The sequence below is a fragment of the Maylandia zebra genome, linkage group LG3 (genome assembly GCF_041146795.1).
Source record: "Maylandia zebra isolate NMK-2024a linkage group LG3, Mzebra_GT3a, whole genome shotgun sequence".
NCBI lineage: Eukaryota > Metazoa > Chordata > Actinopteri > Cichliformes > Cichlidae > Maylandia > Maylandia zebra.
The window spans coordinates 63853554-63917118 of NC_135169.1; the positions used below are offsets into that span (position 1 = coordinate 63853554).

At 42.8% G+C, this 63565-nt stretch overlaps 2 protein-coding genes across 3 annotated transcripts in view; one reads left to right on the top strand and one right to left on the bottom strand.

The window, feature by feature from the left end:
* LOC143416637 (uncharacterized) overlaps window positions 1-9742 on the top strand; it is a 42947-nt gene extending 33205 nt beyond the window's left edge. For both annotated transcript variants that reach the window (XM_076882077.1, XM_076882078.1), the window contains exon 4: window positions 1-9742. This exon is cut by the window's left edge and continues 2374 nt beyond it. The gene's annotated coding sequence lies outside the window, so the exon portion shown is untranslated.
* A 26206-nt stretch (window positions 9743-35948) lies between these two features.
* On the bottom strand, window positions 35949-40920 carry LOC143417145 (uncharacterized). The gene is made up of 3 exons (XM_076882753.1): window positions 40795-40920; window positions 37409-38005; window positions 35949-37083 (listed from the first exon to the last, which is right to left on the bottom strand). Exons 1-3 carry the CDS (start codon window positions 40810-40812, stop codon window positions 36511-36513), a joined length of 1188 nt encoding a protein of 395 aa, XP_076738868.1. The 5' UTR covers window positions 40813-40920; the 3' UTR covers window positions 35949-36510.
* Window positions 40921-63565: the final 22645 nt, after the last annotated feature.

Sequence of the window (63565 nt, forward strand, 5' to 3'; positions counted from 1 at the left end):
TCAGAATGCTGCAGCACGCATTCTAACTAAAACCAAGAAGTTTGCCCACATTACTCCTGTCCTAGCTGATCTGCACTGGTTGCCTGTCAAATATCGTATTCAATTTAAAATTTTGTTGTTTACTTTTAAAATTACCAATAACACTGCACCAAGCTATCTTAAGGAACTTTTAAACCCATATGCTCCTGCTAGGGCTTTAAGGTCATCCTCACAGTTACTGTTGGTTCAGCCCAGATCTCGACTGAAATCTAGAGGTGATTGATCGTTTGCTCTAGTTGCACCGGAGCTGTGGAACAATCTCCCGATTGGCATCCGGGCGTCTGATTCTATTCATTCTTTTAAATCACGGCTCAAAACATATCTGTTTAAACTTGCCTTTTCTACCAGTTAAATGCTGGCTTGCTTGCAGTGACCTATTGTATTAAATTCTCTGCTATCTTTCCATTATTGGTGTCTTTTATCATGGTGGTACAGTCTTACCTTGCTATAACCTATGTGCTGCAGTTTACTCTTATTGGTGGCTTTTATCTGTGAACATAATCCGTTACTTTTATGAATTTGATGTTAATGTGTGAACTGTTTCCCTGCTGGATAGTGATCCACTGTAACTCTGCTCCTCCTTCCTGTTTAGGATTTCTGTGGCTGAAGTAAAATTCCCTCCATCCATCACTTATCCCAGCTAACCCAAAGTGAAATAAAGTTTTGCTGGTCTTAAAAAAGCATTACAATAATGGGCATTACCAATGCAAACTGAATGATACAGAAGATGAAAGAAGAGACTTTGATCAGTTAATAAAGCTCATGATCTTACGTTGGTCAAATATGATGCTCTAAATCAGAATCATCAGAATCAGAATACTTTATTGATCCCTGGGGGAAATTATTTTTTGTTACAGTGCTCCATTTTAAACCAACATTAAGACAAGACAGACAATACGCTAACTAAGAATAGTACAATATATACATATATATACATACATACATACATACATACATACATAAGTCACTTATAAATAAATATTTGGAAAAGAAACATGTGTAGCTGTAGCAGCAAACAGTGTGTTAAGTGGATGCGTTGTACAGGGAGATGGCCACAGGCAGGAATGATTTCCTGTGTCGTTCAGTGGTGCTTTTCGGTAATCTCAGTCTCTCACTGAACGAGCTCCTGTGACTGACCAACATGTCATGGAGTGGGTGGGAGGTGTTATCCAACATTGTCTTTATCTTGGACAGCATCCGCCTCTCCGACACCACCTTGAGGGAGTCCAGCTCCATCCCCACAACATTGCTGGCCTTACGGATCAGTTTATTAAGTCTGTTGGCATCTGCGACCCTCAGCCTGCTCCCCCAGCATGCAACAGCATAGAGGATCGCACTGGCCACAACAGACTCATAGAAAATCCTCAGCATTTTCTGGCAGATGTTGAAGGACCTCAGTTGCCTCAAAAAATAGAGACGAATCAAATCAAATAAAAGTTTGAAAATAAATGATGTATTTTTAAATGCTGCAACAAATGTTCACAAAAAGTAACTATAATTAAAACCAGTTAAACAAAATCAAATGTTTGAATCATGCTTAACCAAATGCCAGGCTGGAGAGCTGAACCTAAAGTATACGTAGAAAGATTTGAACATCTGGGCCCTATTTCAGGAAGCCGGTTTAGAAAACTCAGAGTGAAAAACGATACTCAGGGTTGAGTAACCCCGAACTGTCCAACTTGGAATATTCGGTTTCAGAAAGGCCGATAACAAGTAGTTCAATCAACGCGGAGTTGCTTTAACCCCAAGTCAAGCGCGCGGACGAGGATACATAAAGCCCTGATTAGTGGAGCACAGATTAAGCGAGTCACCATGGAGACGGAGGGAAAGAAGGCGCGGTCAATGTATTTTACAGCGCTTGACGCCGAAATTCTGATGGCAGCATATGCCGATAACATGCAAATTCCGCGGAAAAAAGTAACACAGCCTCAGCTGCAAAAGAAAGGGAGCATGCATGGCAAAACAAAGCCGACAGAGTCAATGCGTGAGTGTTAATTTAAACATTGATCTAGGGATTTCCACCCATTTAACACGTTATTTTATTATATGTTATTTTATTTTTTATTCTATACATTTGATTTTGTGATGTGATTTGAGCGCAGGTGCAACCCAACAGGCCCCAAACGTTCCTGGCAGCAAGTAAAAATGAAATATAAAAATATAGTCCAAACAGGTAAGGTGTAATTGTATTATGAGCCATAGTGCTTGGTCTGTTTGTCCTATGTAAATCAATTGCAGTTAGAGGCTACATTAATTTTCTTTCTGTAAGCACTTATTGAAATTATCTGAGCACATTACAAGTACATATTTGCTTACTCTGTATGCTCAAATGTGGCCCGTTATAGCCAACAGAAAAAAAGCGGAGGCCCGAAAAACAGGTGGGGGTCCTCCACCACCACCACTCACAGAGCCTGGCCACTTGGCTTCCACATTTGTGATAATGTTGGCAGCATCACATATGATCTTCACAGTGCAGAGAACACAAATTAGCATCCATTACTATAATGGTATAATTTGTTAGTTTGAAATGCTACAGGGAACTATGTACCTGTACATTAATGCTGTGGAAAGACTTCCTGTTCACATAGTCTCCTTCATTTACTGAAGGAGCAATGATTGGAATGCGAGTGCCATCTATACAGCCAATCACGCCTGGGAACCGTGGGAATAAATGTAGAATTTAAGTGGTAGTTCAAATATCACCACATCATGAATTAAGTTTTGTTCATCCTGATACCTGCAATTTTGTGGAATCCCTCTTTGATGAATCTTGTGGGTCTATGACCGGGGAACACCACAAACCAGTACAGGAGACGTTTCAGTGCAACTGTAACATTCCTGACTGCCCGACAGACGGTAGCCTTGGAAACGTGCTCAGCGTCACCAATATTATACAGAAAGCTCCCGTTTGCAACAAACCGAAGTGCAATACAAATAATATGTACAGAACTGAGAGAATGTCCGCGATGTGTCACATGAGCAATATTAGGCCTGAGGATGTTATTCACGTAAATTATAGATTGTGCTGGAAAACGGTAACGTTCACACAGGAAATCATCAGGGAATGGTAAAATGTCCAAACGCACTCTAATTACTCTCTCCCGGCGGAGAGCTCTGCGGAGAATTCGTGCTTCAACATCTACTGGCTCTTCAAGGAAGGGACACGCCATGTCTGACACTTCCTACAGTCAGGTTTCCGACAAAGAGGCGGGGACAGTCAGGGTTAGTTGAAGTAAACCTGCTAGGGGGCAGGTCGCTTCACGGAGTGTGTCGTCATAGTGACTCACTCAGGATTAATCTAAACTCGCTTTGTGAAACCGAAAACCCAGAGTTTTCATTAACTCAGGGTGTACTTAGTCAGAGTTTGCACTAAACCAGCTTCCTGAAATAGGGCCCTGAGCAGTTTTTAATGTTTTTATCACATATAAATGTCACAGCAGTGGGTCCTGGCCCAATGCTTTGTGTTTTTGGTTTTCTTTGACTCTTGTTTTTCTTGGTTTTTGTTCTTCTTATTTATCAGGCTCTCAGTAATCTTAGTTCTCCCTCCCTCAGTGTTCATTTCAGCCTGTGTTTAGTTTCTGTTCCCGTGTCCCACGTTTCATCGTTTCATGTCGAGTCAGCCCTGTCTCTCTGTTTCCTGTGTCTCCCCAGTCAGCCCCGCCTCCCTCGGGCACTCATGTGTGATACAGAGTAATAAACCTGACTACATTTGCTACACTCTCTTTATTACCTGTTACTTTAAAATTCATACACTAATTATGTCTGCCCATCTCTCTAATGTAAAGGTCAAAGGTCAACATCCCAGTGACGTAAGAATAATCCCAAAGGGGCAAAGGCAGCGGTTAATTTAGCACATTTAGCATTAAGGGTACAGCAAGGATATACTTTTACTTATTGTGGCAGGGGTGTGGTCTCTGGCCTGCTGCAGTGGAGGCTGGTGGCGGGACGTTGGACGGCACAGGTGAGGGTGATGGAGCTCATGACTCTCCCCTTTATAGTGACGGAGGAGACTGGCGTGGGGGAAGCGTGTAGTGGAGGAAGCCGAGGAGAGAGCTGGTCTTCATCGTTACCTGGCAACAGTAGCCCTCATCTGACTTTATTGGAGGATATTTACACCAGCAACACGGTTTAGTTTGATATGACGGATTAACAACATGTGCTGTGATATCCTGTTCATCTGTAATAGATACTGGATCTAATCAGTCAGCAGATATTTGATCAGCTTATTTATAATTATACTAGAAACAAATACAACTGTGTTGGTGATTCATGCAAACTTGCATATCAGCCTTTGAAGGTTTTGTAGTATTGAGAACAAAGAGGTTGTGTTAGGGCTGGAAAGCCCGACTTGTTCTCCTCTGCAGGTCATCAAATGCACCACAGAAGTTTGTGTTTGCACAGCCTGTATTTGTTTGATGGCTTTATTATTCTCTGTTCAAAGACAGTAAATGTGGAAAACGTCTCATGTAGAATCAGCTTCATTTAAAATGACTGCAAACATTTAGAGAACATGTGCTGCTGTTTGTCCTACATTTCAACACTGAATGAACCCTGAAAACATGATGGCAGCTGGCAGGTTGGAGTTCACATGAAATATCGGCTGTATGAAGACTGGAAATATAGATGATAAAAGCATGCAGCCAAACATTTGTGGACATGATTAAACTATCTGATCCAAAAAGCAGGAAGTGACACAGCTAGAAAGTGTGTAACAGCTGAAGTCAAATGTAATGCAGAGTTGAATCTGCACTTGGATCCATCTGTGAAAGGTCCACATGTAGGGATCACATGAGTCCTGATGTTTGTCAGTCAGCTTGATAACTCCATCTACTGTGGGCTACATATACTGGGCTGGTAGCTCCACAGTGTTGAAAAGAAACTATTAAATGTGCAAAGTTTAAAATCAGAGGCTCTTCTAACACAGGAGCCATGTTGAGTTTAGATCACAGCCGACCACCGGAAATGGCTGAAATGAAATGGAATGAAGCCCATTGACAGCCAGCAGGTCTAAACAGGAACGAACCCATTTGTATGTGTGGCAATGATGTGGCTGCAGCTGACACAGGATTGGTTCAAACTAAACATCAGACACATTTCACAGAGTTCACAAATAAACTCACGTTTTTATCTTTGAAGATCATCATAAAGTAGAATTTATGGTCCAGTAGAAACAGCAGGAGGTTTGAGCCCTTCTGATGGCAAGGCAAGGCAAGTTTATTTGTATAGCACAATTCAACAACAAGGTGATTCAAAGTGCTTTACAGAGACATTAGAAACAAAAACAAATAAAAAGCATGATTTAAAATTGATTAAAACAAGCAAACAAACTAACTAACTAATTAACAAACAAACAAAACAGTATATAAAATCAAAACAGATCAGAACAGTAGATAAAATCAGTAGTTAAATGTAAGTTTTGAAATTTAAGCTTAAAAGTGTGGATTTGGTGCTTTATTCAAATGCAGCTGAGAACAGGTGAGTCTTCAAACTGGATTTAAATAAACTGAGTGTTTCAGCTGATCTGAGGCTTTCTGGGAGTTTGTTCCAGATATAAGGAGCATAAAAGCTGAATGCAGCTTCTCCGTGTCTGGTTCTGACTCTGGGAACTGATAAAAGACCGGATCCAGATGACCTGAGGGATCTGGAAGGTTCATACTGGGTCAGGAGGTCACTGATGTATTTTGGTCCTAAACCATTCAGAGCTTTATAGACCAGCATCAGAACTTTAAAGTCTATCCTCTGACGGACAGGCAGCCAGTGTAAAGACCTCAGAGCTGGACTGATGTGGTCCACTTTTTTGGTCTTAGTGAGGACTCGAGCAGCAGAGTTCTGAATGAGCTGTAGTTGTCTGACTGATTTTTTAGGTAGACCTGTAAAGATGCTGTTACAGTAGTCAAGCCTACTAAAGATGAATGCATGGACTAGTTTTTCCAGGTCCTGTTGAGACATCAGATCTTTTATCCTTGAAATATTCTTGAGGTGATAGTAAGCTGATTTTGTTATTGTCTTAATGTGTTTTTCTAAGTTTAGGTCTGCATCCATCACTACACCCACATTTCTCGCCTGGTTTGTGGTTTTTAGATGTATAGATTGAAGTTCTCTGGTGACCTGTAATCGTTTTTCTTTGGCGCCAAAGACTATTACCTCAGTTTTGTTTTTGTTTAGCTGGAGAAAATTGTACGGGGCCTTGGTCTCCTGGTGACATTGTGATATATATTTGTGTGTCATCTGCATAGCTATGACAGTTTATTTTGTTGTTCTTTATAATCTGTGCCAGTGGGAGCATGTAAATGTTAAACAGAAAGGGTCCCAAGATGGAACCTTGGGGAACTCCACATGTGATACTTGTCTGCTCAGATGTGAAGTTACCTATTGATACAAAGTATTTCCTGTTTTCTAAGTATGTCTTGAACCAGTTTAGTACAGTTCCTGAAAGACCTGTCCAGTTCTCCAGTCATTTGAGTAATATGTTGTGGTCAACTGTATCAAATGCTGCACTGAGATCCAGTAAAACTAAAACTGACATTTTTCCACTGTCTGTATTCAGACATATGTTATTAAACAGCAGAAACGGGATTTGGAGGAAGATGTTAATAGATTACCGTATTTTCACAACCATAAGGCGCACTTAAAAGTCTTAGATTTTCTTCAAAAAGTGCGGCGCGCCCTATAGCGCAGTGCGCCCTATGTGTTGTAAGGAGGACGTAGTAGAGAACACCATGAGAACGTTAAAGGGTGAAGTGTGGGCGCTGATCGTATATACCGGGACAATCGCACATACCTGTATAAAAGAACAGGTATGTGCATTATGCAGGACATCGTTGTTTTAACAACCCTGAAAATGGCAAAGAGACACGCTTACGAAGCACAGTTTAAACTGAAGGCCATCAGCTACGCGGAGGAACATGGAAATCGAGCAGCGGCGAGAGAATTTAAGGTTAATGAATCGATGGTTCGCAAGTAGAGGAAGCTGGAAAACAAGCTCCGACAGGTCAAGAATACGCAGCTGAGTTTCCACGGACATAAGGCGATTATCGAGCAAAGAACGAGCGGGAGAAGCGTTTCGACGGTCACCATTCGGCTAAAAGCAGTTTCACTTTCACTTTTTATGAAACGGTGCCATTTTTCCATCCGGACCAGGAGTACGGTAGCGCAGCAACTTCCAGCGGATTATAAGGAAAAGCTGGCCATCTTCCGCTCCTACTGCAGCAAACACATTGGCGACAAACACATCCAGCGATGGATGACCGATGGAGACCACAGTTTCACCAAGAGTGGAAGGCAGCGCCGGGCGAGTTACGCTACAATTTGCCAATGGATTGTAGATGCTTGGGCTAACATGGCTGCTGGCACTGTTGTTCGAGCTTTCGCAAAAGCCGGCATCATTTCCGAGGAGCCGCACAGCACAGAAAGTGACTCTGACAGTGAAGACAGTGAACCTGGCATGTTTGATGGCGATTTAGCGCAGCTGTTCAATTCAGACACAGAGGATGAGGACTTCGATGGGTTTGATTGATGATAAAAATGTGAGTACCAAACTTTGTTTTGCTCCTGCTTTATTTTTAAATATGCACACTTGTATGCTTGTGTGTTGTTGATGATGACGATTACCGGCAATAGAAATGTGAGTAAGGTACCGAATTCAGGTTTGCTCCCGCTTTATTTTTAAATACGCATACGGTACTTGTATGCGCCCTATGGTCCAGTGCGCCTTATGTGTGTATTAAATACAGTAAGGGCACACATAACTGAGACTGCGCCTTTTAGCACAGTGCGTCTTATGGTCGTGAAAATACGGTAGAAAGAATTGTACACTGTGAATCAATGCAAGTCTTTCTATATAGACAGATCTGTAATAATCCCTCAGGTAGGTTCCTCTGGGACAGTCACAGATAGAGACACTAATTCTGACATCCTTTGAAAGCCTGACTTTGAATTTTCATCACTCGTCATGCACACAGATGTTAATTCTACATATTCCTGGTACTGAACTCTAAATCAATATGAAGAAAATGCTCCTGCTAATCTGCATCTATGTTGATATCAAATCCTTTTGCAGCACATGGATAAATCTCTATAAATCTTTCAGTCTGATCAGAATGGGCACAGTGTTGTTATTGCAGCTCCCTGATGTTTGAAAAGCTAAATGTCCATTTTAAAGTGCTCGTGTGTAGGATTGTGTTTCCTTCCTTTGTGCAGTTCTTACAGTAAACATGTTTGAATGTTTCCTGTTCCCCTGATGCTTCTTCCTGTTGGATAAAATTGGTTTGAATAACATGTTCTTATAGGTTTTAATGAACTTCAAACTGGGATCCACTTACAAAACTGTCTCATTTTATTGGAACGATCCACATTTGCATCCATTCACGGTACATTTGACATCTGAACACGTTTGTACACATGATGAAAGGACAGATGGTGTTTGTGTGTCCTTCTTAAACTTAGTGTGGATGTTTCATCATGTAGAACGACTTAGAACAAAGTCTTTGGAACATTTGGAGAACACGTTTAGGAAAGTAACATCCTGGTAGAACATGTTCTTAAAGCAGAGCAGAGCTGCAACATGACTGTGAGGATTCAGAAGAATAAAGTCAGAATACTTTATTATTATGAAGACTAAAGTGCACCTTAATGCTGCCAATGAACACACATGTTCTTTGTGAAAGCATGTGTGAGCACAGCTGACGTGCACCACACTGACCCCACTCGCCCCATTTCTTCATCCACTTCTTGCTCATGTGCTTGAAATGAGACGCAGCAAAAGTCAGAGGCTCTAAAATCCACAAAAAGGGGGCTCGTTAGATCAGGATACTGGATGTGATCCATAGAAAACATGGATAATACACCACTTTATTTGAAGCATCTGTAGCACTGCCTCAGTTCTGGATGTTTCCACAGACTCCTCTGTGCACCTAAAGGAAAGGTCAAAGGTCAGCAGCACATGTAGTTGGGACAATTCTTCAGTTGCACAAACTCTACAATTTTTTTCCTCCAATGACGACTTTTCACTTGCAGAAATGGTCCTGTGTGATTTCCAGGCTGTGATATAAAAACTAGTTCCTAATGGCAGCGACTCACTCAGTAAACATGTGTTTCCTTCACCAACCTCACACACAGATCCAATAAGATCAGGAAGTGGGCAGTATAGTACAATATGTGTTATTCTGTGCTGCACTGCCCAAACTAAAGATCTGCTGAAGTGTTGGAAATGATCCAGATGTTTATTTTGGACGATACAGCAGAAGATCAGACATGAAAGTGGAGATAACACAGAAGACCTGCAGCAAAGGGTCAGAGGTCAGACTGGGCCCCTGGATTCAACAATGAGCCAATGATCATCAAGCAGTGACTAAAGCAGAGCCCTGACGTTCTGACATTCATCACACAGTCAGAACAAATGTCTGCTGATGACTTCATCTCATGAAACGACTGATAGATGTCAGTTCATTGATCAGCTGAGCTGCTGATCTTCATCGTCACAGAAACATTCAGCTTGTTTCAATCAGTAAATAACTCCCACTACTCCCAGTTTGAACTGTTCCCACTCAAAATGCTGTGAGAACAATGATCATTGTAGGACTTCACAAACATCACGTGTTGTTTTCCACATGTAAGATCAGCAAACACACAGAAACGTCCTGTTGCCACACACGGCCTCTAAAATCTCTTCCACGCTTTCTGTCTGAAGTCCACTCTCTGTGTCGGATCCACAGGAAACAACAAGATCTTATTAACATGGTTTTCAATGTGTCTCCTTCCAAAAAGTCCAACCAATGAACAAATGTGTGTATTTGTGGAGGCCGAACAAAAGCATGACACATTTCTCTGTTTCTATAAACTGGAGTCAAACACAAACATGAAGAGTTTCACTGACAGACTCCAAAATGCCCCCACAGTGGATCAAAGGGAAATCCTACAGTGTGGCCAGAGACTCTTAATGGCTCCAACATCAACACATCCACAATGTTGGATCCAGTTGTGCCTCACAGAGTTACTAAGACACACCCTCTGCCAGCATCACAACAGCTCCACCTGCTTCACCTGCCTCCTCAGCATCTGTACACCTGAAGAGAAAAGAAAGGCTCCAACAGCTCAAATCTACAAAGGATTCATGAAGTTTCATCCAACAATAACATGTTTGCCTTCCACAGTGTGCTGTTAGACACCACTGTACCTCTGCCATTTCAAAAAGAGCAGCTTGGGAACATATTAGCTCCAAACACTTTGTGTTTAAGTTCTTTGTTTTCTTTGTGAAGCCGACAACATCTGGAGCTTTGTGACTCATAGAAACATCATTTTGTTCTTTAGATGACAGCAGATTGGGACTGAATAATCAATCACTATCAAACCAATAAAGACAAACATGCTGATTTTACAGGAACTTTGTTGGAGAAGCTGCAAAGACATGAAACTGGTGGAGATCCCAAACCAGTTGATAGTGCTGGTTATTCCAAATAAAGCTGTTTGAGATGAAATGACTTTCTGTCCTGATATATAATAAAGATGTTGTTGTTTTTGAGCCCCTGTATTAAAAGTAGCTTAAAGTCAGCTTGAGTTTGATGTCTTTATGTCAAAGCTGCTCATGATGTTGAGCTGCTGATGGAATAAAAACAGTGAAAAATCTCCTCAATATAAAAGCATGTAGTCCAGACTTAAATGTAGCCTGTTGTTAGCTGAGGTCCACACACAGTGTTTGACAGTGTAAAGTGTGTGAAAGGGCTGCTGGTGGAGCTCACTAGGATGAGCAGGTGACCATGTGCCACGAGGTGGAGAGCAGCTGGCCTGGCTTTGACCCGGGCCACGCCCCCTTTCTCTCTGTTTTGCTGTCACTTATCTTCACTGCTCTGTCCAATAAAGCTGAAAAAGGCCCCGAATCAAAGAAATCTGCTGCAGCCTCTGAAATGTCTTCTGTTTCCTTCCCGACGGCTTTTTCACCGTCAGCCCATCAGACAGTCCAGCAGCATTTATGATGATGTCATGATGTTGAAGAGGCTGCTACGGTGGCCTCCCATGACCCCCAGCCTCATCACAGCTGAGATGCAGACATTTGAAAACATTCAGCAGACAACTGAATAACAGTCCAACACAACAGTCTGTGTGCAGACACACACTGACCTTTCATATAGTCAAACACAGCTGGTTGAGTCATTTCTCTGTGAGTCTAAAGTGAATCTAGTATTTGAAAGTCCACTTCCTGTATTTGTTGTTGAAGACTTCTTCAGCTTCTTCTCAAGGACATCAGCTGCTTGTTTGGCAGCAGAGGCAGTTAAGAAGCTTCCTGAAAAACACTGAACAGTGAGTTCACTGTGGCATATGACAGATTCAGCTTTCTGTGTGCAAATGTGTCTGTGTCGACCTTTCAAATGCTGTTGAATCCAAAACATCAGCGGCTCCTCGGCTGCTCACTTCATGCACTTCTGTCTGTGTGACAGTCCAATGACATCACAGCTGTTTCCAGCCCCAGTGTCTCAGGACTGGACACCTTTAAACATGTCGAGGATCAAACAGCGTCCAGCTAAACACACATGAAACTATCAGAGCTGACAATCATTCCAATAACATCTAATGGTTCATGTATGTAGACACAGGACTACAAGGAAATGGCTCTCAGCATCTGGCTGTGGGAACACATGAGTCCCTGTTTGTGTTCAGATTGTGTGCATGTTTTAGACGTGTGTCACATGTAGAAACACAACAATCCCACAATGACACACAGATGTGTTTGACACAGCTGTGCAGCTGTAAGTTGTTTCTAATGATTCATTGAAGCTCTTCTAACATTCTGGAGACGATCAGTACATGAATCTGTTCAACACGACAACAGTTTGACTTCAGTGTGAATGTTTGCCATTAAATAACCTTCTTCATCCAGCTGACAGCATCTTCATCCTATGATGTTAACAGTTCCTGCTGTTGATGACAAACCTCTGACAGGATCTGCTTGAGGAGCTTTTTCATGTGCAGCTCTCTGAGCTCAGGGCTGAGCTGCTGTTTCATCTTTAAGAGCTGCTGCCTCCTCGCCGGACTTGTTCTCCTCTTCTTCTCCTAATGACACCATTTCTGCTTCATATAAAATTCAATAAAGATGCTGACATGTATCTGTAGCAACAACATCATTGAATCTAGAACAACTGGAGCCAAACCAGTGGCTCTGCTGGGATCACTGGTGAGCCAACACTTCCTTGTTGATGCAGATTTCAGGGCTTCCTTTTGCTCCTCCGTTATAACTGTTCTCTCTTCTCAACACATGATGACACAAAGGAATCAGCAGTGACAAAGATGATGCTGAAGAGAAGCACACACTTCACACATATAACAGACCAGTGCAGTTACACACACCTCTGCTCAACATCAGGCCTCAAACAAAGACACAAAACACTAACTTGACTCTAAACAGAAGAAACGAGCAGCTGTTTCTGTTCTGTGCTTATTTATATTTGACACACATGCTTCTCTTTGTGCAAACACACATCGCACTATAAGGGTAACCTCGCACACAATGATTGGACAGCACAGTGATGATGCTGGGAGATCCTATACGCAGCAACACAGAAACACTGAGAACTTCAAACATTGATTATATTGAGATCAGCAGCCGACCCAGTCTAGATAAAGGCGAGCAGCTGGGACCGCTGCTGCACCACAAACAGGTTTCAGTGTTTCCATGTGTGTGTGTGTGATGTCTTTACTTACACTGGTCAATAGACTTTAGTCAACACATCATTGAAAGGTGTTACACATGAAATAAAAACAGTGTTTGTTCCTCTGAAGCAGCTGCATTATAACCAATCTGCTCCTTTGTGGCCGTTTAAAACAGCCTTAAATAACTGTTGTTATATTTGTTGCAGCTTCTGCTCCTCTTGGACAGACGACTCTGGAAAAGACGTTTTTGAATTTCAGCTTTTAACTGGATAAATATCGGATATATAAACGTCTGCAACAAACTGATTCCAGCTTCTACCTCATGATAGGAATGTTTTTGTGGCTCAAGATGACCTGATATCTTTCATGATGGAGACATTTGACACATGTTTCACATATTATAGACCAACAAGTTCTTCATAGCAGTTTAAATACAGGAGTCACTTTTGGGCCCAGCAGATCAAATCAAAATCAAATCAAATCATATATAATATATATATATATATATATATATATATATATATATATATATATATATATATATATATATATATATGTCTCAACGCTGTTTCTCAATAATATTAAAAACCTAAAAACTATCGTTGTGGAAGATAGAAGTCACTGTGACAGCCCTCTGACTGTGGAGGACGTTTGTAATCCTATTTCTGCACATATGGCCAACAAATCTCCCGGCACAGATCAAATCAAATCAAATCACTTTTATTGTCACATCACATGTGCAGGCACACTGGCACAGCACATGCGAGTGAAATTCTTGTGTGCGAGCCCCACAAGCAACAGAGATGTGCAAACACAACAACACAAACGAGCAAAATACAAGAATGGCCAACCTGAAACTAATAAATATATGTACAATATATAATAGTGTATGCATTTCTGGATGTGTATACTAAATATTTTCCTACGTGTGTGTGTGTGTGTGTGTGTGTGTGTGTGTGTGTGTGTGTGTGTGTGTGTGTGTGTGTGAGTACACATTTTTACAAATTAAATAGTAAAAAATAATAAAATAAAATATATAAAAATATACAGAGTTGAGACATGTGCAAAACAGCGGCATTACTGTACAGTGTGTAGTGCATAATGTTGAAGTTCCAGTAGTGACTGTGAGGTGTCTATGACGTGTTCAGCAGTCTGATGGCCAGATGGAAAAAGCTGTCTCTCAGTCTGCTGGTACGGGACAGAATGCTGCAGAACCTCCTTCCTGATGGAAGCAGTCTGAACAGTTTATGGCTGGGGTGACTGGAGTCCTTGATGATCCTCCCCGCTTTCCTCAGGCAGCGCTTCCTGTAGATGTCCTGGAGGGAGGGAAGCTCACCTCCAATTATCCGTTCAGAGCACCGCACTACTCGCTGGAGAGCTTTGCAGTTGTAGGCGGTGCTGTTGCCATACCAGGTGGTGATGCATCCAGTGAGGATGCTCTCAATGGCACAGTGATAGAAGGTCCTGAGGATGCGGGGGCTCATGCCGAATCTTTTCAGTCTCCTGAGAAAGAAGAGGCGCTGCTGCGCCTTCTTCACTGTTTTGTTTATGTGTACTGACCACGTAAGATCCTCAGCCAGATGTACACCAAGGAACCGGAAGCTGCTCACTCTCTCCACAGCAGCGCCGTTGATGGTGATGGGGGTGTGTACTTCTCTGCACCTCCGGAAGTCCACTATCAACTCCTTTGTCTTTGCGACGTTGAGGGTGAGATGGTTGTCTTGACACCAGTGGGTCAGGGCACTGACCTCCTCCCTGTAAGCCGTCTCATCACCTTTGGTGATAAGACCCACCACTGTAGTGTCGTCCGCAAACTTCACAATGATGTTGGAGTTGTTAGTGGCCGTGCAGTCATAGGTGTAGAGTGAGTATAGGAGAGGGCTCAGTACACACCCCTGTGGAGCACCAGTGTTCAGTGTGATGGGGGATGAGGTGATGCTGCCCAGTCTGACCACTTGGCGTCTGTCAGACAGGAAGCTAAGATAAAACAGAGCCAATATTTCCTTCTTTATTTAAGTGACGTGTGTCACAGATGTGACCTAGTAAAGTGTAGCTGAACATTAGTAACGTTATTAACACTCTCAGCTGGTCCTTGTTCCAGACCTGAAGATCCTCTTCTTTCATTCAGCAGCAGCTTCAGGTCTCTGATGGTCCAGGGCTTGTTGTTGGGAAACAGCCCTGCTGGGATGATGGTGTCCTCACAGAAACAGTCAGTGATGCTGTTGATCTCCATCACAGAGCATGTCCCAGTCTGCAGTCTCAGTCCTGCAGGGCCTCGCTGGCTTCCTGACTCCACCCAGTCAACAACAGGAAGTGTTTGAAGTGCAGGAACAAACTGAGGCTGTGGTCAAACAGGAGTTTTTATCAATCAATCAATCAATCAATCAATCTTTATTTATAAAGCACTTTTCATACAGAGAAAATGTAGCACAAAGTGCTTTACATAGTTAAAAGTAGCCCACCCCACCCTCCAACTCACTCCCCACACTCCCAATACACATATACCCCCCCACACACACACATACACACACGCGCACACTTAAAGAGTAAAAATTGGGCTGGGCTCGCATGAGCCAAGTGAGGAAACACTATAACAGGGAGCCGTCTGCACCGGGAGCCGGTCACAGACCGCAGCCTTCAGGCTGGGCACACAGCAGGAGGGAGGCCAAGGAGCCCCCCAGCCAGGCTGAGAGGACCCCCAGAGACCCAGCAGCCACGGTCAATCACAGCCCCGGTGCAGAGAGCGCCCTCCGAGGAAACACTGGAGATATGACGCAATACGATATATACAGGGTAAAATGATAAAATAAATAAGAACAGGATACAATATAAATATAAATAGAATAAGAAGATTAAAAAATGAATAAGAATAAAATTAAACAAATATTAGGTAAATCCTAAATTAATAATAGAATAACAGGATAGAATAAATAAGTATAAAATAAATAAACGCTAAGTAAAAGCTAAATTAAAAAGGTGGGTCTTGAGCCTGTTCTTAAAAACATGTACATTCTCTGCGGCCCTGAGCTCCTCCGGCAGGCTGTTCCACAGACGAGGACCATACCACTGAAAAGCTGCCTCTCCGTGAGTATGTGTCCTGACTTTAGGGACAATCAAAAGGCCAGTACGTGAGGACCTCAGGGTCCGCGAGGGTTCGTATGGTAAAAGCAGATCTGAGAGATAAGAAGGCCCAAGACCATTAAGACATTTAAAAACCAATAAAAGAACTTTAAAATCGATCCTGAAACACACGGGGAGCCAGTGCAGCGATTCTAAAACCGGTGTAATGTGGGCCCGCCCTCTGGTCTTCGTCAGCACACGAGCTGCCGAGTTTTGCAAGAGTTGTAAAGTTGAAATATTCTTCTTAGGAAGACCAGAGAGCAGGGCATTACAGTAATCAATGCGACTGGTAATAAAAGCATGCATCAGCATCTCCGTGTTGGCCCGAGAGAGAATAGGGCGGACTCTGGCTATATTTTTTAGATGATAAAATCCAATTTTGGTTACATGTTTAACATGTGGGATAAAACCAAGCTCAGAGTCAAAAATAACACCCAGGTTTTTCACTTGTAGCAAAGGACATAGTGAAAATGCCTCTAATTTGGACAAGAGTTTCTCTCTCTGAGCCTCAGGACCGACAATTAAAACTTCAGTTTTGTCCTGGTTAAGCTGTAAAAAGTTTTCTGCCATCCAAGATCTTATATCCAAGATACAGTTAAAAAGGGCATCCATTGGTCTGGTGTCATCAGGAGACACGGAGATGTACAGCTGCGTGTCATCAGCGTAACTGTGGAAGTTCACTCCATGCCTCCTGATGACACCGCCGAGAGGGAGCATATACAAATTAAAAAGTACAGGGCCTAGAACCGACCCTTGAGGCACACCACATGTCATTTTATGGATCTTAGAGGAGCATGTATCCATACTCACCATAAAAGATCTGTCAGAGAGATAGGAAGTGAACCAGTTGTGTACAGCACCAGAGAGGCCCACCATGTGTTTCAGTCTGTTTAAAAGAATAGCGTGGTCTACTGTATCAAAGGCTGCGCTTAGATCCAGCAGCACCAGCACTGAGAGCTTTTGGGCGTCCCAGTTACATCTAAGATCATTTAAAACCTTTAGGAGAGCAGTCTGTGCTGTGGTTCACCCTAAATCCAGACTGGAATATCTCCAGGATCTGTCTATCATTGAGAAAATCAGTAATCTGAGTAAAAACAAGTTTTTCTAAGACTTTACTTAAAAATGGTAAGTTGGATACAGGTCTGTAGTTATTAAAATCATTACAATCCAAATTGCTCTTCTTCAGAAGGGGCCTCACCACCGCCGTTTTAAAGGCAGCAGGGAAGACACCCAACTGAAGAGAGCAATTCATCATGTATAAAAGCTCAGCCTCAAAAAATCCATAAAGTGTTTTAAAGAGTGAAGAAGGGATTGGATCTAAAAGACATGTGGTGGGTCTCACTGTGGAGAAAACTTTCTGAAGGTTCTCAGCATTAACCAGGACAAAGCTGTCCAGTGTCTCCTCAGGTACAATCGAGCCCTCAGATGTGTTTAAAATCATATCGCGATTAGATAAAATATCAGATCTGATGGCGCTGACGTTTCCCCTGAAGTGGTCTGCAAACTGCTCACAGAGCGAGTCTGTGGGGGTTCTTTTGGAGCTTTTAAAATCAGGGTTAAATAAATGATCTATGGTGGAAAAGAGGACCTTGGGATTATTTTTGTTATTACTGATTATTTTGGCGAAGTATGAATTTCTTGACTTCCTTAATGTATTATTGTACATTTTAAGTTGCTCGCAAAATATTTGATGGTTGATAGTATTATTATTTTTCCTCCATCTCCTTTCTGCTGTTCTGCAATTTCTTTTGAGTTTTTTGACTTCTTCGTTTCTCCAGGGTGATGCATGTTTTACGTTAATCTTTTTGGTGGTGAGTGGAGCAACGGAGTCAAGGCTTTTCTTCAGTTTGCTGTTGAAATGATTAAAAATCAAATCGCAGGGTGCAGGTAAAATCACAGGGGGGCATTCGTCTAAAACCCTGGTAAGATTTGCAGCCACTTCAGAGGTTAGATAGCGCCTCCTCACAGTTCGCACCGAGGTCTCCCGCTGAATAAAACCGGTGATGTTAAAAAACACACAGTAGTGGTCAGAGACAGCCAAGTCAACAACAGAGGACACGCTGGTGGACAGCCCATGGGTGATGACCAGGTCCAGAGTGTGTCCTCTGTTGTGAGTCGGCTGCGTGACGTGCTGGTAAAATCCAAACAGTGAAGAATGTTTAAGAATTCTTTTGTTGCAGGGTCAGAAGGATTATCTATGTGCAGGTTAAAATCACCGGTTAAAATTATCATGTTATATTTTGAATGTATGTTTGTTAAAAATTCTGAGAATTCCTTGATAAAAGCAGCGCTGTCTTTAGGTGGTCTATAAATTGTGACAGATAAAACTGGAGGGCTGCTGAAAACAATAGCATGGAATTCAAAAGTGGTAAAATGATCAAATAAAATTTGTTTGGTGGTGTGTGTGTTGTTGGTTAAAGATGCAGTCCCACCACCTCTCTCACCACTTCTAATACAAAAAGAGAAATTAAAATTTGGTGGGGAGGCCTCAGTGAGAACAACTGGTGCATCCAAACCCAGCCATGTTTCAGTTAAAAATAAACAGTCAAGTTTATTATCTAAAATTAAATCATTAATAATAAAAGACTTGTTCGACAGAGAGCGTACATTTAAAAGTGCCATACTGATTGAGACTGGTGGATTTTTGACAATAGAGTTGAATGGATGTTGATATTTTTGAAGAGGCCGGAGGTTATTAATGTTTTTGGAGTTACTGGATTTATGATAATTCTGTTGCTCTCTGTTTGTGATTATGACGGGTATTGTGTTGACTGTGGGAGAGAGAGGTCCTAGTCCAGAGTTTTGTGTATTACTGTTAAAAGTGGAACAAATATAGGAGCTGGGACCAAGGGGACATCAGTCAGTAGCAGACGGATCAGCAGGTAATGTCAGTTTGGGGTAGTGACAGGGCGATGTGCGGCAGTGCTGTACGCCAAATGCCAAATTAGCGGACAGCAAACGGCATCCCCAGGCGTTGAGGTGGAGCCCGTCTGCCCCAAAAAGATGCCTCCTCTCCCAGAAGGCATCAAAGTTGTTAATAAAACCCAAGCCGTGGGAGACACAGGCGGAGGAAAGCCAGGTGTTAAGGCTGAGCAGCCGGCTGAAACGGCCTATCCCTCTGCCACAGTTGGGGGTGGGCCCAGAGATAAAAGCACTCACCTGCAACTGACCAAGGAGGCTGAAGAGTTGGAGGAAGTCCAACTTCAGCAGCTCAGATTGCTGTTTGGGGATGTCATTGGTGCCGATGTGGATGATGAGCCGGTTAACCTGTGGGTGGGATGCCAGAATGTTGGGAATTCTGTCCACTATGTCAACAACAGTGGCTCCCGGGAACGACAGCGTGAGCGCCACCCTCATCCGCACGTTCCTGACGATGGAATCCCCGAGGACCAGCGTGGAGAGAGGAGGTGCCACCAAGGGCTGTTGGCCATCTGAGACGCCCGCGCCGCGACACCGGGGGTGTTCAGATGGAGATGCGCCAGCCGGACTGCGTGAGTGACTCCCAGGTTTAGCTCTGACTCTACGCTCTGCTGAATCCTTTGAACCTGCTGATCAGTAAAGCTCTACGTGCTGCAGCAGATTGACCTCATCTGTGTTCACAGGTGTGGACCTCAGCGCTGAGGTGCAGGAGAGTTTCATTCAGTTCTCCCTGCAAACAGCATCCAGCCTGGAAATACTGTCATCTTTCCCACAAATGGTGCTCTTATCTCAGAGAAGAAATCTGATGTAAATAACTGCAATCAACAGTGATGTTCTGCACAGATCACTTTTCCATTTTGCTCTCTAGATGAGTCCCAGCTGCCTGACCTTGTGTCCAGGTGATCGTCTCACTGAGGAGCTTTTGTTCTGAAAATCTCACGTCCATCACCTGTTTCCTTTTTACTATCTCTGCTCTTTCTTTATTCACAATGCTCATAATATCACACAATTATATTCATCACCTGCATGTTTTTATCCACCTGCTGTTAGAACCAAACAAATAAAAAGGATGAAAAGCCTGAAATCCTTTGATTTATTACATTTGAAACAAATATGAGAGCATCCCTAACAGCACAGCTGAGACCTTTGTTTTAATCAAGCCTTTGTATCGACACACTTGTAAAGATTCATATACAAAACATAATAGAATAAATCAATATAAAATACACATAATCACAAAAATGCAGCCATGTTGTGAGTTTGCATCTAAAACATGCATGTTTCCCTTTGTACAGGCAGATTTACAGCAGACAAAGCAACACGCTGATCGACTTTGACCGCTGCAAAAACAAAATACCCACCAAGTCTGAAGTCGATCAGAGGAACTGTTGACAGACTGACAGACATACAGATGCTTGATTCATTAGTGCGATTAAATGTTCTTCTTTAGCAGCATCACTTCATGTGTTTGTGTTCCAGGAATAAAGGTCTGTTTAAACTGGACGTCTCCTCAGCATCACTCGTGCTGTCATGGTTTCAAAGCTGTGCAGAAAGAATCTGAGGGATGATACAGAGGTGACCAAAGTTACAAACATCCAGCTGTGCTGCAAATGTTTGCAGAGCTCCAAACTCTTTGGCTTTCTGCAGAGCAAGTATGGAAGAAGCACCTGAGCTAACTTCAGTTTAGACGATATGAGGAAAAATGCTGCTTCCCAAAGTTTCCTACAAGTATCCAGTTTATATTTAGAGAAGCGAAGGCTCTTTATCCTGACAACTACTCCCTGGTGGATCCCTGTCCTGTGACAGCAGCAAAGACTGTGTATCAGTATCATCAAAGCCACTTCAATAACCAGTGTTTAAAGCTCTCTAGCAGATGGACTTCAGTGGCAGCAGCCTCTGTCTGCTGTGTACAGAAGGTTCTCTGATGAAGCACACAGCAGATGCTGCACTACAACAGCAGCAGCAGCTCAGCTTCAGTTTGCTTCGACGCCCTTTTTGACCTGTGAAACAGCAGAAAATGAAACATTTCAACACCCGTTTGTTAGCGTGAGCTATTCTGCTGTTTTTCATCATTTCACAGGTGAAATAAAATCACAGCACATTTACTTCCTGTAGGAGTGATCGTGTCCAGCCTGACTGAGACCATGTGCTCCATCCTGCACAGGTAATAAACCTCTGACATGAAGGGCTGTCAAGTAGTTTTAGACAAATGGGGGTAAAAGAGACGTTAAAAGCTTAAAGAGAAACTACATTTTCTAAGAACTGTCTGACGTTCACCTCTCACTCTCAGAAAGTATACAGACTTTCTTTGATTCACTAGTGAGATAAAATGCATTTCTTGGACAACATGACTTTGATATATTTGTTTTCCAGGAGCAAAGGTCTGTTTATGCTGGCGAGTGATGCAGGCAGGAGGACTCTTTACACTGTGACTGACTAATCAATCTCTTCATCATGACTTCTGCTGTCATGGTTTTAAACCTGCGCAGTGGAGAAAAGAAGCTGAAAGAAGCTTCCTGCAAGTATCTGATGTGTCTTTAAAGAACTAAATCCTCCTCATCCTCACAGATACTCCCTCCTTAACCAGTTTCTTAAACTAGCTAACAGGTGGAGCGACACCACTGCGTACCAAAGGTTATAAAGTTAACCACACAGCAGACACTCTCGGTACGTCAGCTGTGTGGAATCGAGTTGTTCCTGCATTAATACACATACTGAAGGAACTGCCCTGAGAAAGGTGAACTGAAGCTTTGATGCTAAAGTTAAGAACCTTTTGTTCACACTGGCAAGTGTTCAATGTTACCATTTATGCCAGTTTATTAATAAAGTACTTTTAAAAACAGCAGCAGGGCTGACAAAAGTGCAATAAAACCAAAAATCTATGAAACAGCAAATAATGAAATATTTTCATTTCAAGACCTTTTTATTAACTCTTCTCCGGCCTTTATAGCACATTTACTTGTCTTACACTCTTTCAGTTGATATGAGTGACCAATATCTAATTCATTAGCTCACTAGTGCTTCACTGTTATATTCAGTCTGCTGACTGAGATCAGGTGACATTAAAAAAATCGCTAGTGAATGAAATGTGAAAACAAAAATCATTGTGATCAAAGCTCTCTTGTTTGCTCTGAGGCACTAAAGCCTGCACAGGTAATAAGCTTCCTGGCTTTAAGTGAGGATTTCCATTCGTTTGCAAGCAAATGAAGAAACAAAAGTTTGTACGGACTTTAGCGCCCTGTTGTCCTCATGTGTGGACGTCACATTTTGGGACGTTTAGACCAAAATACAAAGTTTTGCTCCACAAGGACCTGATTTGCACTTACGAGGTCATTATCCTGCCTCTGTTCTATCGACATTTAAAGCGAATATCCTCATATGTGGATCTCATTTCTCTCAGAAACAAAGTTCTGGTAATTCTTTGTTTGTACATGAATCAGGTCCCAAACAGCCCAAATAGCAAAGAGACTTTAAAAATGCATGAAAGAGTTCAGGTCTTAGGAGGTTAAAGCTCTAAAAGAGAAACTCCAGTGAAACAAGTTGAGGTGACCACGTGTGTCGTGTGTGTTGTTGTCACATGTTACTCTGCACGCCAGCAGGTGCCGACAGGTTAATCTGGCCCTGCTTTGTTTGTCCTTTTGGATCAAAAAGCCTGTTTTTCTTGTGTTTTTAACTACATTTGATCATCACGTTGCTGATATCGTCTGATCTGCATCCCAACTGCTAAGTTTGTGTTATTTAGGTTGTTTCTTTGAATGTTTCTCTTGCTAACTGTCTGAGGTTCACCTCTCACAGAGTGAACATAATTCTGCCCTTGTAGGATTAAACTTTGTGGTTGTAAAACCGTCCATTTGTTTACCACAACTGACATGTTTCTGAATCCATCCCAGAGCCGAGGGTTTGTGTAAGTGGGTTTTTAGTGTGGGTTTTTGTGCTGGCAGGGAGGCAAAAGGTGATTTCAGTGTCTACTATATAAAGAGGCAGCAGCTTCCAGATCTTCATCTGTGTTCTCCTCCATCATCATTTCACTCATCACATGGCTTCACATCTCAGCCTTCTGGGAGTGGTGCTGTGCTCCTCATGGTTTCTGCTTCTGAAATCCCACCTCAGGCAGACTTTGATTTACAGGCAGCAACAGTCATCCATAATGGTTCTTATTTTACCGCCCATCTAGTTTCATAACCACAGGTTTCAGGAAGGGGAGCTTCAGTACATGTTCACGTACTGTGTTGTGTGATATACTACAAGTGTTTGTCCCATAAGTATTTGGACAATGAACTCTGCTGTAGCTGTGTCTCTGTCCAAAGTAAAACAATCAGGATGTGTTGAAGTGCAGAATCAGAGTTTTAATTCGAGGGATTTAACAAAAGAACTGCTTTAACTGGCTGCGTTCAGCTGTTACTCACAGGGCACCACAGTGGGTGACTGTTCATGTGTGATTGGACACATTTTTAGGCCTGATGCCATTTCTGACACAACCCCAAAGAGATGTTTTGTCTCCTCCTGAGATTCAGCCGCTGAGCTTCCACTTGGTAGGCAAATGTGTAAAGAACTATATTCAGGGGCGTTTTTAGCCCGTTTTGGGGGGTGCTTCCCAAAATGGATCAAAGCACCCCCAAAGATTTCTTACTTTTTTGACAATATTTGGTGTTTGTGTGATACACTACAAAAAATATAGAAAGTATACAGTACTTGGTTGAGATCTTTTAACAACAGAAGTATAGATACCCCCCTCCCAGAATGGTTTGTTCCAGCTCGCCTCTCCCCTGCTCTGGCTCTGGTGCCCTTTGTGCCAGAGAGATGGTGGCTGAGACGCAGCAGAGCGGAGGTGGAAGTGCCTGGCTTAAAACAGGACATGTTAGCTGCATTTAACCTTCAGTTACTCTTTATATAGTTGGTAGGAGTCAGACCATGTTTCTGTTTACCTGAAAAACATTACACCAGGTAACCTGCTGGGTTAAACGTGTTTTCCGACGATGTTTGCTGCCCTACAATCCGTCCTGCTCTGTAGTAAAATCAGAGACATTTGACCGTCCTGTTGCTCCCATTGAAATGTATACAGCCTGTTTAAAATCTAAAACTTAAAACTGTCCGTAGCTGCTGTTGTTACCACTGTCCTGTTAGAAAAGGAAGGAATGAGAGAAGCTGCTCATTTTGTCATATGTGCCGATATTAAACCCAAGGTACTTAACAGCTAACTGACTGGATTCCCATTAACCTTATAACTCCTGTTGTGTGTGTGTGTGTGTGTGTGTGTGTCAGTCAGGTTCATAATGGATATAAGGACGTTTTTTCAAAAAAAGCAGCAACATTCAGGTAAAAATGAAAGAACAAATGATCCGTCAATAAAGGATAATGTTGGATCAGTGTTTCAGTATTTATGTCTTTTATTTGATGTTCATGTGTTTGGTTTTTTGCCTTTTGGTTGAAAGTACACTGAGGGAGGACTTTTTTATTAGTGGTTTCAATAGTATTTTTTCATATTAATGTAATTTTTTCATCTAATACAATCTATTTGTGTAGCCACTAAGACTGGTGGACCTAAATCTTCACCTCCAAGTCCGTTCACATACAAGAGGAAGGGGAGTGAGCGGGTCAGCGCTCAGGGCACAGAAACTAAACTGGCTTAAAACACCATTTATTTCCATAAAAAAAAACACAGCCAGAGTCACAAATACAAGATAAAATTCCCCGTATACAATAAAAATATTGTTGCAACCCGCTAAAAACCCTGCCGGCAGAAATAACTATACACTATTAAAACAAGGCTAAAACATGTTTTCCATAAGCTAAAATTACCCTCCCACAGTCCCATAATCCCTCAGTCCAGCCACACATGGGCGAGTGGTCCTTATATGAAAGAGACAGGAGAGGAACTTCTCTTCCAGTATGGTAAGACTCGTCAGCAGCAGACCAGGGAGGAGGCTCCTATCGCAGACCTGTCTCCTGCTGACAGCGCGTCGCCGCACAGTCCCGCCCCACTCCACACCTGAACACGGACTCCCTCGTCTCACCGTCAGATGCAGGCAGAGGGGCATCCCTGCCCTGTTGTGCATTGCAGCCATCGCCACCCACTGTTGCTGTTCCTGCGTTGGGACTGGATCGCCGAACGACTCGCGGCACCCCACAGCAGTTCCTTCCACACACGTGCGGGCTTGCACGCGTTCCTTTTTCTCCTGCTCACCTTTCGTGCGTCGCTCCTCTTTTTGTCTCTGCGCTCACTATCCCCTTTAACAGGTCAACCTGGCAGCTGATAGGCCACCTTGGGGAACGCCCCCACCTCACAGGTGCCTACAATTGTCTGTTTAGTCCACAGTGGATTAAAGGAACATGGTACAACATTAACACACATAATATAAATATAAGGATAAAACCATGCCATATAAATATCAATAAACAAACATGCAATATAAATATCACAATAAAATCATGCAAATAAAATCAACACTATGTACCAATACACAGATTGATAAAACATAAAAACACAAATTTCCACTGTGTGACATCTGCGTGTGATTATCAGTTCAAAGAGGGGGAGAGGAAAGAGGGAAAGAACAAGGTCAGGAAGAATCAGGTAAGGAAGCAGACAGGGAGCAGTGACAGTTACAGCAGAAACTGTTAAACTGCTTGAGAGAGTTGATCACCAAACACTGATAGATTTGCCAACCTGAAGGTGACGTTAAAATAAAAGAAACAATCTGCAGAGCCATGTTAGTCGTGTCTGCAGTGAAGAGCTTTTTACACATTGTACCATAGGCACAGTTGCCTCCATTTTTATAATTTTTTTAATTAATATTTTGTACATTTGTACATTTCAAGGACTCTATTTTTGGAGTGTATGTTTATGTATCTGTATTATATTATACGAACACTTTAAAAGTCTGTCCAAAAATCACTCAGTTTACTTTTTACTCACTATGAGCATCATTCTCCCCAGTAATTAAGGTCAGGATATGTATTTTTTTATTCCAATCCATTCTTCTTTTGCAGCGTTTAAATAACCTTGATCAGATTTGATGGTTTTGTTACAAACTTTTCAAAAACTGTTTGATTAGAGGGTTTTTTTTTAAATTGAATATTGATTTATTGATTAGCATTCAAATATCTCAGTGAAAACAATAAAGATCTACCACAAAGCAAGAAACCGAGACAAGGCTAATCAAAAGGTACTGGCTGAAGCATGTTTATTAAATTGTGTTAAAATGTACAAAACAGTGATGTCATGTTTTGAGACTTGATGAATTTAAGAATCTTATGATTTAATAAAGACATTTGCAGACTTGCACAGAGAGGGTAAAATTAGGATGACTGATAACGGAGACGAAGACAACAGACGACGAGGACAGGAAGGAACAGGGGTTTAAATGCACCAAGGAGACAGTCAGAGAGAACTTGGGACAACTGGAGGCATGTAGGGATGCAGGGACTGACAGAGACGGGGAAGACGTCTCATCGTGACGAGTAAAGTTTATCTTGCCTGGCTGGGCAGCTCTCTGGGTGCTCAGCACCCCCAAAGCTCTGATCCTAGAATCGCCCCTGGTTGAGACGCATTTTCTCTAAACACCGGGTCTCTGTGGCTTTTAAACACCTCAACACGCTGCACCAAAAACTGGTCCACCCCAAGGATCGGGTCCCCGACACAAACAGAGTAACATAGTGTACGCTGTTAAGTGCAGGAGGATTGGCAGGATTTATACATCGGGGAAACCAAACAACCTCTGGCTGAGAGGATGGCACAACACAGAAGAGCCACCTCGTCAGGCCAGGACTCTGCAGTCTGTTTACACCTACAGGCCAGTGGACACTCTTGCAATGATGAGGATGTAACATCCTGGACAGGGAGGAACGCTGGTTTGAGGGCGGAGTCAAGGAGGCCATTTACGTGAAAAGGGAAAGACCATCTCTGAATGGAGGAGGGGCCTAAGGTCCATCTGTCACATCTTACATGCTGTGACTGCAGCCATTCCCCAGCTCTCTGTGAATGGGACTCATGGACATGGATCAGTGGTTGTTGATCAATGGTCATGAGAATTTGCATGATTAAGATGAAGGAACTGACCTCAGCCCCAGTGGGCTGGTTTCAGTCATTATGCAAATTTCCTGTTTGTAAGACTGAAACCTGCAGCTGAGACTGAAGACGTCACCTGATGATGACGACACGTTTCTCCCACAAAACGCTGCGTCCAGATGAACAGAACCAACTTTTGTACTGACCCACAGTTTTGTGTCTCTTGCAGCTGTTTCATCGGGCATGTTTGTTGTGACCCAGAGTCCAGATGTTTCTGTCATGGAGGGAGAGACCGTAAGCATCACCTGCTGCTGGACAAGAACGTTTGAAAGATTCAGAGTGGCCTGGCTGAAAAATCAAACAATAATTAAGAGAGAGACCAACGCAAATCAATCTCCAAGTCTCTGAAAAAGGAGGCAAAGACTCATCTTTGAACATTTCAAACATCAGAGGATTCAGGAACACACATCTGTAAAGTGACTGTGGAGATTCCATCTTTAACTGTGTCTAAAGGAAATGGGACCATCATTACAGTCAGAGAGAAGACGGTGAATAACAACAACAACAACCACACAGACTCCAGTGAGTGAACACGTTCAGTTTGGTGACCAACACGCCTCCAAAATATGTCAACGTCACCTTATACAGATTAAACGCTGTCACATGAAAGTCTAGTCTGTCACGTGTCTGTGCTGTTACCGTACACGTGGCAGCCTTTGGTCGTCTGAAGGGACGATTAATAAACATTGAATCCTCCAAACCAGAGTGATGAAACTACCTGAACGTCTGTCAGCTGAAAACCTTCAAACTTACAGACGTTTGTGACGACTGGCTTAGAAAAAACTTTACAAACTTGTTCAGCGTTTTTTGTTTTGTTTTAAATTTATGTGATGATTCCAAAAACACTGCTGATTAAAAATGAATGATTGACTTTTGACTGATTGTCTCATTTAATGAATTAATTAATACTTATCATAGTAAACTCCTCTGGGTTACCATAGTAACACGACCAGTAAAGATGCTTTGGCATGCAGACTGGAGCAGCAGGGATCAAACCACCGACCTTACTATTGTCAGGTGACCTGCTCCACCTCCTGAGCCCCACTTCTCATGACAAATGACTTCCTTTTCTTTTATTCTCACTGACACTTGAGGATTGATCATGTTTGATTAGAGCTGCTGCTTATTCTGCAGCCACAGGATGTGCCGAGGCTCAGGGAGGGGCAGCCATGTGACCAGTTCGGCTGAGAGAAAGAAGACATCAAAGACGTGCTGTGGAGGAGCCAGATATGAATAACAACTCATGATTAAACACGTAGAGGTGTATTAACACAAAGTGAGTGAAGAAGAAACACCCAGTGCATCATGGGAGTCCCCCAGCAGCCTACACCTATTGGGTGGATGTTACATGTACAAGATTCAAACTTGTGATTTGAACTAAATAATTTCATGTTTCTGTGGTGAACATAATTAAATCATGTAGCATCTGCATGAAATTCAGCAACTTAATTCTTGTTCTTGTTGAGATGACAGGATACAATCTAGTCAGAGTGGTTCGTTACCTGGACTCACGAAGTTCACAAGATCACATTAGATGTCAAACTGCAGGAAAATCACTGGAGTTTTCAGCAGCAGACAACTACGCCCACAACAACAGATTTTTTTGAGTGTAACTAAGGGAGGATTCAGGGTCACCTGGTCCAGCCCTAACTATATGCTTTAGCAAAAAGGAAAGTTTGAAGCCTAATCTTGAAAGTAGAGATAGTGTCTGTCTCCTGAATCCAAACTGGAAGCTGGTTCCACAGAAGAGGGGCCTGAAAACTGAAGGCTCTGCCTCCCATTCTACTTTAAATACTCTAGGAACAACAAGTAGGCACCACCAACTGCCAATAAAACGACAAAGAAGAACAAGCTATGTGGGTATGTGAGTTGATAGGTTACTATGTTGGGAGCTTGCTGAGTGGATGAGTAAAAGAAGATGGCTTTGTCAAAAATACTTATAAAGTTATAAAGAGTGGAAATCTGAAGAGCTGTTATGAAATCAAACATAAGAACTTCAACCAAAGCTGTGCGCCTGGGTCTGACGGTAGAACAAGAAGAATAAATGAGGTATGAGCGGCTACACGGCTGATAACAGTCTGTGACAGCACAACAGCATACGAGTGTTCACTGTGAGCACGGTGGACTTTAGGAGGACACAAAAAGACTTTCACTGACTGGAAAATGATAAAGAGTGAAAGGAAGCTGCAGCAGAAACACTTTTTAGTTTGGAAGAGAAACAATGTAACACTTTTAGATGGAAACAATGTAAAGTGCAACAATTTACCTTCAATAAAAAAGAAATCCTTACTAAAACTATAAACATTTGAACCGTTTGATACTGAAACATAAAATGAAATAAACTCCATAAACAATCAAAATGAATTCAAACTGATCAGCAACATTAACTCAGGAGCACAATATATGAAACACTTTAACCTACAAAACAAAAACGAATCAAACAGTTTGTGCTGATTTCTTTCTTTGATCAAAATAACAAAGTCAGCATTAATGGCTCCGACGAGCACGTTTTGCAGTGCACAGCTTTTCAAAGCAGCTTTGAAGCAGGATCCTGCAGCTCTCAGCTCCTGCTCAGTGTTTAGCTGGGACCTGGACTTGGTCTGCAGCAGCAGCAGAGAAGCCTCACAAAGATGAGACTAAAGGAAGAAGAACGCCCAGAGCCTGCTGCCCTCAGAGTGGATACTGCTTCTCTACACTCAGCCAGAATCCACTCAGTGTCTATGATGTGAACTGCAGTCTCAGTGTGGAGTCAGACGTCAATGAACTGGTTCTGCTCTGCAAAGCTGAAACCAGTTGGAGCTGGTCATGCTGGGAACTGTTTTCATGGAAGTCCTTTTAAAAGTATCCCATCAGTGATGAAATATGCTGCTTGATATATGGAGTCACTGAGGCGGCATCATCATCAGTAGTGTCAACAAATTCATGCAGGTTCTCCAATGAATCTGTGTCTCCTTCATCGAGTCTCCTGCCCCACACTGCAAGCTTTCCAGTGACAGAGCTGATCTTGTGACCTGAGGGAGGTTTTTATCTTTCCCTTGAAGCTGTAGATTTACTTCATTTCCAAATATGTCACTCAGGTAGGCCAGTTTTGCCAGGAAGCTCTCATCACTAACTCTGCGACTTCATACTTGTGCTCCTGCTCCAAAAACATCTGATCTGCTCTCTGAGCACAAAAACTCAGGACAAGACTTTTCCTGGTGACAGCCGCCTGGCTTCACTGTGAAACAGCACAGCTTGATGTTCGGCTCCATCTCCTCACAGACAGCAGAGACACTCTTGTTTTTACTGGTCTGGTCTTTATAAAACCGACTAAACCAATAATTTCAGTCATAACCTCACTGAATTCAGAGGAAAGCTGCTCTCAGTGTGAAACACTCCAGCAGAGGGCGCTGTTAAGTCCTTATTGTAACACAGTTACTGTGTGCAGTTAGACTTCATACATAATCTGCACTTATTTCCATCAGACATGCTGTCAGTAAATGATTGGTTTCTATTAATTCTACTTCCTGTTGACTCGTTTGATGACAGTGAAACAATCACAGCTGATTGTGTGATGATGTAAACTGTCACTGTTACATTCAGTGTGTGTGACATAATGTTAGTGCAGGCTGATAACAGCCTGGTTCTGTTAGAAACACATGAACGTGTCCATAGATCAGTGTGTGTTTAACATGAGAGCTTCAGCCCTGCTGATGTGTTAAATAAAGACATGCAGGAAAACTGATGAGACTCTGAAATAACTCTTTATATTTATAATGTAACTCTGCATCAAAAGAACAACAAAGGATCCCAGACAGGTTTCTGTGAACAAAGACCATTCTGATGTTTCTGTGTTTCTAACACTTTGACATTATTAGTAAAAAGACTGCAGTGAGCAGCATTTATAAAGAGCTTATATATAAAGATATGACAGCTGTTTGACAAGTTTATCACTCTGTGTTTGGACCTGATCAGTCCAGCTGTTTACTTGAAATATGTTCATTTTGGGGTGGGTACAGTTTCCTCTGCGGTGGGTAGGGTGGGCTGCCCCGGTTCCTGTGGGGCTTGGCAGTGCTACCGTAGGCCCCGGTCTGGATGGACCTGAGCTCCCTTGCCTTGGTGGGTACCAGAGGACGGGGGTGCCTACTGGGGTCAGCGGGGGAGCTGGCCCTAGGGAGGGGCATCCTCCCCTCCCTCCTTTTCCTCCCCATCCCCGGCTACCTCCCTCTTCCCGCTCCACCACACTCACCCATACAGGTAGGGCCTTGGGGTGCAGGTGTGTCACAGGGGTGCAGGTGAGACATCCCCCCCCCCCTCCCCTCTGTCCCCTTCTGGCCACCTGTGCCTCAATTTTATCTCACAACTTAGACATCCACATTACTTACACTCTCATAACACACACATATATATAGGGCCTTGAGGGTGGGCACGTTAACGGCGTCCAGTGGACGGTCTGTGTACTCAAACCTACCTCTGGCGCTGGTGCCCACCTCTCAATTTTAAATCCATGTAGACATTGAGGGTTCTCGGGAGGGGCCATGCTAACACCTGCTGCTCTCTGGCAGCAGCACCATTTTTTAGTTTTAAATGCACTTTAGAGCAACACGCAGCAACACTACACATGAGCGGGAGGAGGGAGGTATGGGGTCTTCACACACCCCCGTTCTCTGCTAGCCATTGGGGCGGGGGGGCTGGGAGGAGATGTTGGCTGTCCGATTGGCCTCCCTGCTGCTGCGGAGCCTGGGACGGTCTGCTTGCCTCCACCCCAGGGGGAAGGGTAACATCTCTTGGGTCTGGGTTCTGTTTCCCCCTCTGGGGGCGAGGGTACCTGGACCCGGGGTATAGAGTATGTTTGGGGAGTGTGATTGTGTGTACATGTCCATTTATGTCAGTCCTTACGTTGGGTGAGTGCTGAATGTTTGTATATGTGTGCATGAGGGTGGGAATGCATGTTTGTGTCTGTGTGTGCCTGTTTGTCTGTGTCTATATGTCAGGTCGGGTCTTAGACTCCACTTCTCTGGGAACTCCCAGGCCCTCAAAGGCCTATCTCCCCTCACCACACTCCCTGCTGGTGACTGATGCCCTCAGGGGTCGGTGCATTGGTGGTTCTTGGTGTCCGGGGCTGGGCGCTCAGGTATGTACCAGCTCACTCCCGGTGGCTACCTGGCGGGGCCTGGCACCTGTTGCTCGGTCAGGCCTCCTCCGGGGTGCGGGGGGCCCTCGGGCCTCTGGCCTCAGGGCCTGCGGCTCGGTTCACTCTGGCACAGCTGGCTGCCGGCAGAGCCGTTGGGCACGCCGGTGCAGCCCCCTCTAGCTTCTGCTCGGTGGCTACTGGGTGATGCCTCGTCTGGGGATCCTCAGCCCTTCCCATGAGGGTGGCACAGATGCCCCTCCGGTGGTCCTCCTTGGGCTCTCGCACTCTGGGGCCTGGATCTCCTCCATGCCTGTTTCATGCCCTGGGGGACGGGGCTATGGCTCGCTACATCCTCTTGCAGACCATTACATGTGGAAACCATTTGAATACAAGCCACACAGGTGTGCACACGGGTGTTCACTGTTCGTAGACTTAAATTACACCTTTCTTGGCTGCTACTTCAAAGCACATTGTGCGCTGTCTGTCCTGCGTGCTGCAAAACACATTATTTGACCACAAGTGTCTGTGAAGGTTCTCAGTCATCCAGGTCATCGTAGTCAAAGGAGCCTCTGTCAGCAAAGAGGCACAGAAAAGAAGATCAGACACCAGCGAGGGAGGATAAGAAGGACAGATGCAACAACATTGTCATCCTCTATGTAGCCGGAGTATCAGAAAAACTCAGGAGAGTTTTCTCCAAGCATGACATCCCGGAGTATTTCAGACCCAGCAACACGCTCAGACAAAAACTGGTTCACACGAAAGACAAAACGCCAAAACACAGACTTAACAATGTGGTGTATGCTGTACAGTGCAGCGAGGAATGCCCAGACCTCTACATTGGAGAGACCAAACAGCCACTTCACAAGCGCATGGCACAACACAGAAGAGCCACCTCCACAGGACAAGACTCAGCAGTCCATCTGCATCTTAAGGATAAAGGACACTCTTTCGAGGATGCCAATGTTCACATTTTGGACGGAGAGGACAGATGGTTTGAAAGAGGAGTGAAAGAAGCCATCTATGTCAACTGTGAGCGACCATCTTTGAACAGAGGCGGAGTTTACGACAACAACTCTCTGCCATCAATAATCCAGTTTTGAGATCCCTTCCCAGACGCCTTAATGCCCACTCACATCCTGGGCCATCTGATCTCAGGAATTCGCATGATAAGGTGGGGCCAGGTTTCACAATGAACTCACCCGAAACTCTGGCTGATTGGGACCCACACCCAGTTTCACACCTTGGCTCAGGCGATTAGAGGATCATCAGGGGGTCCTTTTGTCCCTCTGTGGGGGGTTACTCCCACTAGGTTTATATCTGGGACTCTCCACCATTTGACCTTAGAACTGAAGAAGCTTCTCGGATGAGAGGTGAAACGTCTTCAAGCAACTTAAAGAAGTCCAGACGCTTTTCTTTGCAAGCTCCTTTGACATTTGACCACGAGCAATCTTTTCTGGTTTGACGCCGTCTTTGTAGCCAGAAACCAGCTCTCTCCTCGGCTTCCTCCACTACACGCTTCCCCCACGCCAGTCTCCTCCGTCACTATAAAGGGGAGAGTCATGAGCTCCATCACCCTCACCTGTGCCGTCCAACGTCCCGCCACCAGCCTCCACTGCAGCAGGCCAGAGACCACACCCCTGCCACAATAAGTAAAAGTATATCCTTGCTGTACCCTTAATGCTAAATGTGCTAAATTAACCGCTGCCTTTGCCCCTTTGGGATTATTCTTATGTCACTGGGATGTTGACCTTTGACCTTCACATTAGAGAGATGGGCAGACATAATTAGTGTATGAATTTTAAAGTAACAGGTAATAAAGAGAGTGTAGCAAATGTAGTCAGGTTTATTACTCTGTATCACACATGAGTGCCCGAGGGAGGCGGGGCTGACTGGGGAGACACAGGAAACAGAGAGACAGGGCTGACTCGACATGAAACGATGAAACGTGGGACACGGGAACAGAAACTAAACACAGGCTGAAATGAACACTGAGGGAGGGAGAACTAAGATTACTGAGAGCCTGATAAATAAGAAGAACAAAAACCAAGAAAAACAAGAGTCAAAGAAAACCAAAAACACAAAGCATTGGGCCAGGACCCACTGCTGTGACATTTATATGTGATAAAAACATTAAAAACTGCTCAGATGTTGAAATCTTTCTACGTATACTTTAGGTTCAGCTCTCCAGCCTGGCATTTGGTTAAGCATGATTCAAACATTTGATTTTGTTTAACTGGTTTTAATTATAGTTACTTTTTGTGAACATTTGTTGCAGCATTTAAAAATACATCATTTATTTTCAAACTTTTATTTGATTTAGAGCATCATATTTGACCAACGTAAATGTTTTAATTTCATATAAAATAACTGAAGCAGTGAACTAAATATCTGAAATCTTTCCTTCCTTAAAAGTTATAATCCTACTTAAGTTATAGTGCAAACGCTTAAGCAACAAATATACTTGATGCTAATTAATTCATATTTCCCTTTGATGTTGCAACTATGCGGTCACTTCTGTCTTTAAACAAAATAATATTTTCCAGTTACAGAAATCATAAAGTCCAAACTAAAGTGCTACTGTTGCTATATGCATTTTATATAAATCATGGATGATGGTCCTGACATGAAGGAAGAGAAAGTTACAGGTTGCATCCTTTGACTTTGTCTCCGTGCCTTTGGGCGATTTTCAGAAGGACAGATGTTTCTGTTCAATTCTTAAATCAATTTTTTCAAACACAAACACTATTTTAAAGCTTCTAGAGAGTAAAATATTCATGATAATTATAATAACAATAATAAAAACAAAAGCTCTCAGCTCCATCAAACCAAGCAGCAGAAAGAACAATAACTGAAGAGAAAACTTTAACCTTGTAGACTTCATTATGTTCCAGCTGCTCTACAGACGCTGTGACCTCGAACTTAAGCAGGTCGTAAAGTATGTGCAGCTCAATAACTTCATAATCAGACCCTGTGGTATTTAGGCAGCAGAACAACTAAGAATAACAACTACAAATAATGTTTTTAGGTTTCTGTTGTACTGCAAGGTTCTGTACAGGAGAACCAAACCAAGAGCAAATATTACGTCTCATTTACACCTGAGCACGAAGAGCCATCAACATTTAGCAAATTGAATCATCTTTGTTTAGATGCAAGAAGAATCATATAGAAATGAAAAAGTAGAAATAGAAATCCAGAGCAAAGATATCCTCTAATTCAGCGTAGCACATGTGCAGCTGCTGCGATTCACGTAAGCATTCGGCTCGTCGCTGTTGCAGATTTTTCTCTCGCTGTTCTGGCTCACAGCACTGCAAACACAAAAATAAATATCCCCAAAGGTGTGAAAGGGAGCTAATTAGTAAGAGTATTGTTACTCTCCGCAGGAGTAGTCCAGCAGTAGAAATCAGTCCAATAACAAGGTGTGTAACATCTAGCAGGGTGACAGAAAAACCCAGGGTAACTTCTAAGGACCTCAACGTCTCTCTCACATTGTGTTTTTTAAACATGCTTCCATTTGTCACTTCAGTCTTTACTCTGAAATACAGGAAGAGAAATCATGGCTGAAACAATTTCTCATGAAACCAGGGGTGTGGTCCAACAGTCAGTTTGGTGAGGAAGGTTCCTAACTGAGAGAAGTGACCCAGAAGTATCTGTGTAGCAGCCACAATGAATCAAGATCATGAGCTTTATTAACTGATCAAAGTCTCTTCTTTCATCTTCTGTATCATTCAGTTTGCATTGGTAATGCCCATTATTGTAATGCTTTTTTAAGACGAGCAAAACTTTATTTCACTTTGGGTTAGCTGGGATAAGTGATGGATGGAGGGAATTTTATTTCAGCCACAGAAATCCTAAACAGGAAGGAGGAGCAGCGTTACAGTGGATCACTATCCAGCAGGGAAACAAGGTTTATTTCAATTTCTTGGCCATGAGTGAGATTTACTGAGTGGGCAAATTAGGGAGACGACACCATCAGATTCCGAGCCCTCCATGTGTTAATCAAGAGACGGCTGCTGTGCTACATCCATATATAATGAATAAATTAGGAGCTAAAGCTGAAAGGACAGTTTATTTGTACCATCTTCACATGAACACATTCAAGAACATCACAGATGAAGAAACATTAAAAACTTCCACACTACATAAAGCAAGAAAAATAGTTTTTCTTTCAGGTGGTTTCAGAAAAACAGAAACATCAAACATCTCCAAGACTCTCTTTGAAAGAACTAAAAACCTTTGTTCTCATGGTCCAATCATGAGTGAACTCCCCGATGAAGCCTTGTGTGCTAAAACATGTCAGAGTTTTAAAGGTTAAACATGAGTTTCCAAAACGTTTTGCTGGAGAACAATGAACTATTTGACTGAGTTTCAATCATTTACAGACGAGCAAAACCAGGACAGAGAAAAAAGGACAAAACTGACTCAGTAAAACAACAGAAAAGAAGATCCCATGTAGATCTGTATTATGTAGAAGTTCAGCCCAGCAACCAGTTCAGTTCAACACAAGTTTAAATGATTCTATCTGAACTCTGTGGAGCCTGATCTCAAGCTTTTTGAGTCCAACACAGAAACCAGAGGATCTTTCTGTGTCTTCAGATTCACTGTGATCCAGTCATGGGAGTGATTTCAGCCCTGAGTGATCGCGCTGATGTTTGCACAGAGCAGACAATGAGGTGAATGTTTGGGCACATTGGTAACAGTGAAACAGTTTATTAGTAACGTGGGATCGTTTGTGTGCAGAGTATGAACTGAGATTCCTGAAGCTCTTGTCACACTGGTCACAGCTGTAGTTTCCTTCCATGTGTGTACGTTCATGAATGTTACGACTTTGTAAATATGAGAAGCTTCTCTCACAGTGTCTGCACTTGTGTGGTTTCTCTCCTGTGTGGACTCGTTTGTGTGTTTTAAGCTGACCTGCAGTGGTGAAGGATGACCCACACTGATCACAGACGTGCTTTTTAACCCCACTGTGAATCAGTTCATGTCGTTTTAAATCACTTGATGTGGTGAAGCTTCTCCCACATTCTTTGCAGTATTTCAGTTTGTCTCCAGTGTGTCTACGTTGATGTACTTTTAGGGTCTTTTGCCGACTGAAAGTTTTTCCACAGAGGTCACAATGAAAGTCTTTCCCACCACCACAGTGATGACAGGGTTGAGAACTGGATCCATCTGTGTCGCTCTGCTTCTAAACAAAGACACAAAGACAGTGTAAGTCAGTCCTTCAACATTTGTATCCTGAACGTCGCCTGAAATAAAGAGCATCTCTGCAGACGTCCAACTACATTTCACTGTTTCAGTTAACACACTCAGTTTACTGGGCTGCAATAACTACAATACTACCACCATAATACTACAGTAATACTAAAATCATAACTGAAAGGAAAATCTGAATAATCACTCAGAGCTGCTTTTCCATGCAGTAGAATTGCTAACATGCTAACACAGTTTAATGAGCAGAGTTGTTCCAAACAGTCAGGCTAAAATGACAAGATAACAATATAAATACATACCTCACAGTAGCTGCGCTTGTAGAGTCTCTTTCTGGTGTGGATCTGTTGGTGTTGTCTCAGGTGATGTGGAGATTTAAAAGTCTTCTCACACAGGTCACATTGATAAGGTCTCTCCTCAGTGTGGGTAAATATGTGTTGTTGTAACTGTGCGTCTGTTGTAAAGTATTTGCCACACTGTTCACAGCAGTACACATCATGTCTGGTGTGAATGCGTAGGTGTGTATTTCGGTTCCCTCTCTGGCTGAAAGTTTTTCCACAGATGTCACAGCTGTATGGCTTAATTCCAGAGTGGGTAACTAGATGCTTCTGTAAGTTGCTACTGTGAGTAAAAGCTCTGCCACACTGATCACAGCTGTACGCTTTAACTCCACTGTGGACGAGTTGGTGTGTTTTTAGGGAACCCTTCAAGGAAAAAGACTTTCCACACAAGTCACAGCTGAACGGTCTCTCTCCAGTGTGGATGACCTGATGCTGTTTTAGTTTAGCCCTCACAGTAAAACCCTTCCCACACTCGTCACAGGTGTGTTTTTTCTCTCCCTTTCTTCTGTGAGGTTTGTCGGCCTCCTGAGAGCGCTGACTTCTGGCTCCATGTTGGTCCTGCAGTGACAGAGATACAAACAGAGGCAGTGAGTGAAATGCAGTCGTGGAACAAACTCAACCTTCAAACTCCATTAACACTAGTTTTAAACCTGAAGGTGGAGCGTGGCACCAAACACCTTAAAGGTCTCTTATCCCCACCTGCTGGTAGTTCTAACACATTACATCCAACCTGCTGTTAAAGATAATTCATGACTGTTCAAACACTAAAATCATGCCCATCCATCCTGATTGTGTACACACACACACACACACACACACACACACACATTATTTTATAATTTAGATTATTTTGTTGTTTCCTATTACATATTTCTATAATTTGTATAGATTTATACAGAATTATTCAGTGATAATAAATCCTATGTTTGTTTATTCTAAAGGAACCCCGTTAGCTTCCACAACAGATGTTGCTCGTCTTCCGTCAAATACTCCCATATAATATTACACAATAAAGTGGATTCAAGATATCCACATAATTTCACTCTTACATCCACAGTGAGGTTTCACAATTGTTCAAACATAAGTAATCAATAATAATAGTAATAATATCAATAACATTGAGGCACATTACACAAATTTCAAAAACAAATCATGTCTTACAATATTTACAACAACTAAAAGCTCTGTAAATCAGCTTTTAAGTGTTCATTGAAGTTTTGAATAATTCTCTAATTTTTTAAGGCAACTTATTCCACTTAAAAGTTGCTCTAAATGTAACAGTTTTACAAAACGTTACTTTTAACTCGAGCATTTACTAAATTGCAGCTTGTTGAAAACTGTGTAATATGATGATGTATTTCATCTGGATACTGCAGCTGAGCAGAATAAATGTGGTGTGTTTAACAGAATTGCTTTCTTTAGAACTACAAGTAAGCCATAGAATATTTTAGCCTGTACAGGAAGCCAAGAAAGGTTATTATGCATTTTATCAATATTAGTATAGTATGAACATCTTCACACTAATCTGGACGCCTTATTCTGGACTAACTGAAGTCTGTTAAGATCTGTCTTATTAGCTGCTGACCAAATGATTGAACAATACTCCAGATGAGACATTGCTAGTGCATTAATGACATCTTTCATAATGAAGAAGTGATACACAAAGAGCATTTCATAGCCATAGCTATGCCTTGTCGGCAGAGTTATGTGACATTAGTGATGTTTGTACTTTCAGCGTTAACTTGGTTTTAAAGCCTTTAAAATATACGCCGTTCAATAGTCGACCTTCATCTGACAGAGAATGTGATGATTTTGTGGATAATTAAAGTCAGTCATATATCCACAAACACAACAAGCTGAAAGTCAGTGATGCTGCTCGGTTTGCAGTCCTGAACATCACGGCACAAGCAGGATTCACTGCACTGTTAATGTTAGCTGTGTTATATTGCTGCCTCTGTTCGGTGGTGTCGAGCCAAACGCACTTTAACGTGTGTTTGAACGAGCTGACGGTTCACTCGTTAAGCTGAAAGAAAGATGCTTTAATCACAGCAGTCACACATGTGTCCACTGCACCATCTGGAACTCTTCTTGTTTACACTCGTAATAACACAAACACTAAATCCTGCTTCTCTGGTGCTGTTGTGTAGCAGTGTGTACACCTGAGACTGTCACCTGTCTGTCTGTCCTGCACTCTCTCTCTGTTTCTTTCTCTCTGATTGTGGAATAAAAGTATGAACATGTGTTTATAAGTTACACTTGTGTTTGAATCCTGCAGCTTATCACACATTTGATTTCCATGTGTGACGACTGCAAGTGTCCAGAGTGAGGACAGACTGAGGGAGCCACTGCTGCACATCATCTGTGAGGCTTTGCACCCCTGATGATCCACCAGGACAAACTCAGCAGTGTGTGAGGAAGAGGAGGAGGAAGAGCCAGCAGCACAGAAATGAAGCCCAACAATCATGTTTCAGTCCTGTGGCCTCAGCCTCAGATACTCATCAAATCACACAGAGCTCATGTAGAAACAAATGAACTAAATATGTTCTCCTTCATTTCTGTCAAACAAAGCTGTATGAAACGTTTCCAGCTGTTAGTATCATGGTTGCTAGGCAACCTGGGCAGCGCGACGGAGGCTAGACGTCCCATTTCACGAGCCTACGAGCCTCGCACTTCGGCCTTAGCGGTCTTTGAGTACGCGGCCCTTGAGGACTTTAAAGCTGCAGAACCTGAATCGGGATACAGCCATGATGATCTCCAGCCTCGTGCTCGCCAACATTCTCACCTGAGTTAAGAAGACGATCACTGAAATGGTCTCAGCAGGTCCTTTGATGACAGCAATGAAATTCAGTGGTAAGGCTTTTTGGGGATTAAGTTCGTTTTCATGGCAAAGAAGGACGATGCAGTTCATCTGATCACTCCTCATAACATTCTGGAGTGCAGGCAAAATGCTATTATAAAAACTTAAGCAGCAACTTCTCCAGGTTCCAATATTTATGCAATTCTCAAAGCTTTTGGCCACGACTGTATAACCTCTTCTGAAGTTTAGTGGATATTATACATGGTTATGCTCAGGATGTGTCGGCCAGTTTCCACTGGAAACGCCTTTTGGTTAAACTGTCAGCGAGGAATTTGCATTTGCACTGTTACATTTTTATATAACTTTAATGCACATAAACAACAGCTGCTTGTTTCAGTGAAAATACATTGATGGCTTTTTAATAAAGTTGTGCAGCTGTAAAGTATTTTGTCTGGTGTCAATTCTATCGTCAGCTACATCGTTATGGCAAATGTTCAAATGTATATGGTGATAAATATCTTTGGTCATATGGTCCTGCTCTGTCTGTCACCTTCTGTGTTGAGCTCATTGTTTCCTCTGTAGTGGCTGAGCTGAGTCCAAGGAGCTGAAAATGTTCCTCTGCTGCTCCGTCAGACTCTCCTCCTCCTGCTGATCAGCTGGGACACAAAACAGATCTTTGTTAGGCTCCACACTGCACTGAAGAGTCAAAGTGTCTCATATGTTCATCTGACAAGTAAAAGAACACATTTTTGTTTCCCGAGGTGGGCAACTTGTTGGAAACAAACACAAAAGGTTTGAGCACTGATACCTGCCATTGCTGCCATTGAAAGATGCAACGCCAGCAATGTGGATTGTCAAGACTCAAACCAATCATCAAGCAAAGACAACAGGGATCATTTGTTTCTGTTTATTTAGCATTCACAGCATTTGTAGTTGCCTTCTGTGCAGGGGAAGTCCACGCACACTGTGTGGTACCGCCATCCGCAGAAGGTGCATTCAACCTCTGTAAGAGAAACGAGATTGTCTAAGACTGAAATGATATTTACTAAAGAAGTGGTGATTTGTAAAACTTCACATTTTGATCCGGGACGTACTCTGCATGAAACCAAGCGCTCACTCTTCCTGCTCAACAAATGACAAGGGCGGAGCCTTATACCACGTGATACAGAAGCTGTGCCGTGTGATGCTAAAATTAGCAGGGAAACAACAACGGAGAGCACGTCAGGGATGACGAGAAAGTGACAGGAGAAAATCCGTCCCGGTCAACCACCCAAACATCAATAACGGGAACCTTATACAGCGCTTCCCTATACACGTCGAACTCCCGCAGGCACAAAGACATTACGGAGGCTATCACTTATCACCTGACCAAAGATATGGCTCCCATCAACACTGTGCAAAACGAGGGATTTAGGAAAACGATCAACACCCTAGACAAACGCTACACAGTGCCGTCCCGCAACTATTTTTCTATTGTTGCACTACCTGCTCTGTACACGCAGCGTCGAGCAACGGTGGAGACGGAATTTCAAGCAGGACAACATTTTGCTGCAACAACAAAACGAGAGACATTTGTTGTTTTATGTTTATTTATTGTTATGAGAGAATCATGATCTCAATTCTAAAATCGTGATTCTCATTTTATGCAAAATCGTGCAGCCCTAACATTAACACAAAACTATTGTTTCACCAGAGAAACACACATGAAGAGAGAGAGAGAGACAATAACAGCTACCAAACAGTCGTCATAATTCGTCACACAATGAGAAAAGGACAAATCAACAAGTAACAATGACTAATTAATATTAAAATCTGTAACATAATGTATTGTTTGGAGTTTAGTCTGATTGGTTCAGGATGAGCTGCCATTATCCAATCACACGTCTGCTTACCTGCATCTTTTCTCTTTTTTCTAACCTGAGCACCTGATGGCTTTGAACTTTTGTTGTCCATCTTCCATTGGTTTGAATTTTGCGCTCCAGTACAAACAGAAATCCCCCAACCCGAGGATCAGCACAATTAACCTAACAGCAGGCACGTGCAGAGGGGGGGGGCTAGAGGGGCTTGAGCACCCGCCCCTTTCCTGATGGGTGCCCAAGGTGCCCTTTTGTTGAGGCAACTTTTTTTTTTTTTTTAATGTGTGTGTGCGTGCGGAGTCCTGTCTGTGCCCCTCAACAATAATATTTAACTATTAATCACAGTTTTGCTAAATAAAATGATCTGGCTTGCATCAGTCACATGATCACATTTAACCAATGATCGCCCTTGACGGCAGAACGCGCTGGTTACGAGCCGGGAACGAGCTCACAAGTTAACTCAGAGACACAGACTGATGCGACAAAACCAGTAAGTAGCTGTACAGCGCACACTGTAGTGTGTAGCACACAGGAGTATTAGCTTATTACGTACACGTTGGTAAGCTGTCTTGTTGCTACTGACGAACTGAAACAAACGAGCGTGCTGTGTGTGCAACAGCGCGACAAACATTACCTGTCCTTTTATTAACTGCACAGGTAGTGCTGGTCACAGCTGCTGGCTACCTGTGTAAGGCTGTCATGGGTCTGTAGCTCTGTCACCGTTTTAGGGAACATATTTAGTTTTAAAGCAAGTTTCCGGGCTTTTCCTGCCTTTCTGGAGGGATTATATTTCACTAAAAACGATCTAATATGCATGCCCACATAATTATGCATTATTATAATTATAATATATTAAAAACACACGCTGTATTTTAAAGAACATACATTAAGAAGCAGATTATATTAGATTTATATTTTAAATAAGACAAAATTTGGATGTTACAGCAGGAAGATTATTGTATCTCTACAGTTTAAAAATGTAATAAGCTTTGCCCTGCACAGAGTGTATAGTGAAACAAATGGAATCATCATAAATACATTATTTCATATTTATTACTTCCCCCTCCTCTTTGCTTTATTATTGTAGCTCTAGTAATAAATAATAATGTAAGGATTCTGGATCAGCACCATGATGCCCATAGTATATACAGTATTCTGAAGAAGGTCTAAAATGTCACTGTGTGTGTGTGCATGTGTGTGTTTTATTTAGATGGATTTTTAAAAAAAAATATTACTCATGATATAACATTGTGCAGACATGGCTGGTAAGGACATGAGGAGGAAACAGCAGGAGCTGTGTGAGGCTACTAAAGGCAGGGCTATAACATTTTTCTGTCATCATTTTATTATAGATTAAGTGCAAGAGTTGTTAGGTGTGGATAATTAGATTATAGTTTATTGCAATAGCAAGTTGTGCCTTGTTCTCACATAGACAGCAAGTGGAGAGTGATATATGAAATGATGGGATGGAAGGAAGAAGAGAAGCAAAGAGTGATTCACAGGCAGAGCCTAAATTATTTCTCACAGTTTTTTGTTGCCTTATGGTTCCAAGCGCTGTCACCAATCTTTGCATTTTGTTATTATCTCATGACACTTGTTTAATCAGCTACCATCTCTCCTGTGGACTTTTTAATGTCTACAGTCTCAGACCAACACAGCCCTGCCCTCATAGCTGGACTGGCCATCGGGCATTTGCCCGGTGGGCCGCTGGCGATTTTTTGTTTTTATGGGCCGACCGATTTTTTTTTTTTTTTTTTTTTTTTTTTTTTTTTGGGGGGGAAGGGTATAAATAATGAAAGGTGTTGGATTGGCCAATTGGTCATGATCGACTCTGGGCTGGACCAATTACAGCCGAGGAGGTCGGATGCACCCTCCCCCTTGTTTAGCAATCTTATAGACGAACTAAAGAAAGTGGAGAACAAAAAAAAGGAAAGGAGGTGCCGAAAAAATTAGGGCCAATGTGATGGACTGAGTTGAAGAACAGGAGGAGCCCAGGAATTATTAGAAAAATATAGTTTCCATTTAACCCCCAAAAATTATATTTACAAGACTAATAAATGTTGAGCTCATAAAAGAGGTCAAAGAAACAAAACTGAACCCAGGCAAAGACTGCAAACTTAACAAACCAAATGACTGCTCAAACATACATAATTGACCTAAACATGAAATGACATACAAGGGTATATATAATGGCTGATCAGACCATTGTGACACATGAGGGGTAACAAACAAAACACAATCATAAATCACAAAAAATGCAGTACAATCTAGTTTGTTAATAAACTAAACACTAAAGAAGAAAATCAAAAACCCCATTAAACCCTAAACTCAAATATTTAATTAAATACAAATACTTTGTTTTTAAAGTAAAGAAAACACACATTTTCCCCCCCCCCCCTTCAGCAGGAAGTGGTGGTGTGGTCCAATTATCTTCCTTTGTATTTAATGGTTTCAAACCCTGGCTACCATCTTTTGTCCAGCAACTCCCAGGGATGATAGCAGGTAAGAAATAAAAAGACAAAGGTTAGTCAGAAAGCAAAGAAATGAAGTAGTATGAATACATAAGTAAACTAAATGTGCGCGCTTACAAATAGAACAAATGTATCCAAACCAATCAATAAAGTTATTGGAAACTAAAATGTATTACTATGTTCAAATGAAGAATGAAAATACAAAAGTTACCGACTTTAGAGTGTGGCCACGGGTTTGGCCATCACACACACCCCCACTTCTGGATCTTCCATCAGGCAGCGAGAGAGGTAATCAGCAGTGGTATTGTCTTTTCCAGGGATATAGTGAACCTTAAACTGGTATGGCTGCATAGCCAGATACCACCTGGTGATTCTCCCATTAGTGTCTTTCATTCTCTCCAGCCACTGCAGGGCTTTGTGGTCAGTTTGAAGGATGAATTCTCTTCCCAGCAAATAATACTTGAAAGAGTCAAGTGCCCATTTAATGGCCAAGGCTTCCTTCTCAACCGTTGCGTAGCGGCTCTCCCTTGGTAGCAGCTTACGGCTGATGTAGGCGACAGGATGTCGATCCTCTGGTGGTCCCTGCAGAAGCACTGCTCCCAAACCTCTTTCAGAAGCATCAGTCTGCAATGTAAAGTCTTTTGTGAAATCTGGTGAGTGCAGAACGGGGTCCTTACTCAGGGACTGGCGAAGGTCTTTGAAAGCTGCAACGGCTTCAGCTGTCCACCGAATCTTATTGGGACATCTTGAGCCAATCCTGTCCGTCAGTGGGGCTGCTCTAGCTGAGAAGTTGGGAATGAATCTGTTGTAGAACGCAGCCATGCCGAGGAAGGATCGCAGCTGTTTCCTGGTTTGTGGAAGAGGACATGATGCAATTGCATTAATTTTGTCAACCTGTGGTTTAATTGTCCCACCTCCAACAGTAAACCCGAGGTACTGGACTTCAGTCCTAGCAAGAGCACACTTTGCTGGATTGATGCAAGCCCTGCGGAACACAGCCGATCCAGCACGATTCTTAGGTGATCCACATGCTCTTCCCAAGTTCCACTGAAAACAACAACATCATCAAGGTACGCACAAGTGAATGCTGAGAGCCCACAGAGTACCTTATCCATTAGTCTTTGAAATGTTGCTGGGGCCCCATGGAGACCAAATGGCAAGACTGAACTTGAACAATCCCCACGGAGTACGGAATGCTGTCAACTCTTGAGACTGCTTAGTGAGAGGTACTTGCCAGTATCCCTTGGAGAGATCAATGGTCGTTAGATATTTTGCCTTCCCCAAACGCTCAATGAGATCGTCAATGCGTGGCATTGGGTAAGAGTCAAATTTTGATATGGAATTGAGATACCTGAAGTCGATGCAAAAACGTATCGTGCTATCCTTTTTCGGAGCCAACACAACAGGGTTGCACCACTCACTTGTTGAAGGTTGGATGATTCCAAGAGACAGCATGAGGTCCACCTCCTCCTTTAACTCCACCAGGAAGCGTTCCGGTATCCTGTAACTCATACGCTTCACAGCTGCATCAGGTTTTAAAACAATGTCATGCTCCACCAGACTCGTGCGACCTGGGTACTTTTGAAATATGTCTGAATCAATCAGAGGTGTTACCTGAGACTGTTGCTCACTGGTGAGATGGCTCAGGTCCAGGACAGACTGTTACTGAAGGCAAGTAGTCATTAACTTCTTCCTCCTCATCCACGCTGTGAATAAGCAAACCCTCTGTTTTATTCTCAGTGCGTGGAATCCATTCCTTAAGAAGGTTAACATGGAGCACTCTACTCCCTCGCTGGAGACCTGGTGTAGAAACTTTGTAGGTAGTAGGTCCAAGTTTCTTCTGTACTTCAAAGGGTCCCTGCCACTTTGCCAGCAACTTGCTGTCAGAAGTTGGCAACATTACCAAAACCTTCTGGCCAGGGACAAAACTCCTGTGGCGAGCTTTTTTATCAAACAAAGTCTTTTGTTGCCTCTGAGCAGCTGCCATATGACTGAGCCAGTTCACTCATTTGCTGAAGCTTTTCTCTCATATGAATGACATATGAAATAACATTGACCGATTCCTCTTTACCTTGCTCTCTCTCCCATGAGTCCTTTAGCAGGGTCAATGGGCCTCTCACCTCATGGCCATAAAGAAGCTCAAACGGGGAGAAGCCAGTGGAGGCTTGAGGAACTTCCCGGTAGGCAAAAAGGAGGTATGGCAGCCACTGGTCCCAATCAGACCCTGTATCATTGACAAACTTTCGGAGCATTTGTTTGAGAGTTTGGTTGAAGCGCTCCGTCAGTCCATCTGTCTGTGGGTGATAAGGGGTTGTCCGCACACTCCTGATGCCTAACAGCTTATAGACCTCTTTCAACAGTGTGGACATAAAATTAGTGCCCTGGTCAGTTAAAATCTCCTGTGGGAATCCAACCCTTGAGAACAGTTGAATCAATGAGGAAGCTACAGTTTTTGCTTTAACAGTTTTTAATGGAAAGACTTCAGGATACCTCGTAGCATAGTCTGTAATGACTAGCATAAAGCGATTTCCAGATTTACTTTTTCTACAGGACCAACTACGTCCATGCCAAGACGCTGAAATGGTATACCAATGATTGGGAGAGGTTGGAGTGGTGCTTTGGTGGGGACCCTAATTGAAGTCTTCTGACATTGAGGACAACTCCTGCAAAACATAGCAACATCTGAGCGCAAACCAGGCCAGAAAAAGTATCGCTTGATGCGAGCGGTGGTCTTATGCTTCCCCAGGTGGCCAGCCCAGGGAATGGAGTGCCCCAAAGTAAGCACTGTTTTGCGGGCTGCTTTAGGGACCACTAACTGCTTAACCTGGCCGTGCTGGTGGTATAAGATGCCATCTTGCAGAATGTACAGCTCTTTATTTGTGTCAGATTCAACAGAGTCCTTTTCCTTGGCCCTCAGCAACATGGCAGACAAAGTTGGATCAGCCTGCTGCATTTGTCTGATGTTCGTAGGTACTGAAAAACCTAAAGGCATATCTGGAGCAGCCTGAACTGATGTCTTTCTAACAGTGTGTTGAAATTTTTCACGTCTTCTTTGACTGCGTGGCTTCCAAGACTTTCCGGGATCTGTCTCTAGTTCAGCCTCAAAGAAGGGTAAAGCACTGAGGGTTGCATAATGCTCGTCCTGATTTTTAGTTTGAGCCCTTGTTATAACAACATTGCACTCATGTACTTCCCTCAACAGATCATAGATGACTGGCAGATCCTCCCCAAGAACTACAGGATAGGGCAGCTTATCAGCTACACCAACCTTTAACAGATAGGGTGTCCCCTGCACTACAATAAACAGATCAGCAGTAGGGTATGGTCTTTCATCACCATGTATACAGCAAACTGATATGGTTTCAGAGGGGCATGTGTAATCGTTTGACACATATTTCCTGTGTACCAGAGTCTGTGTGCTGCCAGTATCTATTAAAGCATTAATTTCTTGTCCATTAATCTTAACTGTGGTGATTTTATTTGACTGCTTTCTCTCAGATTTAATATCCACATTCTGATGAGGCACGAAACACATCTGAGATAATTTTCTTTGATTATTAGGACACATGGGCTTAGTGTGACCTTCCTGTCCACAAAGGTAGCACACTGGTGGCCTTTTACCTGGCTTCGAGCTATTCAGGGGCTGCTTTTCCCTTGTAAAGGGCTTACCCACACCCGTCGCTGACCTCTGAGGATGCTGAGGGGGTTGCAACCGACGTGAATCTCTGGCAGCCTTCCATGCACTGTTGCTCCATGGCTGACTCTTACTTCGGGCAGCTACAAACACATCAGCCAGGGTGGCAGCCTCTGCAGCAGACTTTGGATTATGCTCCTTAATCCAGACCTGAAGCTCAGGACACAGCATTCTTAAAAACTGCTCCAAGATAATAATTTCACCAACTTCTTTTACAGTTCTGTTTTTCGGCTGAATCCATTTTTCATAAAGTTCTTTCAGTCTTGCATACAGTTCCTTGGGACTCTCATCAAAAACTTCAAGACAGCGAAATCTTTGCCTGTATGTTTCTGGGTTTATATCATATTTTTGCAAAATGGCAGCTTTTACCTTGTCATATTGCAGTGAATCGTCCACATCCATATTAACATAAGCACTTCGAGCCTTACCAGTAAGAAGAGGAATGAGGTGAAAAATCCAGTCTGACTCAGGCCAGCGACAAGCAGCTGCAATTCTCTCAAAAGTGGTCAGAAAATGTTCAACATCATCTTCAACAGCTAGTTTCTCCAGTTTAGGATGATGAATATGCACAGACTGACCTGTTAATATGGAGGCTGAGCCAGAACCCTCATGCTGAGATGTTGCTTGTGTCTGATAATCAGCTGGAGTTTCAACAGACTCTGGATCAGTTGATGTGGGCTCTGGAAGTGGGGTGGTTCTGGCCTGCACTTCCATTTGCAAAAGCCAAAACTGGTGTTGCAAACTCTTAAAACGCTGTTCTTGCAGTACAGCATCCTCTCTCTGTTTTTTATCTCGAACTTCCTGTTGTCCCAAGAAAGCCTGAAGAATCCCAGCAATATCAAGAAGAGTTGGCTCCCTGGTATCCTCTCCTTCAGTGTCTCCAGCCACAACTGAAATTCCTTCTTCCATCTCCTTCTCAATCTCTGGGTGGTGCAAGGCCTCTCTGGCCTCCATTTTATTTCCTCTCTTTGGGCGCACAGCATTCTGCATGGCTCAAAAAGTTTGTCAGGGGAGAAAAAGGGGCAGAAAAATGCAAAAAAAAAAAAAATCCTGTCTCCTCAACTGAAGGATCCCACTTCTGACACCACATGTGATGGACCGAGTTGAAGAACAGGAGGAGCCCAGGAATTATTAGAAAAATATAGTTTCCATTTATTTAACCCCCAAAAATTATATTTACAAGACTAATAAATGTTGAGCTCATAAAAGAGGTCAAAGAAACAAAACTGAACCCAGGCAAAGACTGCAAACTTAACAAACCAAATGACTGCTCAAACATACATAATTGACCTAAACATGAAATGACATACAAGGGTATATATAATGGCTAATCAGACCATTGTGACACATGAGGGGTAACAAACAAAACACAATCATAAATCACAAAAAATGCAGTACAATCTAGTTTGTTAATAAACTAAACACTAAAGAAGAAAATCAAAAACCCATTAAACCCTAAACTCAAATATTTAATTAAATACAAATCCTTTGTTTTTAAAGTAAAGAAAACACACATTTCCCCCCCCTTCAGCAGGAAGTGGTGGTGTGGTCCAATTATCTTCCTTTGTATTTAATGGTTTCAAACCCTGGCTACCATCTTTTGTCCAGCAACTCCCAGGGATGATAGCAGGTAAGAAATAAAAAGACAAAGGTTAGTCAGAAAGCAAAGAAATGAAGTAGTATGAATACATAAGTAAACTAAATGTGCGCGCTTACAAATAGAACAAATGTATCCAAACTAATCAATAAAGTTATTGGAAACTAAAATGTAGTGATGGCCAAATGAAGCTTTCTGAAGCACTGAAGCTTGTATTGAAAAATGGTTCATTACTCGAAGCTTTTCAACACAGTCCTCTCTGGTGACATCTGGTGGCCAAAAATACAAAGAGCAGCTTGAATCCACAAAATAAAACCAACTGCTTCATTACGATTGCCTACTCTACACAGTGGAGTTTTGTCTGATATTGGGCCTCCGTTGTGTTGCTTTGAACGTGTATTTTTTTGGTGGTTAAAAAAAAAGTGTTTTATTTGTTTAATAAATAGTTTTGACCAGTAAACTCTCCTTGTTTAAACATGCACCATGGTGTGGTCTTCCTTTGCTTGTGACTTCTTGATGTTAGTAAATACAATAATTGAAAAATACCACGTTACATATAATATATACATATAATAATGTACAACACATTATGGAGTATGCTTCTGCTCTGAGGTCCTGCCTCCATGCACTTATGCAATTAATCGCTAGACAGGTGTATTTATAAATAATATTATATTAGGGAAATTTTCCCAGACATATTTTTGACCTGGGGGTAGAATTGATTGTGAAATGGAAAGGAAAAATGCTTATGAAATTGCAAATTAAAAACATGATGCATTGACGGTAACCCTTTTTCATTTTTATTTAAAAAGAGAATTTGTTCTAATGTGCGATGGCCGAACCTGTTCCTTTTCGTGGAGATCATTTATCCTATCATTTATCCTAAGTGTTAAGGAAAATCCCTTCACATGGCACAGAGGAGGCTGGAGTGCAGAGAAACTGGTAGAGATGCAGTTTTACAGTCTACCTGGGCCCCACCAACTGTCAGCTAAAGAGAATAAATAAATTCAATTGCTGCACATTTGGCAGACTAACATTTTTAGATTAATTAAACAATAAAATATATATTTTTACAACATTACATGTAAAGAGTCAAGTGGAAGTTTTTCTAAAGTTATTTAATGATATTTATATTATGGAAGCAGATTTTTGACATTTTACCTTTTTCCCGTTTTCAGATATAATAAACACGCACAAAACAAAAGCAAACGGCCAGAACACAAAGCTGGAAAACCCACCCGATTGACAAAAATCAACTCAAAATTCTCCCACGCAACAGAACCTCCTCTATTCCTCGCTGGCTCCAAATCTCTCAGTGGAATGATCAGTGGTTTGCTATCTGTCACCATCAAAACACTCCACAAATGCCGTGAATGATTCGCTTCCTTATAAACCATTGAATCAGATACCGAAGCAGTTAGGTTCTAAATGAAGCTTCGGACGTCACTGATCACGTGACTCTGGCCAAACGAATCAAGCTTCGATACAGTGCTTCTGAAGAAGTGTGTTGATTTTTTTGACACACGCACCGGAGCTTCAGCTTCAAGCGGGCCATCACTACTAAAATGTATTACTATGTTCAAATGAAGAATGAAAATACAAAAGTTACCGACTTTAGAGTGTGGCCACGGGTTTGGCCATCACAGCCAAAAAGAAACAAGCCCTTCAGGCAGACGCTGCCAAATGTGTGAAAATTACTGAATTGTTTGGTGGTAGCTATGGCACAGCTTCCATAGATTTAGCAAGATCAGCAAGTGGTGGAGGCCAGCAGGTGGATGAAGGAAAGGGGAGGCAAGAGGAGGAGAGACCCGAGGCGGCCGCTGGTCATAGTGGCAGAGGAACTGAACTTCAGGTAAGAAGTTATGACCTGCTGTCTATCTGTGTCAGATATAAACTAATTTTAGTTGTAGCTTGTTTTCGTTGTGGTGACTTTATACAGTCGCTTAGAATAACCCGTACAGCGTAACTAGCATGACGGAGTTTATATACTGCTGGGCGGGTGCTATGAAGTTACTGATAGTAAATTTTATTTTATGCTTAAGGTTAGTTTCTCAAACTTCTCAAAATCTTAACAAATTGTGCCAATCCTTACATGTTGCACCAGCTGATTTATCATCAAAGGTGGAGAAGTCTGTGACAGAGAAGACAGAAGAGCAAGAGAGAGATGGAAGAGCAAGAGAGAGAGATGGAAGAGCAGGAGAGAGAGATGGAAGAGCAAGAGAGAGAGATGGAAGAGCGAGAGAGAGAGATGGAAGAGCGAGAGAGAGAGATGGAAGAGCGAGAGAGAGAGATGGAAGAGCGAGAGAGAGATGGAAGAGCAAGAGAGAGAGATAGAAGAGCAAGAGAGAGAGAGATGGAGCAAGAGAGAGAGATGGAAGAGCAGGAGAGAGAGATGGAAGAGCAGGAGAGAGAGATGGAAGAGCAAGAGAGAGATGGAGCAAGAGAGAGAGATGGAGCAAGAGAGAGAGATGGAAGAGCAAGAGAGAGAGATGGAAGAGCAAGAGAGAGAGATAGAAGAGCAAGAGAGAGAGATGGAGCAAGAGAGAGAGAGATGGAAGAGCAAGAGAGAGAGAGCCAGGGCATCGATTACTTTGCTCGCCCTGAACCTGCCATATTACAGGCCTTCTTAGATTACCACCCACAGCAGAACAGTAGCAGTGCAGTTGTGATGAGGGTGTTCAGCTGTAAAGATGGCACCAACAGGAAGTGGCTTACTTATTGCAAAGAACGCCATTTATTGTTCTGCTTTGTGTGTCTGGCATTTGCAAGGCTGACTGACACCAGCACATTTATAACAGGCATGAGTGACTGGCGACATATACACCTGCGCACAGAGGAGCATGAAAAGAGCAATACACACCAGACCTGTGCTGAAGCTTTTTTCTTAAGGTGCTCAAAAGGCAACATCAGGAGCTTGTTTGCTGGCAGTCAGTTGTCAGCTCACAGAGCACAAGTGAAAAAGAGACGGCAAGTTTTAGAGCGTATAGTGGATGTGATCAAAGTACTTGGGAAGAGGGGACTCAGCTATAGGCATGTGGAGAATGAGGCTGCATACACTTTAGGTGATAACACCATCGATCATGGTAACTTTCTGGAACTGATTGTGTTATTAGGCAAGTATGATATGTGCCTTGGAGAATATTTGAATGACTGCATTGAAAAAAGCAAGAAGTTGCATTAGTGGATCAAGAGGTAGAGGATCTCTCATCACCCTACTCTCCAAAACAACTGTCAACTCAGTGATTGATCCACTTGGCCATCTCCTTCAAGAGAGCATCGCCAGTGATGTCCAGAAAGCTGGGATGTTTTCTGTTCAGCTAGACACAACCCAAGACATCACAGGTTATGATCAGTGTTCATTAATCATCAGGTATGTTACTGAGTCTGTGCAGGAGAGGCTTGTCTCCATAGTGAGGTGCGAAGCATCCACGGGGCAGTACTTTGTAAACTTGCTTTCCGGAGTTTTAGAGCATCTGAATCTTTCAGCACTTATGACTGCCCAGTCTCCAACTCATGTGCATGTGTGGTGCTATGCACACATACTTAATCTTGTGATTGCTGACATAACACAAAGTGTCATTGAAAGTGGATCACTCTTTAATTTACTTAATGACATAGCTGTGTTCATCAAGGAGTCCTATCACAGGGTTAATCTGTGGGAGAAACAAACCGAAAACACAAGACACAGACGCCTCAGTCCAATAGGTGAGACACGGTGGTGGGCCAAGCATGATGCCCTCCAGAAAATCTTTGGACATTTTGGAAAACCAGATGATGGCCTCTTCGTTGATGTAGTGCTGACGATGGAAGCCATTGAAAAGAGGGAAAAAGAAAAGCCAGCTGTTTGTGCCAAAGCACGAGGCTTTAAAGAGTGTCTCTTGAAGCATGAAACTGTGTTAACAGCACAGATATTTCTTAGAGTGTTTGAGCAAACAACTCCTCTGTCAAAGTACCTCCAGTCAAAGGGGATGGACATTCTCTCTGCCCATCATATGGTGACTGCCACACAAGATGGCCTCAAAAGTATTGCCAGGTACTTTCCAACTGTGAAGACAGCTGCAGACACATTTGTGAAACAGACAAATCAAAAACTAGAGGAGAGGGAGAACAACACAGACATGGAAGTGGAGGCTGAACTACCTAAAAAGAGAGCCAAAAGGAGAAAAGGCATGGCCGGAGAGATGCCTGAAGATGAGTTGCAAATCAATGCTGAGAAATCATATGAGGTGAAAGTGCACAACATCATCCTGGACACAGTTATTGAAGCAATCCACAGACGATTTGTCATACATGGCCCTCTTCTTACCGATTTGGCATGGTTGGACCCCAGGAAGTTTAGCCAGGTCAGAACAGTTTCTCTTCCAAGTAATGCATTTCAGAACCTCAGCGCCTGTCTACTTAAATTTGACAGCAGGGCTACAGTTAATAACCTTCAGTCAGAACTGAAACGTTTTGCTGAACAGTGGGAAAGGCTTAAGACATCACATGTAGATGAGTACACGACCAGAACAGCAAAGGACAGATCTGAAGAATGGGACGAAGAAAGTGAAATTGTGACCGAAAGCTGTGGTTCTTGCAAAAATTGCCCACTGTGCTGCTATCAAATACTCAGGCGGTTCAACATGCTGTCTGATGCCTATCGTCTCCTTGGGCTGGCATACAAGTACCTGCTGACCCTCTCCCTCACTCAGGTTGCCTGTGAAAGAACATTCTCTACACTCAAGTTCATTAAAAGCAGACTCCGAAGCAGCCTGTCTGCAAACAAGCTGAAGATGTTTATGCTGATGGCCACTGAAAAGGACATTCTCATGTCATTGGACTCTGACATGGTCATTGACAGGGTAGCTGAGAAGAGTGACCTGCTGAGAAAGCTCCTTTTGTAACCTGGTGAGGTGAAATAAAAATGAGCAAAACATTCCTAATTATCTATTGTTAATATTAAATTCAGCTTTATTGTTATTGCCTAAATGAATACGTTTAGTATCTACCTTCACTTCAAACAAGTCAAGTGATTGGTAAATGCTTAGAATTTGTCCATCTTAATAGATAGAATAAATATGAGATTGGAGTATTAGGCATTTATAAACATATATTCTTACAGTCTTAATCTGTCATTGTTTCATTTCAGATGCTGTCAGTCATTTTAGGAGGACTGAAGTGTGTTCATTTTAAGTAAGTACTATATGGAATATGATTCAACCATTTTTCTAGAGTAAGCATACCAGTACTGTCATCGTCTGAAAAAATCTATTAAGTACAATTCTTTCTCAACCTTCACTGTCTGTCCTTTCACTTCATAAAGGTTTCCATGTCTTAAGATATGTTCAGTGTTGCTGCTGTGGAAGTGTTGTAGGTGACCTTTTATTGATGAGTGAATAGTCTTTGGTGATACAATTCAATCATAATCTGTCCTTTATAGATTTTAATATTCATCTAATCTTTATTCCTTTCTGTCCTGTTTGTCAGGGTCTGATCATACATTGTTTGTTTAAGAGGTTCGAGACCATTCAGCTTTTTAAGTTCATCAACGTAAGTACTAGTGTATATGATTTCTCTAATTGACACATATATTTGATTCCAAATACAAAAAATAATGTGTAACCTGCTGGAAGAATGTAGGAGGTTGAGACAGGATCTCAACACTTGGTGTCTGCAACAAAAGACAACAATATGTGGGGCGATCGTGGCTCAAGAGTTGGCAGCTCGTCTTGTAATCAGAAGGTTGCCGGTTCGAGCCCCGGCTTGGACAGTCTCGGTCGTTGTGTCCTTGGGCAAAAAAGCACTTTGGGGTCCTTAGGGACGAGTAAAGCGCTCTACAAATACAGGCCATGTAATGGCAGAAACATTCTCTAGTGTAAATCCTGACTAGTTCATTAACTACAGATCAGTTTCAGTGAACATTATTCACAGAGGGATCTGAGTTCCTTATACCAGACTCTACAGAAACTGTAACACTGTACAGCTCTGCGACTCAACAATATGACAACAATGTAACACACACTAGAATCATCAAATAAAGCCCCACTAACCACTAGAACTAGAACTAACTAACTAGCACTGGACACTTGCATATTAGAGATTTCTACCACCATAGGAGGCGAGATATCATCCTTGAACCAGAGCATCCAGCCCTCAATTTCGGACATAAAAAGCGACGTGGCCAGGCATGATAACACTTTGACTGAACTGCAGGACTGTGCCTCGAACCACTCTGACACCATCGCCACTCTCCAGGCCACTGTGGAGCGTTTGTCTGCGGAGGTAAAGAAGTTAGATGAGAGATGTGGAGCTCTTGAGGCACTCCAGGAGGAATAATTTAAGAACTGCAGGAATACCAGAAGGCACAGAGGGACCCAAGATGACTGAGTTGGTTCACACCTGTTGGCGGAGGCGCTATCTCTCGAGGAGAAGCCACTCATCGATCGAGCACATAGAGTGAATCGCCAGCGTCCCAAACAAAGTCATCTTCCTCGGCCCATCATCTTGAGATTGCACTACTACCACATTGGTGAGGAAATTCTGCTGAAAGCTGCAGAGAACAAGAACCTGATGTTTTTAAAATAAACATCCTCCCAGATTTCCCTCCCTCTGTTGGAAACGCAGAGCCGCATTTGCAAATATGAGAGGAAGACTACGTGGGATGACCGGCGTCAGGTACAGACTGCTATACCCTGCAAAGCTGTTAGTGACCCATGGTGATGTGAGGAAAAGCTTTACCGATCCCAAAGAGACCGTAGACTACGCGGAGAAGCACCTCTCCCACCCACCTTCAAATGTATTAAAAGCAAGGATATATCTATATGTCTAACGCTGACACAGCACTGTGTTTCTTCTTTTCCCTTTATATTCCATGTAAAGGTGAATATGGAGCGTTTATGGAGCTCGTTTATTGACCAGCTGTCAGTTAGAAGGTAAGAGTTACTAGGTTAACAGAGGTTAGCAGTAACAGTACGGGGAAGTATATTGTGTTGTTCTTTTGTTGTTTTTTATTTTATCCTACTTTACTTTGTTATTTTGATTTTACCTGTTGTGAGTGCTTCCCGTAATTCTCCTTTTTCTTGCGCCGCTGCGGCCAGAGTTCACAACATTACATATTTTTGTATCTATAAAAAGGAAGCTGACACTCTCCAGACTTTATCAAAGGTGTGAGCGTCACAGCAGAGGCCTTTGTGTCAACGTAGCTGAAGACAAAACACAGAAACACATGAAGGAGATTTTCCTGGCCTGGATTTTATACAAATATTCTGCAGTACATCAAAAATGAAAGAAAACCATTAGTCAACATATGAACATCACCTCTGAAGTTACAGAGCTTTGATTGGAGACACAGCTGAGCGTTTTGCATTTTGCATAATTAATTACATAATTAATTATGTAACCATAATTAAATGGTTACATCATCTTTAAAGTCCCCAGAGATCAGGAAAAGGGCCTGAGGGTGCTGTGTTTGGAGTCTGCTGGTTACAGTGTGCAGGACCTCACAGGCTGCTGCAGCGTTAGCAGAGGGCGGGACATACACAGCTATCATAATCACGTGTGTAAACTCTCGTGGTAGATAGTACGGTCTCATGCTAACCGCTAGCAGCTCAATGTCCTTACAGCATAGCGTCTCTTTGATAGAGAAATGCCCAGAGTTACACCATCTATCGTTCACAAACACAGCCAGACCCCCTCCTCCCTTCTTACCACTCTCCGCTGTTCTGTCATAAGAGGCTCAGCAGCTAAAGCAGCACACCTGGGTCTCCCAGCCTATTAAAAGCAGCCCTTTGCTTCACCTGCTTCACTAAACATTATTATTTTAAGCAGAGTGGTGTGATTTATGTAGGCATTGCTGTGTGACAGGATGACTTTTCTTGCACACCCACCAAATGAGGGCACACATGCTTCCACGCCCACTGGTGACTGCACACATCCTTTCAAGGAAGCATTTCATTCATCCCTAACAAATGGAACAAAACACTGTGCAGCGTGTTCAGGTTTGAACGTGGCCCTGGCCTCTCTCTGCATCCACCTGGCACATGCAACACACATCCACTCCCTGCTGAGCTGCTTGTATTTGATGTGTTGAAGTTTTGGTAAAGTTTGAATAAATTCCACTTTATTTATAGGAACATTTCATCTGTGGACTCCTGCTTCCCCTCTCCTTGAGCCAGTTTGTGACGGGAACATGACATAAGAAAAGTAATTTATCCCTTTTTGATTCTGTGTATCTGGCGCTCATCCAGTGAGTTCACACTTGGCAGAAACAGACTGAATTTGTCTGGAGAACTTTGGCTTCAGCCAAGTTAGATAAACACACTGTGTCTCTGTCAAAACAGCAGTGTAGTTGTGGCACCCCTGTGAGGGAATGACCACATTAATATTATTTTGTGTAAAACACTCATGTAACGGGACATTTTTCATTGCTATATGTATTTATTTTCAGTTTCTTTAAGAGGATAGAAAATCCATGTAACAGGGATTCATTTTATGTTAGAAAGCAGTGAGGGCGGAACTTTGGTGCTTGCTCCGGGGTTTCGGGGAGCAGTAAGTGGAGCCCACCTTCCGCTGCTTCCTCAGACACGTTCTGGAGGAAAGCAGAGACGCATCGTGTCTTCCTTACTCTGCTCTTCACCTGCTTTTACAGGTCGGTACACGGTGCTCGCACCGAAAATGTTGTTTATTGTCACCATGGTTACCCACGTTAATGTGAATGGGAGAGTTAAGGCGGTCCGCCAAAGTTATTTATATGTAAACACGGGAGAAAACCAGAGGAGTGTCCCGCGCGACCGCACCGCGAGCCCGCTCGTTAGGTGGAGCGCTCGTGAAGCAGAGTCAGTGCGCTCCTATGCTCTGTGCAAACGTGTTGTAATGCTCCAATCAAATCAGTTCTGTGAGATGTGAATGTTAATAGTTCTGTTAAAGTGACTGAGTAGATTAGCTAGTGTAACACAAGCACTCTGAGCAACTCTGTGTAGCTAACAGAGGCATTCATGGGTTGATTAAACAAGCTGTGTTTCATGATGCACTAAATAGTGATTTTGCCAGTAAATTACTGGAGGGAACAAATGTAATGTATTTACCAATGCTGTTATTGAATAGAACTGTTTAGCCAGTAAGACACTGCAGAAGACAATGTGATGTGTTTATTGATATGATAAAAGGATGTAGCTGTTATGGAAAGAAGTGTGAACTTGAGAAACTGAACCAGTTAAAAAGAGTATATTTCACTGATGTTGTGAAATAAGTAAATGTAATTGATGTGAATGAGGAACCAGCTGAACAGTATATTGAAAGCTCATGTTTAGTGTTTTATAGCATTTATTTGTGTGAAATAAATCAGACTCAGACACGTTCTGGAGGAAAGCAGAGACGCATCGTGTCTTCCTTACTCTGCTCTTCACCTGCTTTTACAGGTAACATATTTGTCATCGAGGTCTTCATCCTTGGGACCCGTAACATAGTAACTTCTTCATTGTTATACTTCTATAGTTTTCCCATTTTGTGAGCTGTGGATGTGGAAAGTGTCTCAGTGACACATCCACATGAAAACGGCGTTACCTTCGTTCATTTGCACGTCAAATGAACGAGCTGTTTGGACTTTAACGTCACAGCTGATGCTTCGATACTCGAACTCAAGAGTTCAGCTTCCACTCAGAGGTACAAGTACACACAGCAAAGATAAACGTGTACACAAGGTTGAACCCACAAGTGCACAGCTCCAACCAGAGATGGGCAGTAATCCGATTACTTTTTTCAAGAAACGAGTAAAGTGAGGGATTACTATTGCAAAAAAGGTAATTAGATTACTGTTACTTTCCCGTAAGCATGCTGCGTTACTGCGTTACTAAAACCGCAGCTGTGTGCAGATGAACAATGGATAATCTATTGAGTGTGGAGAGAGTGTGAGCGTGCAGCGTTTAAAGCGTGGAAGCACTGACCTTACTTTGAGTTTGACTCTGTAAAAAGTGACAAAAACATTAGAATCCGCTGTTCACTGCGTGGGAAGACAACATGCTCACTCACTATGTGTTAATGGGCATGCTTATTTATAACTTTGATAAAATGTCATAAAAATAATTCCATGCCAGCTCACCATTGGTGATCAGGTAGTTTCTGTTCCAGTTACAGTCCCATAAATCATGAAGCTTGCTGCCAGAAAAGCTTCAAATCTCCTTTGAAAGCTGTTTGTGGTCTTGATTGTGGGAGCTTCAGTTGTCTGACTCCAGCTGCCACACAGTGCTCACTGATATCATTTGCAAAAACCCCAGTGTGACAATATTTATCAGTGAAGCAGAAATCAGGAAGTGACGACTTTTCTTTGAACATTTGCTAAGGCTAAGCTGTGCTTTCTACCACAGTTGGGAATTTCCTGGTTTACAACAAATTATTGTGTCAACACCGCATAAGATTTCAAACTACAGGAAAATCACTGGAGTTATAAGAGGCAGACAACGACACACACACCACATGCATGCTGTTGCTATTTATTGTGGATTAACCTGTCAAGGGCAAGAACAAAATAATTCTGCCTCAAATACAGGAAATCATAGCTTTCCTGTATTTCCTCCATTGTTGGCATGCTGGTTAGTGCTGTTGCTCCACAGTAAGAAGGTCCTGGGCTAAATTATCCATGAATGTAAACGGCTGTGTGTTTCTATCTGATAGACTGGTGAGCTGTCCAGGGTGTACCCTGCCTGGTAACCTATCACTTCAGGGTTATTTCCCAGCCCTGCTGCAACCAGGATAGAGATAGGAGGATGGTAGTTGTTGTAGACCCATTCAATTTCAATTGAAGGATTAAAATGTTCCAGGAGCTCAACTTACTCCATCTGAACATGTTTCAATCGTGTTTTATGAACACAACATGCAGCTTTACTGAATATGAAAAGGTTGTGTTGATTTAACTCAGGTGTTTAAGTTTCTGCCAAAGCAAAACCTTTGTGTGCAACCAGTGTCCACTATTGAATCAAGTAAATCCAACATGTTTTTGTCAGTGCAAGAAGGAGTTACGGTGCCTGTATTCCTGCACAATATTGTCCCGGGAGGGAGAAAAACTTTCTGGTGAAGCTTTGGTTGATTTTTGGGTTTTGCTTGACACTAGGTTGATTTTATCAGTGAGGTTTGGATTGTTTTCTTTCTCTAAGAGAGAGAAAGATGGTTTTATGCTTGGACATGTTTGCAATGGGCCCCAGTATTTGTTACTTTATTAGAATTCTATTGGTTGCGTTTGTTTGTGCTTTTGTTACAGTGCACTGAGATAAGAACATCTGAGAGGTGTGATCCACCGGTGGTGATATTTTGGTATTTTGTGAGTTCCCGATTTAACAAATCAGCTCTTTAATCCAGACCTGAGAGGTTGAACTTTAAAGCGCTATAAAATATTCTTACTGGAAACAGTGGCAAAGTGTTTTTCTCCATGTATTTGTATTTTGTATTTATTTGTATTTAAGTATTTATTGTCATTGTCAGAGAACAATGAAATTGCGTTTGGGGCTTCCATACAACCCGTAAATAAAATAATGAAGAAAATAATAAATACCCCTTAAAACCCAAGTGTAAATATTTAACCCAGTGTGACTCCAATGCAATAAGACAATCCTTAGCAACAACATGAGAACATGACAAGTAATGTTCGTAGGAATTCAGACAAAGACCTGAGAAACATGACAAAGTACAACAATGCAACCTATTCAATATTATTGTACTGTGAGATATGATATCAGATATGATAGTTATCTATTTAAGAAAGAGGGGGGGCAGGAGGGGGGGAGAGAATAAAGATATGATGCACCAATGCAGACCAGTTCATTGCTATTAAGAAGTTGGATATGGTTATTGTCCGTGAGAGGGGGGCAGAGAGTTCAGGAGCCTCACAGCCTGTGGATACAGGCTGTTGGCCAGTCTGGATGTTCTGGCCTGTATAGACCTGTACCTTCTCCCTGAGGGCAGCAGATGGAAAAGGTGGCGCGCAGGGTGATGTTGGTCCCGCAGGATACTGTGCACCCTCCTCAGACAGCGAGTGGGGAAGATATTACTGATCTCTGGCAGACTTGTTCCAATAATTCTGCCAGCTTCTTTCACCACCCGCTGGAGTGCTTGCTGATCGGCCTTGGTGCAGCTGGGGAACCACACTAGAAATCCATACATCAGAACGCTGCTGATGGCACAGTTGTAGAAGTTCAACATCAGAGATCTGGGAATGTGTGCGCTCCGCAGTCTCCTCAGGTAGTAGAGGCGCTGTTGGGCCTTCCGTGCAACTGAGGTGATATGGTTGCCCCAGGACAGGTCCTCGGTCACAGTTACCCCCAAGAATTTAAAACTGCTCACCCTCTCCACCGCCTCACTGCCAATGAAGAGAGGCAGATGGTTGTTATGACCCTTCTTCCGGAAATCTACAATGATCTCCTTGGTCTTTTTGGTGTTTAAGACCAAGTTATTGTCGTGGCACCATGACTCTAGTTGTTGCACCTCTGTCCTATAGTTTGTCTCATCGTTGTTGGATATAAGTCCGAGCACTGTAGTGTCATCGGCAAACTTAACAATGAGATTGGACGCGCAGGAGGAAATACAGTCATGGGTGAAGAGAGTGTATAGCAGAGGGCTCAGAACACACCCCTGAGGGGCACCGGTGTTGACCACAAGGGTGGAAGAGGTGTTCTTACCCACTCTGACACTCTGTCTACGGTTAGTGAGGAAGTCCACAATCCAGTTGCACAGAGAGGAGTTAAGTCCCAGTTGGTGGAGTTTGGGACGGAGTTTGTATGGCCGGATGGTATTAAAAGCCGAGCTGTAGTCTACAAAGAGGAGCCCTGCATAGGTGTTCCTGTGTTCCAAGTGCTTCAGTAATGTGTGCAGCACTGTGGCGATCGCATCCTCGGTTGACCGGTTCTCCCTGTATGCAAACTGGTGCGAGTCCAGGGATGGTGGAAAAGCAGCTCTGATGTGTTTAATGACCAGTCTCTCCAGGCATTTGGCGGGAATGGGGGTGAGTGCCACAGGTCTGAAATCGTTCAGACATGTGACATTTGACTGTTTTGGGATGGGAACGATGGTTGCTGCTTTGAAACAGGATGGTACCAGTGAACAGGACAACGAGGTGTTATATATATAGGTGAAGACGTCCGCCAGGTCCGCAGCACAGTCTTTTAGCACCCGGCCCAGCACTCCATCTGGCCCGGCCGCCTTCCTGGTGTTAATGCTCCGGAACACACGCCTCAGCTCATGAGTGCTCAGGACTGGAGCAGGATCGGTTGAGGGGAGAGGGGACAGGACAGGGTCGGTGTTCTCCCTATCAAAACGGGCATAAAAGAGATTTAGATCCTCAGCCAGAGTAGAACTGTCGGCTGAGGGTGATGGTGTTCTCCTTTTGTAGTCCGTGATAGCCCTGATGCCCTCCCAGACCTGCCTTGGGTTTGTGTTGTTCTCAAACCTGGCCTCGATACGCCTCCTGTGCTGCTGCTTGGCAGTCTTGATGCCTCTTCTCAGGTTGGCCCTGGCAGCACTGTATGCCTCCTGGTCCCCGGATTTGAAAGCGTTGTTCCTCGTTCGAATAAGTTGTTGAACTCCGTGTGTCATCCAGGGTGGATTATTAGGGAACACACGGAATCGTTTCCAAGTTGTTACATTGTCCACACAGAAACAGATGTAGTCCAAGACAGTGGAGGTGTAACTGTCCAATGCGACACGATTGTCAGTGTCCTGCACCTTGAATACATCCCAGT

Coding starts and splice junctions, on each gene's coding strand:
- LOC143417145 (XM_076882753.1), bottom strand. Junction 37,084..37,408: donor ACAAGCGCAGCTACTGTGAG/GTATGTATTTAT, acceptor GTCTTTGTTTAG/AAGCAGAGCGACACAGATGG.